The sequence below is a fragment of the Lygodium microphyllum genome, chromosome 5 (assembly GCF_053477565.2).
Source record: "Lygodium microphyllum isolate KBCC chromosome 5, Lygodium_microphyllum_v1.1.10, whole genome shotgun sequence".
Classification (NCBI taxonomy): Eukaryota; Viridiplantae; Streptophyta; class Polypodiopsida; order Schizaeales; family Lygodiaceae; genus Lygodium; species Lygodium microphyllum.
This window is the reverse complement of record NC_141139.1, coordinates 116,450,560-116,522,648: the sequence shown is the minus strand read 5'-3', so window position 1 is coordinate 116,522,648 and position 72,089 is coordinate 116,450,560. Positions and strand designations below refer to the sequence as shown.

The window sequence follows — 72,089 nt, the reverse complement described above, 5'->3', positions numbered from 1 at the left end:
CAAAACCCGAATCAATAAGGTATGAATGAAACCACTCTCGGCGAGGTGGCACATGAAAGGACGCACCTGAGTCTAAGAGCCAACACTAGAGTGTATCTCTATCATCTACGAAGCACTATAAGAAGCTGCAAGGATATAATCATCATCAACATCCTTAGACTTCATAACATTGATCTCTTCAATTTTAACACTGGACTTTGCAGGCACTATGCTGCGATCAGAAGACTTATCTTGCACTTTGTCTTTCCCCTTATCTTTGCGCCTTTCATTGCGCAATTCATGGCATTGTGGCCTAATATGACCCTTTTTCCCACAATGGTGACAAGTAACATTTGCATTCCTGCCACGGGATTTGCTACATGACTTCCCACGAGACTTGGACCGAGATTTCTGAGAATCCCGTCCACGGCCACTGCCACTGCCATGCTTTCCACATCCATCATTCCTACCTCTAACTGTCATAGCATGCGACATACGAGAGGCATCCAAATTCTTACGGTTAACCTCTTCCTGCAGAAGAGCAATCTCAATATCTGATAATTTCAAGGTAGCAGCAGAGGCACATAATGCAATGCGGAATACATCCCATGACTCATTAAGAGTACCAAGCAAGAAAAAAGGAGTGACATCCTATGCAAAAGTGATGTCCTGCGAAGTCAAGTTCTTGAGTATATCATGGAACTGGCTCAAGTGAGTAGACATAGTCACATTCTCTTTCATACGCAGATCCATAAGCTGCTTCAACCAATACATCTGACTCACTGGACTTTTCTTGTCATAGAGATTCTTGATTTTATCCCAACAACTGCCATGCACTCTGTTCTTTCTCAAATACATTGTAATGAACCTGTTCTGTGAGAGATAATACAATAGTGGACTTGCATAACTCATCAAACTCAAGCCATTCCTCATCTGGCATAGTTGTAGGCGGCTGCCCGCTCAACCTCAATGGTTTGATCTGCGATTTCTGCACCAACACCTGCCAAATTTGGCTCTTCCAATAAGAGTAATATGTACCATCAAGCTTAATGATGTTGAAAATAGCATGATCAGTGGACGAACTCGCCATAATGTAGGCTGGAAGATTGCAAACAGTTCAAAACTGCTTGCTGTTTACTACAGAAATTTCAGCATGAAAAGTCCATGTCAGTCCAGAGTTATATGCTTGCTGTAATAAATGACAGCAGGATATTGTGAGAATCAATTGCTGACCAAATCATTGCACTAAGTCAATGAATGACAGCCAAGACATGACTAGCCATAAACGGGCATAAATCAACACCAAACAGTCATCAAGACCATGATTAAACATCCAAACATGTCACCAAAGCATCTGTCAATGAATAGGCATACCCCCTAGACAGTAGGGCAAAGTATACATAACACTAGCAAAACCTGACACCAGTAGGTGTATGCTCACAAGAGTGCAAAGCCCAAGCTCAAGTCAAAAGCAACTCCAAGATTTCAGTGCTGCATGAACCATGCATTATTTAAGTGTAAGAGATCCCAAAGTATCTGCAAAATGCTCAAATAGCATAAACCTCCTGCTTAATGTCGATCAAGCATACAAGATGCTCCCACTGGCACAAAAGGCGGATAAACAAGATCAACAGCTCAATCAAACCAAGTTAAAGTACCATAGGGAGATAACCAAGACAATGCCTCAATAGCATCCCAAGAGCATGACAACTACAAAGCAACTGTAGGTAGCATCCATAAGCAAGACATACATCCCAATAAATATCTCTCACAACCAAAATGACATCCAATACAAAATTCCAGAATAGCAAATGAGAATGCAAGCCAAGTCTTCAGAGAGCACTAAAGCTCAACAAGTACATGGTACACTGTGCCAAGACAAATGCATCAAGCCGTAGGCGTCGGGTAAGCATGTACCCAAAGAGCATATAACTGTCAAAGCACTGACCACTGTCAAGCATAGACCGATGTCAATAAGTGTGGGATGAAATAATCTCAAGCTTCCAAAAGCATCTGGATCCAATGACAAGCTCGAAGTCGTCCCTCGATGATCAATACATCATAGCATAACCCAAGACATACACCCGAAACCAATAGGCATATGTCAAAGCATGAAAGATAGCTTCAGCCCAAGAGTATTCAGCATTCATTTACTGTTATAAACTGTGTAATTCCAGCCCCACAATCAGGCCAAAATCATATCATGACATGTAGCTTCAATCCTCCAATCAATCGGGATGCAATAGGCATCAAACCGGTTATGTAGTCATGCCCAAACAAGCATAGGCATAAACTGTGAATGTAGCACTAACATCAAATGTCTGTAGACTATTTATAACAGTCCTGAAACATTGTTTTCAACCACCAAACCAATGCCTAATCTCAGAGGATCAATGCCAAGTATCAATACATGTGCAAAAAGCCTGAAATGGAGCCCAAACAAGTGCTTAATGCTAAGCTGGAGCTGGAGCTAAAGTAACTCATGTGTGGCTAAATGAAATCTGTCCAAAATTAGGTGCAGATCAACGTGATGATGCTTCCGCTCCTGCTAGTCCACGTGGCAAGTCTGGAGAGACTGGAGGGCTCAAACATGAGCCAAAGAGGCCTTGGAACAAGCCTCTAGCAGCCCACAACTAGTGGCAAAGAGATATGAAGATTGGAAGCTTCAACGGTGGTTGTCCTATTTACCTAGACATGTGGACTCTAATAAATCTTTGAAAATAATAAAGCAATACCTCAATGTCAATGCCCTGATGGTGCCTCAATAGGCCGAGAAGAAGCTTGGGAAGCCGAGGAGTGACGTGAGCTCAAGAGAATGAGCTATGGCTGTCAGGAACGAGACCCAATGCGAGTGGGGAGTCGATGGGAAGCTGAGAATGCCACGAGCCAAGATCAAGAGTCGAGAAGCCGATCTCTGATATTAGTTGAAGGTGAGAAGGATCGAAGCTTGCACGCGAGAGCTATGGCGGGAGAGCAAGAGCAAGAAAGAGAGAGATAAGAAATGGGAACTCCGACCGTCACAATGTGTGACCGGGGCTTCCTTTATTCAAACTGTCACTAAAAGAATAAAGAATAAAGTGACAGTGACGGGCGCCTTCCACATGTAGTGTGCAGTGGTGGTGACTGTCAGTGTAGTAATACAAGGGCGGCTAGGCGGAGGCGCCTTTACCACCAACACCCAAAAACCAATTGAAAATAATCACAAGGTGAGGGGCTCAGTGGAAAAGGCCCAAGTCCACATAGGAAAGTCTATGCTAAAACAAGAAGATTAAGAATTATCAAGCAATATGCCACCCTCTTCTCCAACGTATGTATGATCAGTAAGAAGCCAAGAAAATGACCTGCAAGGATAAGCACAACAGAGTGAGATGAATTTACATTATCTTGATGTAGATACTAGTATATTTAGTAGCTCTTAGATTACTAGAGAAGCGAAGTTGATGCAAGTTTGCTAGCAACCCTTGTCTCCACCCAAGTTTCGTTACCTCTTGGCCAACTAATGACTAACTTATGGAAAACGTTCAAGGCATGGATCGAGGGGCTACAGAATCTGCCCCACAACATGAGTAAGAGAGCCAGATAATGAAACTCACATTCAGAGTGTAATACCTACCCCACGACCAGGTTTCTTAAAAACTAATGGCTTGTAGGAAAATACCAAAATACATATTGTCCTCCTAATTGTTGCATTAGCAGATACCACTAAAAGAGCAATTGTGGACATGGGGGTAGGGGTGAGCATTTTCAACCATGTAGGACTACCAACTTAAGACAACCCTCCTATGGAAACGACTCATTTCAATGTGACGATGGACAATGGCATGAAAGTTAGGCCATTCGAGGTCTTGAAGGATTGACCGATCAAGATACCAAGTATCCAGTTCTCAATCAACTTCATTTGTCACGAACAATGTGGACTACAAAATCTTGCTACGTAGAGCAATTAACTTGAAAAACTCACTGAAAAATCCATAGTGTGCTCTCTAGGGTGGCACAACACTACTTCACTGCAAACTTTGAGGCGTAAATGTGCACATGGAAGGTAATCAACTAGTCTAGGGCTCCTAAGATGGGTGTTTTAGTGAGAATCCTTTTCAACATTTCATATGCCTCTTGGCATTCATTAGTCCACTCAAAGATAATTAACAACTTGTATAAGGATTGAGTGATTAATGTGTAGTTCAACATAAACCAACCGATAGTATCATGTGTGGTCGAGGTAGCATTTCAAACCCTTGTAGTTATTCAGTGATGGAAGATCAAGATCAATTTGAGTTTCAGAAAATGTGAAGTGATCCCATTACTTGACACAACATGCCCTAGTATACATCTATGCTTAAGCTAGAACTTGAACTTCAAGAGGTTCAATGAAAGACCATACTGTCTACATCTTTCAAAGACCATGCGAAGATTTTTGAGGTGCTCATCCCAATTGTTGCGAACAGAGGTTGTCAATAAATACTTCAAACCATTTCATTACCATGTCCTTGAAGATCACATGCATGAGGCATTGGAAGGTAGTACAAGTATTAGTCATGCCACCGAAGGGCATGACTATGTAGGCAAACACTCCCCATTCGGTAGCAAATGCTATTTTGTGCATGTTATTCGGATGAATCTACACTTGGTTATATCATGAGGATCCATCTAAGAAGCTATATGCTTCCTTCCTTGGCACTCTCTCAAGCATGTGCTTAGTTTACAATAGAGGGTAGTTGTTTGTCTTCATAGTGGCATTGACTTTTTTATTGTTCATACACACTCCAATTTTTTGTTCTTCTTGAGTAGTACAATGACTATTCAGGATACCCACTATGTATGGTCAATCTCGTAAAATGAATCCTGCACTTAAGAGTTAATCAATCTATTCATAGCCCTTGTATAAGTTCTCACTTTCTTGAGACTGCTTTCTTATAATCATCTTTATTGTCAGAGAATGGTAAGTCAATGGTTGCAAGAACATGTATCCAATCTCATTCATCCTCTAGGCATGGGATGTACTTAGTCAGTGGGCTATAGTTGGGTTTATTATATGAACCCCCTTTGAGCACTATCGACATGGCATCTAGGTGGAATGATGAGGTTGTCCAGGTGTGGTCATCTCTATATGGACTACTTCTGTTCAAATTTCAAAGAACTTTAGCCCATTATCCCAATCCTCAATCACTCATGCCTCTCATCTTTCCTTGCATAACTATCACATTTCAACAAACAAGTTAGAGCTAGTCAAAATTCATGAGTATCTAAAGAGAGCACTACTAAGCAATCACGTAGCCAATCTAAAGCCTCTTGAAGTTCTCATGGAATCTCAAAATAGAAGTGGATCAAGGTGCAAGACCTAAACCTCTTGTACAATTGGACCCTTCTAAAGAATAAAGAAACGCTAGCTATAAATGAGCAAATGAGTGACAGGGCTTCAGACTTAGAGGACTCAGATGACAAATACATAGATTGCAACTCTAGGGTTGAAACATCCACCAATGAAGTGGAAACCATAGATTATGATATGGAAGAAATGAAAAGGCTTCAAACTTAGAGAACTCAGATGAGGAATACATGGATTGTGACTCTAGGACTAAAACATCTGCCAATGAAGCAGTAACCATCGATTTTGATATAAATAAGCAAATAGTCATGGATGTAAAGCCACAAGAGATAAAGACATTGCTTATAACAAACGGGGTGATACAAATGGATTATGACCAATCATCGTTAGAACATCTTGAGGTTGTGGACTGCAAAAAGGTAGGGTTGAACTAGGTTGAGTTGCCCACATTGAATCAGAATTACGATCACAAGCTGAGACACCCTTGTCTAGTAAGGGATGAGAGTTTGACTCTGAACCCAAGATCAGGTCTGATAGTGACCGAAAAATTCCTTGACCACCTAAGAATCGACGCATGAAGTGGGACTTCCCAACACACTTACAATGCGAAAAATTAAAGGAGGTGAAGAAGAAACAATCTAGAGATTCCAAGACTGAACGACAAAAGAAAACCTATGACCTTTCCAAATGGTTCACAAAGTTCAAGAGGGATGACCAAATCGTAGTGTTGCTAGGAGCTAAAAGACAGGGACAAACTATTAAATCTATTGAAGGGCTGCCAAAGTTAATGAAGTTAATTTGGCTAGTAATGGGGAGAAGCCCAACCATTGTTTATAGCCAACGACCTAACAATGGAAGAGGAGATTAATCTTGTCAGTCTTCTAAAGGAGTTCTTTGATGTGTTGGCTTAGTCTATGAAGGAAATTAAAGAAATAGACCATAACATTATTACACAAAATATTCGTATGGTTCCCAATGCTACGCTAGGATGACTTACTGAATGCATGTCTATTTAGAATCTCTAGCAAAGAAGAGTTGTATAAAGTAGACCTCACACCATGTTGGGTTGATAACATAGTATAAATCCTAAAAAAGGAATGATAGACTACATGATCAACAAGACATGACTTAAACGACCCGTTCTTAAAGTTTAACCCTACCAATTGATTGTCTGTCAACTATATCGACTAGCTGATCGATAAGACATGACTTAAACGACCTGTTCTTAAAGTCCAACCCTACCAATTGATCGTGTGTCAACCATATTGACTAGGACATGATGGTGTATTGAGAAGATGTGTTTGAGGACGAGATGCATGATATGCTTGCAGAGGTGGACACAAGAATTATCGATTGGACACTTTAATAAAGACACAACTGCAATAAAAATTCATCAGTCTCAGTTATGGTGGCCAATGCTTTTCTGCAATACAACTCAATTTGTTAAGCATTGTGATGAGTGTTAGAGTATAAAGGTACCCATAAGGAAAGATAAAATGAAGATAATAGCAATAATAGCATGCCAACCATTTGAGAAATGGAGCATTGACTTCATTGTTGAGATATCGAGCTCCACTCGTGATACGCCAGGGTGACCGTTGTGCATTTATGTCACCGACGTGTTAGTTGCAGATGCGGTTGGTACACCGCCCATGAATAATAGCTACATGATAGCTATCCTTATCTACTCTAGTTCGTGGCTCAGTTAGTATGCCACCTTAGTTAGTTGAGTTTGGTTTGAGACCCATATAGAGGGTTCTTCTATTTTCTTTGTACTTGAGTTCTTTTGGCTTACACAACTAAGAAGAGGAAAACTGTTTTCAGCCTCCACCCTTGTGTGTCTTCCCCCATTGTGCAAGCAAGAAAGCTTCAAGCGAGACTCCTTCCTTCTCTCCCACAATCTTGACATGGTATCAGAGCCTTGTTCGTGGTAAGGAGCTCAAGAAAGCAAGCCAAGCTCGCGGTGTTCTGGTAAGAGGAGCAGTGTTGCTTTCATTTTCTGTTTTGGGAGCAGATCTCTGCAGGTAGCACAGCCGAAAATTGCAGGAGTGCATTGTCTCAGGTTGAGACGCCCTTCGCGGTGAAGCAAGAGGGCAGTATATGCTGCGGGAAAGGGCTTTAGCCCTTGGCGACCTTGTTTTTTTGATTTGAGGCCATTTCGGGGCCTGTTTTGCAGACGGAAGTTTTCTGCACGCACTCAGGAAAAGGCTCAGTTTTATGCTGTGCGACCACTGTTCTACAGATCGGTGAAAAGTTACTGTAGAAATTGCATCGTATGCTTGTGCGCAGAGACATTGGGAGTTTCAGAATCATCCTTGGTTCCTGTTTATGCAAAATCGTCACTAGGAAGTGACTGTGTGGTCAAATACCACTTTCGCCAGTTTTGCAGATTTGCCCTTGTGAGGGTGAAGCTGTGTTTTTTGCAGTGACAGAATTTCTTGCAATATTCTGTAATGGCGTCTGATTCTCTTTCACAGATTGTCACTGAAAAGCTTGACAAGAACAACTTCCAGGCATGGAAGTTTAGAATGACGAATTTCCTTATGGGAAAAGGATATTGGGAATTTGTTGCAGGAAATGAAGAAGAACCAGTTCTTCCTGATGTTCCCAATCAACAACAAATGCAGGCATTTAAAACATGGCATGAGAGAGCCAGGAAAGTTATGTATTGGCTGTCTATCAGCATTTCAGACTCTATGATTGTGCATATTCAGGATGCAAGTACGCCAAAGGAGGCATGGGATACTTTGTCAAAAATGTATAGCACAAATACGCAAGCCAGGAAAATGCAGCTCAAGCAAGAGTTGCACAATGTGCAAAGAGAAAATATGAGCATCAACGACTACCACATGAAGGTGAAGAAGATTGCAGATGCACTTGCTTCCATTGGGTCGCCAGTGGAAGATGATGATTTAGTTTCCGTGACCTTGAATGGTCTAGGAAAGGATTATGCACAGTTTCGGACATCCATTTCAGTTCGTGAAAGATTTCCTGATTTTGAGGAGTTGATTGCTCTTCTAATTTCTGAGGAGCAGAGAAATGGTGGTGCATCTTCTTCAGGAGGAACTTCAAAAGAAGCTGTCTTCTACTCAAATGCTGGAAGAGGTAGAGGCAGAGGTAGAGGAGGCCGATTTGGAGGCCGTGGCAGAAATCAGAATATGCAGCAAACTCAAGAAAATCAGTCCTATGGAGGAGGACGTGGTAACTCTAGAGGCAGGGGGAGCCAAAGAGGTCGTGGTGGATGGCAAAGAGGCCAAAATGCAAACAGTAATGTTGAATGCTACTACTGTGGTAAAATGGGTCATATGGCTAAAGACTGCTATAAAAAGCAGAATGACATCATGAATGGAAAACTGCAACAAGGGAATTATGCATCTTCTAGTAGACAGGGTGATGACAGAAATGAGCATTTGTTCATGGTGCAGCACATGAACAATTCTATGACAAGTGCAGAAGAAAGCAATGATGTATGGTATGTTGACTCAGGTGCATCAAACCACATGACAGGTCATGCAGAATGGATGGAGGATGCAAGGAAAATGGAAAAACCAGGATTTGTGGAGACTGGTGATGATACTGCACATCCTATTGTGCAGATTGGAAAAATTCCTTTGTCTATGCAGGATGGGAAAAAGAAATACCTGTCCGATGTATTTCATGTCCCGAATATCACCAAGAATCTGGTTTCAGTTGGTCAAATGGTTGAACAGGGCTTGCAGGTCAGATTTAATCCTCATGGATGCTTTGTTGAGGATATGAAAAATAAAGGTCGCTTGATAGCAAAAGGAAAGAAGAAGGGCAGAATGTTTACATTGGATGCAGACATGTCTGAATTGAGTGCAGCAATGTTTGCACATGGGACCGGTGTAGTTGCAGATATTGATATCTGGCATAAACGCATTGGTCATGTTAATGTACAGCGACTTAAATCAATGCAGGCCCAAAATATTGTTGCAGGATTGCCCAAATTCAAGGTTGCAGAAATGCATAAGGTATGTGAAGCCTGTCAGTTTGGAAAACAGGCAAGGAAACCATTTCCTAGACATGTTCAAGAGAGTGAGAAGCCATTGGAATTAATCCACTCTGATGTGTGGACTACTAAAGCTGCATCTCTTGGAGGCTGTCATTATTTTGTCACTTTTATTGATGACTATAGCAGAAAAGTTTGGGTGTATTTTATGAAAAAGAAAAGTGAAGTTTTTGGGCATTTCAAAACCCTTAAAGCTATGGCTGAAAAAGAAACAGGTCTGCAAATAAAATGCCTGAGGTCAGATGGAGGGGGAGAGTACCTCTCAAATGAGTTTGCAAAGTTCTTGCAGGAGCATGGCATAAAGCAGCAATATTCATGCAGTTATACCCCACAACAAAATGGAATTGCAGAAAGGAAGAACAGGCATATTGGAGAGGTGTCTCGTGCCATGCTCAATGAAAAAGACCTGCCAGATTTTTATTGGGCTGAAGCAGTTGCTACAGCAGTCTACATAATGAACAGGACTCCCACTGCAGCAATACATGGAATGACTCCAGAGGAGAGGTATACTGGTAGGAAACCAGATATTTCTCATTTGAAAATTTTTGGTTGCATTGCCTATGTACATGTGCCAGATGAGCTGAGATCCAAGTTGGATCCAAAAGCTGAGAAGTGCATCTTTATTGGTTACTCTCTGCAGCAAAAAGGGTATAGATGCTATAACCCTTCTACTCGTAAGTTTACAGTGAGCAGAGATGTTGTTTTTGATGAGATGAGTAGCTGGTATAAACCAGTAAATGTGATTGATGATGAAGATGCACAAAATGGTAATGCTACACAGAATTCACAGCAGCAGTCACAAAATATTAGTGGACCTGGAGCGTCCTCTAGCAGTGGTTCACATTCTTCGCCATGGACAGGCAGATTGAGATCAGGAGAATCTTCTCAAAGCAATGCAGATAGTGGTATGCAGGTATCACGAAAAGGAAAAGAGAAGGTTGATCAGCCCATGTTTGATGTGAATGCAGGTCACTCTTATGTGGATGGTGAATCCAGTGGCTCAGAACAGAGCATTGATGATGAGTTGGGTATTCCTTCTATTGTTACACCTGGAGTAAGGAAGACCAGGGATGTTTTGAGAGCACCTGGGAGTGAACCTACTTTGCGCAGGTCTACGAGAGCTAGGTATCCTGTGGATAGGCTGAAATATGATGGATTTACAGCCATTCACTATGCATATATGGTCAAGGTGATACAGGAACCAGAACCCACTTCTCTTGAGGAAGCCATGGGAAAAGAAAAATGGGAGAAAGCCATGGATGAAGAAATGGATGCCTTGGAAGCAAATGCTACATGGGAGTTAGTACCTTTGCCTAAAGGTAAGAATGCAATTGGCTGTAAGTGGGTTTATAAGGTGAAGCACAATGCTGATGGTTCTGTGAACAGATACAAGGCAAGATTAGTAGTCAAGGGGTATGCACAAACATATGGCATTGACTATGAAGAAACATTCAGTCCGGTTGCAAGGATGGCAACCGTAAGAGCAGTCATTGCTATGGCTGCATCAAAGGGATGGTCTTTACATCAGATGGATGTAAAGAATGCTTTCTTGCATGGTGATTTGCAAGAAGAGGTCTATATGGAGCAGCCACCAGGTTATGTGCATGCTGTTCATCCTGAGTTTGTTTGCAGGTTGAAGAAAGCTTTGTATGGCTTGAAGCAAGCACCTAGAGCATGGTCTGACAAGATAGGACAGTATCTTGTCACTATTGGATTTCAGATTTCCAAGGCAGATTTCTCACTTTATGTGAGAAAAACAGAGAAAGGTATTATGCTACTTGTCATTTATGTTGATGATTTGATTATGACAGGTGACAGTGATGAAGATATCCTTCATGTGAAAATGCTATTGAAGCAGAAGTTTGAGATGAAGGATTTGGGAGAGCTGCGTTATTTCTTGGGCATTGAGGTGATTAGATCACCAAGTGGGATACAGCTATTGCAGAGGCAGTATGGATTGGACATGCTGTCCAAATATGGGATGACAGGTTGTAAGCCTATTTCAGTTCCTTTGGAGCAAAATGTGAAGCTGAGCACAGATGCAGGTGAGCTTCTAGAAGACCCTACTATGTACAGACGCATAGTAGGAAGTTTGATTTATATGACTATTACCAGGCCAGATTTGAGCTATGCTGTTGGATTGGTAAGTCAGTTTATGCAGGCTCCAAGGAAACCACATTTGGATGCGGCTAGACGCATACTTAGGTATGTGAAGTCCACATTGCAGTGTGGACTATTTTATGAGACTGGGGTTCAGATACAGTTGCATGGATACACTGATGCTGATTGGGCTGGTAGTATTTCTGATAGACGATCTACCAGTGGATATGTATTCTCTTTTGGGAGTGCTGCAGTCACTTGGAGCAGCAAGAAACAGCCTACAGTTGCCTTGTCGAGCACAGAGGCTGAGTACAGGGGTGCAGCAATGGCTGCATGTGAGGTAGCTTGGTTGCATAAGCTACTTTATGATATGCATCAGTCTACAGATGGGCCAGTTGTCATTTATTGTGACAACATGAGTAGTATACACTTGGCAAATAACCCAGTCTATCATGCTAGAACAAAGCACATTGAGGTGCATTATCACTATGTGCGAGAGAGGGTTTTACTAGGTCTTATTGATCTAGTTTATGTCAGCACAGAGGATCAGGTAGCTGACATATTCACGAAGGCATTGGGCGCAGAGAAGTTGCGCAAGTTCAGAGACCTGCTTGGTGTGCAGGAATTGGGATTGAGCTCGAGGGGGAGTGTTGAGATATCGAGCTCCACTCGTGATACGCCAGGGTGACCGTTGTGCATTTATGTCACCGACGTGTTAGTTGCAGATGCGGTTGGTACACCGCCCATGAATAATAGCTACATGATAGCTATCCTTATCTACTCTAGTTCGTGGCTCAGTTAGTATGCCACCTTAGTTAGTTGAGTTTGGTTTGAGACCCATATAGAGGGTTCTTCTATTTTCTTTGTACTTGAGTTCTTTTGGCTTACACAACTAAGAAGAGGAAAACTGTTTTCAGCCTCCACCCTTGTGTGTCTTCCCCCATTGTGCAAGCAAGAAAGCTTCAAGCGAGACTCCTTCCTTCTCTCCCACAATCTTGACATTCATCAATCCCATTAGCCCTGCAACCTAATGCTCATAAGCCAGGTATATAATTGTCGTGATTGAGAACCTCACAAAATGGGTCGAGCGAGAGCAATTACGAAGAGCAATGCCAAGACAACATCAAAACTGCTTTGGGAGTAAGTGATTTTCAAATTTGTTTACCTCATAGAAATTGTCAATGATCAAGGTACACACTTCACCAATGACGTGATAGCTCATTTACTATCCACCTTTCTATTTATTCACCGCAAATCATCATCGTACTATCCCCAAACTGACAATCAAGTTGAAGTGATGAATAAGGTTCCTGTTAACGTACCAACAAAGATAGTCTTAATGTCTCATGGTGATTAGGACAACAAATTGATGGCAACTTTGTGGGCATATTTAGTGGCCTATAAAATAGTCGTAGAAGCTTTGACAAACCATCCGATGGAACTAGAATGTCTCTCAAAAGCATGTCTATTCTCAGGACTACATTGATATTCCATGATGTTGGCATACGATGTACCTTGGATTAAGGAGCTAATGGTGCGATACGATGCTGACATGGCAACACAATGCCAAATCAGCACCGAAAGCAAAAGAAAGAGACGATGCTTTTGATCACCATAATGGTGATGGCATCGACAAAGTAGAAGTGGGGGCAGATTTGTATTGCATTAGCTTTTGGGTGACATATGCTAGCTTTAGCTTGAGAGAAGGCAAAGGACTAGCGACGCAAAACAAAGAGAGCCTTATTGAAAGATTTAGCAAAAAGAAAACAAGGTCACCCCTAAAGCAACAACCTAGTCGGTTGAGTACTTTGGGCGTGTGGACTTGGGTCTTCTTATTTGAAACCCACAATGGGCAATTGGAGTACCATTTCTCCATGAACAAAACTCATACCCTTAATCGGTCGAACACATGTTAAATTTGTTAAATAAACTCTATTGTATTGCAACTATAAACACATTATCCAACCCAAAAAAAAAACAACGTGCTTTTATCCTACCCTAAAAGTATTTTTAAAAAGAAAACCTTAGTAAGGTGCTTTTATGCCACCCAAAAAATATTTTTAAATAATAGGTGCAATGGCTCTAAAATTGGGGAGGCTGAAGAGTATGAAAACAATGAGGATAGGGCATGCAAACCAAGGCAAACATGCCAAACAAACCAAGATGGCATCAATGTGGACTAGAGGACGTGAAGATGATAGTGGAGGTGTTGAGTACAATGATAGGCTGAAGTGGTGAAGCCCAAGAAGGTGAAGTTCGGAAAATGGTGTGAAGACAAAAGAGTTTGCGAAGCTAAAAGGTATGAGAGGTCATAAGTGCTCTTGTCAAAGGCCTAGCAACTACAAGTATGGTTGTGGAGGTGTGGAGACAGCTCATGGATTTGGGAGCTATCCTTGCGGGTTGTGAGATTTCAAAGCCAAAATCTCCTAAAGGGTTAGCTTAAAGTTTCTACTTGCCCAATTGCTTTGGAGTTGCAAAGGATTGTCATGGGTTAATGCTCTTAGTGTGTGAGCCTTGGATGGAGAGTTTCATTTTCTTGAATGAGGATAGAGTATGAAGCTACAGTTGTATCTAAAAATTAACAATTGTTTTATGTTCACTATGTCTGAATAGAAGACTTTGCCAAAGAGTTATCCTTTGAAACTTATAGACATCAAGATCATTGAGTGAATTGTACTATAAACATGCCCCTACACATCATGTCCCATCAATCATGACTAACGACTGTGATAATATACCTCATTTTGAGCTTCAAGGAGGCTATATATAATTTTACCAACATAGTAGTGAGTTGTTTATTAATTGGTGGTGTTGACTAGTGGTGTTTTGTGATTAGCACTAGGTTGCAAATCCTTGAATGTGCTAGAATCTTGGGCATTGCTCAATATCTCTATCTCTATTCTTTACAACATCACAAAGACTTATAGCTTAACTATGCATTTGAAAATAGAGCCATATTATAACATTATATATCTAATTATACATCCTTACACATCGTTGTATCATACAACAAACTCTACACCATTGACACTTCCAACTCACACCAAGTGTATTTAGACAATGCAAAATGTGTTCCAAAAGGAGGTTACATAAATGTTCAATGAAACTTATTATAAGGTCATTGTAGCTAAGCTACAAATCATGATCACATCGAACAACCCAATTGGTTGGGCATGTGGGTGAGTTGTGGCAGGTCTAAGGATCAAATCCCACAATTGGGCGACTCTACGATGTGCTTACCTTTGGGTGAAAGGAGCGATAAACCCATTGAAAAAAATCATGCTAAAAGGTGAATTTAACAACATATGTTTTTTTTAAATACCAATCACATTTATCTTCGACCTCTTAGGCAAATGCATATACTCTCCATAATTATTGGACACTTCGTAAGTAAAGCACGAGATGAACATCTTTAAATGGAGATGGCAAATATACTTCAACTCTCTCCTAACTAGCTTCCAGCATGACATGCATGTGATTGTGGTATGACCAAGAACCCCCTTCAATGTATGAGCAAAAGAATGTTTATCAAGAGGTCCATGCTCTTTTAGTACCTGTGGGTCTACCTCAACATTGCAAGGTCATAATTCTTACTTTTGGAGAAAGGCTTGAAATTTGAAAGATAACCGAAGGATGTACCCAAAGTTTGAACTCACACGCCCATTTACACACCCACCTACTAGCAAGGCCATAATTCTTTTTGCTCATCCTTTGGATGAAAATGGATGGCATAAGTGGTGGGTGCTTCTTGGGCTTGCTTTGGCAACTTGATTGTAGTAATAAAACGTTGACATGCAATAGTGAGGACGAACTCTATTTCTCCCCCACCTTACCCTTAATTTCAACTTTGTGGTGATGATGTTTAAAGATAATGTGGAGGTTACCTAAATGTGGAGGCCATTGCTCAAAAAATATCTAACAATGACTCAATTTGAGCCCATTTAGGTTTTCATTTACCTTATCATATGCCAAGATGTATGTCCAATTTACTACAAAGTGTTCTACCACCTTTCATTAATCCAAGGTCATACTTATTGCATAAGGGATATCTTCTTAACACAATGGTCTTTGCACTCTCCAATAGAATAGACCTCCTAAAGATCATACTTATTGCATAATGGATATCTTCTTAATACAATGGTCTTTGCACTCTCAAATAGAATAGACCTCCTAAAGATGCATCTAGAAGACCAATTGCTCGTTTAGACCAAGTGGAAGCATCTACTTTTTAAGTACAGATCTCATGTATAATAGTGAAAATAAATCCATTCAATTCTTTTTGTTGTTTGTATTCACAATTATGAAAGGTGGTTTGGGCCAACTATAAAATGTATGGACTTATATCATGGTATCCAAGGTGGCCCTCTTCTAAAAGCATGAATGAAGATTGGAAAGTCCTAGTGCATCACAAACATTGATGTGGTTAGACTTCATTTCTAGATGTTCAATAGCACGAGCAAATTTTTCACAAGCATTTACAAGACATGTTGCAATCACTAACCAAGAGCTAATTGCAAGAGCACAACATTACTTTCTAAATTAGCCATCACCTCGCACTCGTATGTGCAATTAAAACAGTGCAGATCTTTGTTCAAGAGTCATCACTAACCCTCTACCCTTGTGTGTTACAAGAATGAACCCTCTACCATACCAGATTGCATTTAAGATAAATATGGTAAAACGACTGAAGTAATTTGAAAGTCTTAGGACATTTCAGGAGCAGGAACCATCAGGAGACTTCAACAGATGAAATAACCTACCGAATGGAAACCGTGCCTATTTGGGAATCCAGTCATTTAAAGCCTAAAGCCACTTTCTCCACTCACTGCAACAACCTTTATATGGTAGCTGTCGATTTGGGGATGAAACCCATTCCCTTTGTGCATTTATAGTATGTAAGGAAGTGGCTTTGCACCCAGAAAAGTGTTCTACGGATACAAGTAATACACACATGCGCACACAGATATAGTACTTGTACCACAGCTGCATGTCTTCAATAATTAATTAACTGCTGAGAACCTTGGATAGTATACTGTTTACTCGTACACATTTGGACAGATCTCCATAAAATTGCTCAGAGACCCAGAAAATATATTGTTTCCATGATTTCCACATTTGTCTGTAGGTAAATGTATACAAAGTTGTGGCCAATAAGCCACTTAATCAAACTCAACAACAGGCTCATGTGTATTTACATTGTACAACTGTTTTACATGGCTCAAAAAATATAGGGATAAAAAGCCAATCTTGGACAGCAAGCATGAATCACATTTCCGGAAAGCACAGCAAATTCTTAGCTGAGCAAACTCACACATCTTCATTGTGAGTTCTGCTTACAGCTTTCACTTAAGTGCCACCCATCATCCCATCTGAAGGGGAACATTGCAGATGGCTAAAGCTTGAGTGTGCGTAAATTCAGAAATCTGGATTCCACAACTGACTTGATTGTGGTACCCAATCACAAAGCCTTTATTAGCAGGATAGAAACACTTCCATGGAAGGGCAATACTGCAGGATCATCAAAGAGATACATACTTGTAATGGTACTTCGAAATGCACTGCTACATGGCACAGCTGAGAGCCTTCAATCCGCAAAGTACTACAGCTTCTACATGGTTTGCCCAGCCAGAGGATTAACACAAGTCAACCAGGACACTGCTTTTCAAGAAGTGTAGGTAATAATCCTATCCTGAATAGAACTCCTACAAAGCGGGCACTCTGTACATGCTACTGCACACGATTTACACACTGCAATCATCCCATAAACAAGAGAAGTAAATACCCAAATGAACAAGAAAATGCAAGTTTTTGTAGGGATTCTTAAATCTTTATGAAACGAACAAAATTAACTTTGGATGCACTTACAACAAAAATGCCGGCATGGAAGTAGCACTGCAGCTGTGGGTGCCTCGAAGCAAACTTTGCAGACATGGCTAATTCTGTCATCTTCAGGGTGCTCAGCCCCTACTGCAACAGCAGATCCATTATCTTTCTCCTTTTCCAATTTTTCCTGCATTCTGGCCTACAGCAACGGGGGAAAACTGATCTTAACAGCAGTGGGACAAAGCAGCATTTCACCTGCTATATAAACATTTTTGACACATGTTTATTTTCAGGTTAAGCCGAGAATAAAGAAATTCACCACACCTTGGCATGACACAATCTTGTCAATGCTTCAACATGAAGAGCGCTAAGATCTTCCAAGGCAGCCAGATCTAGACCATCGAGATCTTCACTCTGCGAGAAATTTGAGGATCAAGATACAGCCACTCATAGAAAACAACACAATGTGGCTATGAAATATGCCTCCAATATCAACCCCTCAAAAATGAAATACTTGGACTTCATTATATTATCAGATCTTAAATGCGGGTAGATTGTAAGACTCGTAAGGAGATTTCTACAAAGTATCATGCAAAATGAGACATTATGTTCAACCTTGCTAAAGAAATAGGAAGGCAGTTTGACTGATATATTTGCCAGAGAACAGATTATGATCACCTTCAACTGAGAAACAAGTGTTTCAAGTTCTGCACTATGGTGTCGCTCTTCCTCGAGACAGCTTTTGAGTGCCTTCAACTCTGTGGCATTGGCTGTTCCATTTGCTTGTAGAGCATTCTCTGTTCTTAGCAGCTCTTCAGAAAGAGCCGGTAAATTTTGTGGATCCACAGCAGTAACCTCATCATTGCCTCTCCCTTTCTTCAGCTTTGCAACAAGAACCCACATGCTTGCCAGATCATTTTCCAAGTCAGCCTCCCGTCTTTTTGCATCCTCCATCTTTTTTCGGATCTCCACCTCCTTCAACTCTCTTTCCGCTAGTGCTGCTTCAAGAGCAGCTTCCCTTTCCTTACTAGCCAGTAGCTCTCTTCTTAAATCCTCAGATATTGCTTCTTCTTCTAACCTCTTTGCATTGCGTTGCCTTTCTAATCTTCCTGTACCGCTCAATGAAGTGTGAGTTCCATTTAAGACAGTTTTTGATCCTGCGCGGGCATATGCAAGTTCTTGGGCAGTTGCAAGCTCAGCTGCAAGCTTGGTATTTTGATAAGAGAGCTTTGTTACCTCTTCCGCTAAATTTTTAAGCTCTACTGCTGCAGCAGAAGCTAGCTCTTTGGCATAAGAGGATTCCTCAGCCAGCTTGCAACTTTGAATCTGAAGAGCATCCTTTTCTTCCAGAAGCCGGTCATTTTCCTGTTTCAGTTTTTCTATGTCTATGGCCTGAAAGGCAATGACACACAAGTCAGATTTGAAGAACTTTCTTTAATCAGAAGAGAGCAAAAGAAAAGCTATAAGTTCTTTCAGGAACACATAACTATAAGCTCTTTAAGGAACACATCTCAATGGGTCCAGACAAGAAACAATCTTTGACAAAGTATTAATAAAGATGTACATCATTAACTAGACTCCACATCATCAAGTAAGAGCCACATGTAAGCCCCATATACCGATACACCAACCCCCTTCATTCTTGAAGAGGACTTCAAGATTTGTTAGGCAACCAACTTTATGACATTCATGAATATTCCAATCAAAAAGAAATTATGCATCAAATGTGCAACATATACTACCAAAGAAATTGCAAATGAAGTGTAGTTTATTATAGACATGGCGAGGGCAAGATCCCCTCCGAAAAAGCACTAATTGAAAATAAAAAACTACAAGGCCTCTTGACCTTTTCACAACCCAGAGTCAGCTAGTCAACAATGCCATCAGCAACAAATATTCTGAATAAGAACAAAGTAATGCTCCTTTAGAGTGTTCACCAGAAACCATGGTTTGATGCAAAATGAATGGAAAACTTTCCCAAAAAACTCTTCTAGCTTAGAAATAGAAGGCTCAGAACCTGAAAACTTACAAAATTTTGGTTATAAAAAAGGCAAAGTCATGTAATTGGATTTAAAAATCCACCAGATTATATTAAGTGTTTCTGTATCTGCCACCAAAAATGCTTTTAATGAGCATGGCTTTCTTTACGGCAGGAACTGGCTAGCTAAAATTTTAGAGAAACCACACCTATAGGCTTCAAAAGGGCAGCTTGAAACTTGTGGTTATCAAACACAGAAAACTGAACCAGATGTATCTTAGCCCACCCACATGGCAGGGACTGCATACCTGCTGAACAAGGCCAGTAGAAGGATGCACATGGTGAACACAAACAGTAGAAGAAGAGACGAGCGAACGTTGAAAATCAGCAAAAAGGGCTGATGCCAAGTCCATTGAGCTGGTTTTGAGCTGAGCATGAGGCTGGAAACTGAAGCTGAGAACCAAACACTCAACTACTGACTCATGTGACACACTGGGAACCTGTGTTAGGCAGTAATCCCCACCCAAAATTGGGAATATGCCGGTAGTACAATAGATGTTCAATCTAGCCACATCAAAGGTGCACTACATATAGAGAACTACAGGCAGCATTGCTAACAGACCAGATTCCTCATTAGCTCTCTGGACCTGTTCAAAACTAGACAGGCAGGACAAAGCCATTAGTCAAGAGTACACACAGTATTGGACAGGACTTCTATCAATAGAATAGATCGAAAAGAGGGCTGCTTAGCTTGCCAATATCCAAGCAAGGTTTAAAGATGCTTTCTTGTTTGGCATGCTTGAAAGCAACATCAAATCACCCACACTTTTCAAATCAATCACAGTACTACCTGATACCCTGGTCATGATGTCCAACAAACTTAAATATAAACAGTTAAAATGCTACAAGCTGTGTTTTCAGCACTCACAATCATGAACTGCTCTGTATTGCATACAGTTCTGCAACACAATCACAAGGTGTTTTTTCAGCACTCAGAAACTGCTCTTTGCGGTACTACATAAAGCCCTGTAACCCCACTTGGTGCTGTGTGTCTAGCCTGAATAGAACAGCATGTTATGTACAGAAACAACATTAGGCAAGGTAAAGGCTGAGCTCATGAGTTGAATAGAGCAAAGTTCAAAGTGCCTATCGAAGCAGTTTGCAACTACTATGCATGTATTGCTTGCCACACAAGCATGCAATGTATTTGTCAAAAGGTTCATAAAACATGCACTCTTCAACCTAAACCGCACCAAATGTTAAGTTGAAAACATAACAAAATGTACTAGAAGTCATTTAGAAATGTATTTAGTTGGACCAAAATTAATGGCAAATTGTACTAGAAGTCACTCATAAAATACCAAGTGATCTTATAACAGTGTATAACACCATTTGGACATGTTTAAAAAACAGAATCAACTGTAAAAGAACACATTCTGCTCACCTGTTGAAGTACTTGCGACTGCAAGCCAGAAATTTCAGCAGCTGCTTTAGCGTTTTCTTCCAAGCCAGTCTTTGTCCTAAACTCTTCTTGGGCTTCCCCATCATTACAGCTCAACTCCTTGGCAGCACTGTTTGTGTCTACACAACCATTGTTCTCATCACCCCTTTCTACTGGGCTGCAGGTTTTGGAGTCACTTTGGACACCATATGCAGAAAGTTGTTCCCTAAGAGCAGCTATTGTGTTTTTCAAATCAGCATTTTCTGTCACCTGCAGAAAAATAGCCATTTCACTTGAAAGACAAAAAATTAAAGCTGCATTCCCATTACTCCCTTTCATTAAAGAAACTTGGGAGATTACTTAATGCAATATACAGGTTTGTAACCACCCAGCTCAGAAAACAGAGCTCAGAGTAACAGCTGAACAGAGGTTGTGCAAATTATCAAGCTTACCTTCGACTGCAGTTGCTCTTGCAAAATCCTGTTGTCTGCACTTTTAATCTTCAGACATGAGATAAAAGGGTCAGTACTAGAGATGCATTTCATGCTGATAAAAGGTTATTTTGTTGCTAGGACAAAGTTTGCGTGAACAGCAATTTCAGATTGATGCACCAAACACCAACAGACAACAGATAATACTTACCTCAAGTTCAAATGACTTCTCATTCAGCTGATTTGTTAGCTTAGATATTGTCTGCATGGAAAAACAGAAAATAGCCCTCAAAGAGGTCAGACAGCCACTTTCCAAGTTTGTTTTTAAAAGATACAAATAAAGCTGTGAGGCCAAGTTCTTGTGTGCACAGATGCATTTCTTAATGAGGAGATGTTGCTAGATCACATGTTTCCCACCAAAAAAAATTCATTCTCAACCATGGCAAGCAAGTCAGTAAATCGTGTGAGAAAAGATCCCTCCACACAAAAGGAAAATTTCTAGACACTGAAAATAGGAAATCAAAACTCACTCAACATGCATGTGCAATATACGAATACAGACAGAGAAAAGATGCCTTCAGTCTGAATAGAAAGAAACCACATGGTGGGAGCACGCAACACAAACATGCTGGATGCAAGGAGAAAGAAGAAGCCACACCAGTCCTGTTAGACAGTCATTTCCTGGACAGTCATACGACCAGAGTGTCACGTCAGCAGAGTACGGCAGGGTGACACGTCAGCAGTCGAACGTTTTCAGTCTGCAGTCGGACAGTTTTTTTCTGCAGTCAGCTGCATTTAATGCAGCCGACCTGGTGCTGGGTATTTTTTATTTATTGGCTATATAAAGCCAGTTGGTGGCACACTCTCAGTTATCATTCTGATCTTGAACTCTGTCAGAGTTGGTCTGCTGAGACTGACTGCGCTCAGGCTGACAGAGATCGTCTTCAAGGCGGAGACACACGCAGATATTTCTTCTGCCCCTGTGTATATTTCTGCACTCTTATACAGCATACTACACTGCAGTTTTTCTGCATTAGAGTCTCCTTTTCTCTCTCCCTCTTTTCTCTGTGTTCACTCTCTCCGTCTTTGTCCTACGCTTCCACATCGCTGCACTCTGACAAGTCCAAGGTTAGCTCTTTAAAGCCCATGACCTTCCCAGTGGTCTGCGACCTGGCCAGTAAGATTCTAGAATCATGGTCCTTTAACTCACCACTCTCATTCAGTTCAGTCAGGACAGAGAATGCAAATGCACAGTATGGATGCACCATACAGGCCCGACACAAGGAGAACAACATGAAGAAGCCAGGCTACACAAAGGTTGGCTTTTATATAGACCATCACCTTTTTATATGACTGCTAATAGTGTTCTAGAACAATTGCCCTTGAACTGTTCACCAATATTGCTGTCCACTTCATTCCTGATCTGACTCCTGTTTCACGTTATTGCTGTCAGCAGCCAGTCAAAATCGCTTTCTTTCTATTTGTGCTAATACAGCTAAAACAATTTGAGAAGACAAGCTCCTCTCTAATACTTTGCTTCAACTTCCCAGCTCCACGAACTGACATCACCCACTACAATTAATAAGGCAATATTGAGCTTACTTACTAGTACTCAACTGGCTGCTTCTTTAATATCAGTGCTGCAGCTGTGCATACAGCTCACAGTTGATATCCACCACCTTGAATTCCTTACCTCCTTCGTACTTGTCTTTTCATACTGCATTGAACCTCACCATGAGGATTGCTGAGCACCCACTCACTTTTATTCAGCTGGTTAGCTTGCTTCTAGAGGAGGAGCAAACACGGAAAAATAGTGGTGTGGATGCTATAGTCTCTGAGCAAGCTTTTGTGGCAAGACAGAAAGGCAAGAACAGCAAGGTGAAAAATGTTCCACAGAGTTCTGGCACTTCGGGCACATCGCAGAATCAATCACAAGGGGGGACGCAAGCAAAGAAAGGAAAATGTCATTATTGTAAGAAGCCCGGCCACTATATCACTGAGTGCAGAAAGCGCATTGCCAAAGAGAAGAAGGAGTCAGGAATGTCTGTTTCTACTACTCCTTCCACTGCTAGTGAGTCCGCGTCCTTTGTTGTGGACAGGGACTATTGTTTTTACACTTGCAGTTATGACATCTCTTGGGCCGATAGAGCACTTAGCTCTACAGAGGATGCTGACACTTGGTTCTTTGACAGTGGTGCTTCTAGACATATTACATCTCGCAGAGATTTGTTTGCTTCAGTTAGTGCACCTCCCGTTGGGAAATCGGTACAGTGTGCCAATAATGCATCATACCCTGTTCGTGGTATTGGGGAGATTCAGCTCACAGCCATTGATGGCTCTATTCTCCACCTGCAGGATGCTTTGTTTGTGCCTGGAATAAAGAAGAATTTGCTTTCTATTTCTTCTTTGGCACGTTGTGGCATGCAGGTCACCTTTGATGATGATCGTTGCATGGTTCGAGAAAAAGAATGCATGACTTTGGTCTTGACAGGATCTTTGTGTCATGGTTTATATGAGTTGGATGCTCGTTCAGTCGATCAGTCAGCATACTTGACATCCACTCTTACTCCTGCTATGATACAGGCGGAGTTACGGCATGCTCGTTTAGGGCATGTAAACTTTGGCAGCTTGATGCTTTTGCAGCGTACTCAAATGCTGGATGGCTTACCTCTCTTGGAGAGACCTCCTGAGCACTTATACGAGGGATGCATTTTGGGGAAAATGCATCGGTTCTCATTTCCTCGTGATGTTGCTTTCAGAGCAACAACCAAATTGCAGTTGGTGCATTCAGATGTTTGTGGGCCTATGCAGACCATGTCATTGGGTGGTTGTTATTATTTTGTGACATTCATTGATGACTTCACACGTTTTTGCTAGGTCTACTGTTTGAAAAAGAAGTCAGAAGTGTATGATGCATTTTTGGCTTTCAATGCACTTGTTGAAAACCAATCTGTATGCAAAATTAAGACTCTCCGTTCAGACCGAGGGGGGAAATACATGTCCTCTATGCTGAATTCTTTTTTGCAGCAGAAGGGCATAGTCCATCAGTATACTACAGCTTATACTCCACAGCAGAATGGGGTAGCAGAGAGGAAAAATCGGTCACTCATGGAGATGGCCAGATGTATGCTGAAGGCAAAGAGCTTGCCTCATAGTTTTTGGATGGAAGCAGTTATGTGTGCTTGCCATATTTTGAACAGATGCCCTACCAAAGCCTTGAAGACCATCACACCATTTGAGGCTTGGAACAGCCGTAAACCTTCTATTGGTCACTTTCGTACCTTTGGGTGTCTTGCCTATGCCCATATTCCACAGGTACTTAGAAGAAAATTGGACAACAAGGCTGTTAAGTGCATTTTTATGGGATATAGCAATGAGAGCAAAGGCTACAGACTCTATGATCCCGTTACGAAGAAGGTTTTTGTCAGCATGGATGTTGTTTTTGATGAAAAATCAGAATTATCCTTGGCTGGTTTGGACAAATATCAAGCTGCCCGTGATGTTTTTGAAGGGCTGCTGCCCATTACTTTTGGTGATTCAGTTGGAGGTTCACAAAATGAACCTAATGTTCAGCCAGCTGCTCCTATGGAAAGTGCAGAAATTCAGCCATTGGCTGATCGGAATATTCAGCATCATGCTGAAACAGAAATTCAGCAAGAGCTTGCACACAGCCAGGATGCTAGACAGCTACCTAGATGGTATTTGCAGACTATGCAAGATAGTCCTTTGGATGCACCCATGGCTGGTCGTACAAGAAGGCAAACTCGCTTGCATGATTCAGCACATACCATGGAGTTTATTATGGCAGCAAGTACTTTTGATAATGAAGAGTCTGAATGTTATGAGGATGCACAACACAATGTGCATTGGATGGCAGCTATGCAAGCTGAATTAGATTCTATTACTAAGAATCAAACTTGGGATTTGGTGTCCTTGCCATTTGGGAAGAAAGCCATTGGAACGAAATGGGTCTACAAATTGAAAAGAAAAGCAGATGGATCCATTGATAAATACAAGGCACGGCTGGTAGCTAAAGGCTACGCACAGAAAAAGGGCATTGATTATGAGGAGACATTTGCTCCTCCTTCCCGTATGACGACCATCAGGTCTATGATTGCTTTGGCTGCACATTATGGTTGGACAGTACATTAGCTAGATATCAAGACTGCATTTTTACATGGGGAACTTCAGGAGGAAGTTTATGTACAACAGCCCATTAGTTTTGCAGTTGAAGGCTCAGAACATTTGGTATGCAAGCTTAAAAAGGCACTATATGGTTTGAAACAAGCTCCTAGAGCTTGGTATGAAAAAATAGATGCTTTTTTGCTTGGTCAGGGGTTTCTAAACAGCTCATCTAAGTCTACCCTTTACGTATGTAAAGAAGGGGGATCTATGCTGATTTTATGTCTTTATGTTGATGACCTTCTGCTCACTGGAACACATGCTGATCAGATTTCAGCATTCAAACAAAATTTGCAGCAAACTTTTGACATGTCTTACTTGGGAGTTTTGCATTACTACTTGGGCATCCAGTTCATACATAATGCTCGAGGTATTGGGTTATCACAGTCAAGGTATATTGGGCAACTTCTTGAGAAGTTTGGTTTACAAGATTGCAAGCCAATTTGTACTCCCATGGAACCTGGACTGAAACTGTCATTACATGATGACAGTGATTTGTTTGATATACATACATATGCTCCTGCGGTTGGATGTCTTATCTATCTATGCAATACTAGGCCGGACATACAGTTTGCAGTTTCAGCTTTGAGCAGGTATATGCATCAGCCACGTATGTCACATTGGCAAGCTGTCAAGCGTGTTTTTCGCTACTTGCAGGGTACTCGTTCTCTTGGGTTGCTTTATGCCAAAGGGGGACCACTGCAGTTACATGCTTACAGTGATTCTGATTGGGCTGGTGATTATGATACACGTCACTCCACTAGTGGCAATTGTTTCTTTCTTGGCTCTTCTTCCATTTCTTGGCTTAGCAAGAAACAATCCACTGTTGCCACATCGTCATGTGAAGCTGAATACAAGGCAGCTTTCACTACCACAGTTGAATGCGTATGGCTTAGACGCTTGCTAGCTGATTTGGATGTATCTGTTATTGAGCCTACTCCATTGTTCACTGACAGTCAGAGTGCCATTGCAGTGGCACGGAACCCAGTGTTTCATGCTCGCACGAAACACATTGAGATTCACTATCACTTTGTCAGAGAGAGGCTACATGCAGGTGATATCAGCCTTGTCTATTGTCCTACCACCAGTAATGTGGCAGACATCTTCACCAAAGCTCTTCCTCGTGACAAATTTGAAGCATTTCGAGATGCTTTAAATTTGATATCCTTTGGTGGCGGATGATCCTTGTACTCTTGATCACTCTTCACTCCAGGGGGGTTTGTTGGGTATTTGACTCACGCCTTACTTACGCCTACGCTCATATGGGAGTGTCGGTGATCAGTAGGACACTGGGGCACTTTTTACTCTCGGTAGGAGAGGTTTTTTCCCCCAGACTTATGGTCTTATTGTCATATGTACTTATGTGCTTATGTTACACACATTTGGGCACTTAGTGTGTGTCGAGTGTGAACACCCCCTACAACCCTAAGGTTAAAGGGTTGTACTTTGTACTTTCAGGATACACTCATTCAATCTATTCTCTTGGGTGTCGTGCTTCAACTCAGTCTCTCACTCTCACACTGTCTACTGAATCCCTGCTGTACCTCGATCCGCTGCTCTCACATGTTTCTCCTTACGAATATCGGGAGGACACCAAACTCCAAAACGAAGTATCTCCTACCAGGAAGCAATCAAATGAGAAAGGAGAAAAGACTGGGAGACCTTTATAGGAGAAAAGACTGGGAGAAAACGAAGCATCTCCTGCCAAGAAGCAATCAAATGAGAAAGGAGAAAAGACTGGGAGACCTTTATAGGCCTTCGAGAATTAAGTGTGTGCCACCAAGAAGCATGAATAACCGTGCTACCATAAGAGATGCCAGTCTTTTCTATGAAAAATTTGGCAATATCTGACCAAGGATGACACTGAATACATAGACTTTGCAAAAGGGATAGCCTCAAAGCAACCATATGCAAATTAACATCCGACAAAGCTGCACCCCCATCCTTTTCGAAGTGGTCACATGCTACCAAGAGATCCATATCTACCCCAAACGATTGTCTTTCTTTTTCCACAGCATAAATTTGATAGGCTAGACCAAATCCAAAAGGGACTTCTTAGTCCAAGGAAGCAATGGCAGGAAGAACGAAATCATACTAATCATAATGCGTTGAGCCACTTTCAGTCTAACATATAGAGGCCAACTCTGAGATTTCCAATACATGAACCTGTCATGAATTCGGGAGGCCATCCAATCCAACAAGGCACGGGGAGCAATCTCCACACCAATAGGATATCCCAAGTATCTGGTTATATTGCCCCTTGGGATCACAATTCCATTCCAGCCCAAGGCCTGCAGATCATTCTCCGTACAAGAGAGAAGGGTGGATTTCTGAGTATTAATGTGAAGACCCGATGCCAAAGCAAAAAGATTCCAAGCCACCATTGCCCGATTAACATTAATACAATCCGCCTTAAGGAACATAAAAGAATCATCTGCCAAAGATTGGCCCACAAACTAATCACCGCCTGGAAGAGATAAGCCAACTATCTCACCTTGAGCTGCCAGCTTATCCAATAATGAGAGCATCAGGTGAGTTATTAAAGCAAACAACAAAGGGCTGAGAGGACAACCTTGCCAAAGAGACCGAGATAAGGCAATTTCCTCCATAATCCCTCCATTAAGAGCAATACGAGCCACAACTCCCTAACTGATGGTATCAACTAGAGAAATCATATAGGGCCCAAATTGTATACATTAATTGCCGCAAAAATGACTAGCTAACATGATCAAATGCCTTCTCAATATCTAGCTGAAGCATAACAACCTGCTCGCTAGCAAGTCACAAATATATGTTCGAGCAGAGAGAACATCATCTGAAAGAATCTCTTGCGAACCCAACAAGGCCCTATAAAAGTCAACGATCATCCGAATAATGGAGACAGGATCAGTCACCATATCACCTTGCCCATCATTTAAACGCACAATATTTTCCCGAGCATATTTCTGATACAGACGAGCAAAAAATTGATGAGTTTGACAGTTGTTATCATGTAAAGCTTCAGCTTTGGCCAACAGTTTGTATTTTGCATATTCCTCCTTCTGAAGAGATTGGACCCTGCCTTTCAACCATTCAATGCAAGTGAGCAAGTCATCATTGGAATCCCCAGTCTGACACAGAGACAAGGAGTGAGCTAATAAAGATTGAGCATGCTGCAATTCAGCTCGAAACGAGGAAGCATGCTGAATACCATATTGTCCGAATAAGACCCGCGCATTATCCCTAAAAACCGCCCGTGCTTCCATCCCTGTAGATAGGACCTTCGAGCTAAAAGAATCTAGCAGCTGCTGAACACCTTCCAAAAACTGATTTGGCTGCAAAAAAGATTGATTAAACCGAAGAGGCAAATGGGCAAGGAGAACCTTGAATGGATGAACAGGTCTGTGGCTCATTTCCAAGACCAAAGGGTAATGATCTGACAAAACATATTGTCTTTCCGCATATCAATGACTGCAGGAAGAAAAGAGTCACTTTGGCAAATGTAGATCCTATCCAGTCTGGCCCAAGTATTTGGATGCTAAAAAGAACAATAAATATATCCGGCTTGTGACGGATACATCCAAGACCACATGTCTTGTTTCAAAGATACCACTGCAAGAGCATCCCAAGCCTGTCACTCAAGACCATCCATAACCGAATGCGGAGAGATCGCCTGATCTGCAGAGACACGGATATTAAAATCACCCATAACAAAGCCTTGATGAGCCATGGCAAGGCAGTGCAAGTCATCCCAAAGTTGACGACGTTCCCTTGCATTAGAATAAGCATACACGCCTACAATCCACAAAACCTCACCCTCATAACATATTTCCAGGATCACAAATCGGACGCGGATATCTTGAAAAACCAACGTTGGTTGCAAGGAGGATTTGACAACCAACATAACTCCCAATTTATGCGGAGCGCGACCACTAAAAAAGACCACATAATCCTTATACACATAAGAAGATCCAACCAAAGCATGCTACTTGTGCTCCACAGCACAAAAAACATCCCAATTTCCAGCTAACACAACTTTTCACAACCGATACTACTTGCTGCCCAAAGAAATACCTTTCACATTCCACAAAGCAATTTTCATGATGAATCACAAACGAGAAAACTAGTGAGCCATCGCTTTCCCTTTCCCTTTTACATCAATAGCCTTGGCAACCTAAAATCTCTCCATTTCACTTCGGATAACATCTACAAGATTAGCCCTCTGCAAACCTGCACTCAAAGCTCAGGAAGGAAACTACAGTTGTTGGAAGCAGAAAACATCCCGAGGAGGCACAAGCCTTCCACGAGCATCAAATCACAAAGCTAAATCAGAAATCCTTTTATCTTCCATTGCCAAAGCACGCAAAGATTGAAGTTTTGTATAAAACCCCTTACCTCTCCACGTTGAAAGGCCTTAGTAATTGGGGGCGGCGAAAATGGGCAAGATTCGAGCAAGAATCTTGCCTAGCATTACCACGAACCACAGTGACCCAAGAATCCTCCCAAGGAGACAAATTCCGCCCAACCACAATCGAAGGACACTCCCCACCCACGTGAGGAACATCCTTCTTGCCTTCCTCACGACCATGTTGGGGTAGGTGCTTTGGATTAGCTATCGATTGTTGAATCATTTGTTGAGGGAGGTGGTCTTGCATTTCTATATCTTGATCCATAGGGCCTTGCACTACCTCTGTATTTTTGTCGCATTCCGAAATGAAATGGCCCAATTGGCCACATCTGAAACAGTGTCCTGCAAAAGTACCCCATTTCAGCTCATATACCAACGTTTGTAAACTTGGAACTTCAAAACGAACTTTTGTCGGGCGAGGTTTTCCTATATCCCACAGCATACATCCTCTATTCCTATTGCAAGAAGCCAACCAAGGTTCCACCAAAACCTCACCAAGGGTTTTAAGTACCAGAGGAAGGAGTCTCCAAAGATGCAAAGGAAAATCAACCACCTCCACCCAAATTGGGAATGCCTGCCTCAACACCTCCTGAAACTCAGCCATAGGCCTCCAAGGGACCATATGAACCAGCTACCCATCCAAAAACAAAGGAATGTGTTGCATAATGAAAGCCCACACTTCCAAGGAACTAAATCCAAGGAACTAAAAAGAACCTCAAAGAACCCCCGCGGTCCATCATATATCTCTTCAACAAGAGGGGCCTGCATGTGCCTTGAAGCATCAACATGGCACTATTCAACATTGACCAACATGGACTACAGCCAAGCACGAATTCTAGTGATCAAGGGAGACCTTCCTATAAAATAAAAGATGGCAGCCCTGTCATGGAAAGCAGCAATCTGCTTTAAGGCCAGATCAGTTCCCATGATTGCAACCACCTGATCCCCATCCGGAAAAATGTTAGCTTTACCCTCATTAGCATGAACATAGTCCGACATAAGATGATTGGCAGTAGCCAACGTGAACTGAACAGAACCATCAGTCTGTGAAGAAGAAGCATTAACCTCTGACTGAGACAAATTTGGGGGGCTTAAGACCAGTTCTTCAACCGACATCCTACGACGTTTACCCATTTCATCCCATTAAATTTGCCATTATAGAAGTAGATGGTGATCACAAAACATGTCACTGAACACTAACAGGCTATGTCCCACCAGATCTGGGCTGGGACTGCCTTCTGCAGGCCCTATGTGGAAACACTCTGTGCAGGAATAGCAACTGCAAAAAGTGTTCTCGCTCCCTCAGCCATTCACTCAGACACCGTGGGAAGGAGGGATGCCAAATCTGTAGGTCGAGCAGAAGTGTATATGTACAGGGACGGCAGGAGCAGGTTGCAATTTATAGGGCTTTTTATAGAGCGGGGAGGCGTGACCCACTGCGGAACAGAAAAGGGGGGACCAGGAAGACCGTATGCAACCCTCAGACAGTGATACTCCTGATCCAAGGCGCAACCCTGTGGAGATGCAGAACATGCAGAACTGCAGGATGATTAGGGTTTACCAGCTTAACGACAGGCAGAAGAGTATGGCACTGGGACAGATACAATTAATTCTCTCTCTCTCTCTCTCTCTCTCTCTCTCTCTCTCTCTCTCTCTCAAAAGCAAGCAAGCTACCTTACAGTAAGAGATCCCTCTCACTAGTTAGTCAAGTGCATATTCTCCATTTTAGAGTGGCTTCAGACACTCATGCTTTTGTTGTATGCCATACATATACCACACACTGCATCTTTCCTAAAACAAATATTTTGAGTTTGATGTCTCAATGATTTTAGTTTAATGATCTGATATCTACTGGAATGGCTCTCATTGTACTTCCACAAAAATTATGTTTGATTTCTATGGTAAGCACTGATGGCAGACTTCCTCTTAACTCCCAAAACTTACTTTTACCAATAGCTTTCTTGCCCAATACAAGGCAACTAAATCCCAGGTGCCATACACTGGACAACTTGATCTCTTCTGGTCTCATTCACATCCAAAATTCAAAAAGTTTTCCTTATCAAGCAAGCTCCAAATGCAATCATAGTTGGCATAATTTCAGATAACAGTTCTGCATTCCAACAAGAGCTGCCTGACCAAAGTCTTTGCAATAGCCATCTTTGTTGGTTCTAGATGGATTCAACCCTACCTTTGCTATAGTGCTGCCTCATCCTCTTCCACAACTACAGCAACCTCACAATTCATCCAGAGAAAAATTACATCGGGTTCCTTTGTTCAGTCCTCTATGGTGAAAACTGGCTTATGTACAAGAGGATAAACACATCCCAAAGTCTGAACAATGTTTCTCTCAAGTTAACAGGAAGCAGGGATTCAGAATGTAGAACAAAGCTAATATTTTTTGCCCTACTACCAATTGCCTTACTTTCTGAAGCATAACTCTACTTGAATCTATGGTGTGCATATGCAGGCTGCAGCATTAACCCACATCTACCATGCATTGGTAGTTTTAAGGCTGCACAAGCTGCATCTACTTTTACAGAGTTGAAGTAACAGAGTATAGAGAACTACACAAACCTGAGACAGCTCCAGATTTGCAGCATTATTAGGTGCTGTTTCCCCACTACCAAGTATGCGTCGCTCGAGCATGCGCATTTGCCTTCTCTTTTCTTGAATCTCATCCTTCAAATTTTGCATTTGTGACTGGAGATATAACGAAACACAGTCAAAATACTAAATCTATACTATTAGTTAAGGAGAGGTGGGGGGCGGGTGCCACGTGGCAGTCCCCCCACCTCCCCCACAAAAAAAAAGAGAATGCGGGGGTGGGTGCCACGCTTCCAGCACCCGCCCCCCCCCCCCCCGGCAAATATCGCGCCCGCCCCAGCGCGAAGCACCGGGGCGAGTCTAGGCGCGGAGCGCCTAGTATGAAATGAAGAGCACAGAGATTATATTTTTTTGTCTTATTAGAATAGGAGAACCAACCTGTAGCTGAAGATCATCTGGATTTGTCGCAGCTTGTTCTGATAATCTTTTTAAAGAGCTAGTGCACAATGCAACTTCCCCTCCAAGCATCTTTACTTGCTCTCTCAATAGATCCATTTGATCAGCCATAGTAGTTCCTGTCTGGAAAAGCCAGACATGCTCATGATTTCAAGACTATACTGAAATGCCCAAACGTCAAATGAAAACTAGCAGGACACATGTTAACATGTCATCATAGTTGTGCCCAAATAATTTAGCCTCGAATGAAGCTCCTGAGACATGATACTTCTGAGTATCTGTACAAATTGTGAGCACATGTACATATACGTGTAAAATTGCAAAATCCTTACAGGGGGAGGCCTCCTGCCTCGAACTGTTGCACTGAAAAGTTCACCGGCTTGAGTTGATTCAAGAAAGGAATCAACAGGAGCAATCTCATCCACCCTGCGACTGACAGACTTTCGACGGCCCTTCAAATCAAACCCAGGATCCACTTGAACAATGGAAGACCCACTTGTTGCAGGTGATGCATTTGGAGAATTGTCTGAGTCCAAACTGGCTGCAGAGCTTCCATGTTCACTTTTCTGCAAAAAACATATCAAATTGTAGTAGCTTGATCAGTAAAGAGAACTTCATGTTACAGGCCAGCAAACCAGTCTTATTTCAAACTTAATCATGCAACCCATACATTTGCATGATGATAGTAATATCACATGTGGCAGTTTGAGAAATGTAAGTATATACTAGCTTAAGGGTCAAAACTCTTCGACTTAAGCTTCTAAAAGAAGTGGAGCAATTTGATGAATCCATCACAGATCACACATACTAAAACAGCAGAATCCACAGTCACTCTCGCCAGCCTCGAAAGTCATGCTTTTACACATCACAAAATAGTCAAGTTTTCCCATCTGAATTATTAAAATTACCTTGAGCTTAAACCATGCCAACATGCTGCGCCTTTTGGTCTTCTTCTCCCCTTTGAATATATCATCAGAAATTATGTTATCACTCTTGGCATCAAGAGACAATTCTGAATCTTGACCATCTTCATCTTCAAAGATGAACTCACGCCTTCTATCAGGTAAATAAGCAAGCTGCATAACCAGTAAAGTTTATTATGATTAGATACCTGTTCATACTGCTCCAATAAAACAGTCAAATTTATAACATCTCTTCTGAAAAGAATTAAGATAGTTCCTGGAAGAGCCTTATACCTCCTCTTCACCAAACGAGTGTCTCCGCCGATGACCCTGCCTCTCAGGAAGGCTTTGAGGTACTGTGTTTTTAGTGGAAACAAGAATAAGCTTAGTTAGTCTTTGAATTCTCCCTAGTAATGCAGCCTTTGCCTGTTCTTCCTCCTCCAACCTTGATTGAAGTTTTACTTGACCCGCTTCCAGCTACAAAGAGGCATCAAAATAGTGAATAGATATAACATACAGCTGAAGATAGGCAAACATAACCCGCTCAAAAGCAAGTAGACTTGATACAAACACAATGCAGCTATTGGACCTTTGTGGTACACAGTCAGCTCTAGCTACAGACAGCACTCTTAATACCAATACAGCACAGTTTTATCTTCCAAACTAGTATGGGCTTTGGATATGCATTGCAGGCTTCACAGCAACGCATCCTGTAACTTAACTAAGACAACAGATTGCTTGATTGGACAAACAAAAGACAAGAGCCCATGTGACGGATTACTACAACTAAAGTATGCAGATTCATAATGGATTGATGATGAATGATGAAGTATGCACTCAAAAATGCATAGAACAAATCTTGAAACAATCGAAAAAGCTTGCCAGAATGAGGTCCAATGAATGTAAAGGCATCTTCTTTAGCATTGGCTTTCACTGATTTGACATAGAGGGAACTATCACTAAGAAAAGTATTACAGAATTTTTTCCATGGTTCCAAATAAAGTCTCTGCCAGTCATGGCTGGCTATTCCTGTCTTATTATCTGCAGCCCAATTAAGGCATCTATTGCTGTTAAGCAAACATGGAGGAAACTACACTGGTAGTGATTCTTATGCTTCTGCAACTTGTAGTGGTGGTCGACTGCTAACCCCAGGTAGCATGACAATCCATATTCCCTCAAGGTTGTGTCTTATTTCCTCTCAATTGTTTGTTTTCTTGCTCCCATCTTATACAAACGTATCAAAACAATACTTCTTTATTGACATTAGAGAAAGCTTCCTGCAGGAGAATTATAAATCTAATACTAGATCAACATAGCTATAAGAAATGCTTGGTATGACAGCATACTTGTAAAATGTGCTAAATATTAAAAATGTGGTACAAACAAACTATGGATGTTGAGCAACAAAGGGTTAATTAACTTTAAATCCCTATTTCAGTTCATTAAGCATCATCAAACTCAAATATTAAATGTACTCAAAGTGTCCAAGTGCCACATTTAATTGCACAAAATGTGTTTGAATGCCACCTGAAGATGACCCAGTCACCACATGAGACGCTTGGTTGGCTCATGATTCTATAAATGGGAATCTGTCCAGCCGCTTTGCACATCCCCAATCTGTTTCATCCCCAGTGTCTGCAATCTATCCATCATCTACGATTGTTGTCGTGACATTTTGGAGGCTTTTCCATAACTGTCAAGATCACAATCTGAAATGATGAATATTGAAAGTGTGCCACGAACTGGCTATAAATAGCCAAACAATAGAAAATTCCCAACGCCAAGTCAGCTGCAATTAATGCAGCCGACTGCAGAAAACTACAAAAAACTGACCGACTGCAACAACCTGTGCCACATGGCGCCCTGTCCAACCAGCTAACGTGGCATCACGTGGCATCCTCTCCGACTGCACTGCTGCCGTACTACTCTGCCCACGACTGTACAGGGAATGACTCTCTAACACCCCCTCTTAGATCCTGAATAGGGCAAAAGATTAAGAGATCTTGAATGTTGCCGAAGAAGAGCCTGGGGCAACGCCTTCGTAAACAAATCTGCAAGATTATCCTCCGTCTTGCAATACTCCACATCAATGGTCCCATCCAGAAGCTTCTCCCGAATGAAGTCATATTGAATCTCAATGTGCTTCGCCCGAGCATGGAATAGAGGATTCCGTACCAAGGCAATGCAACTCTCATTGTCGCACCGCACAACAGTAGGACGAATCAAGGGACAACTAAGCTCCTCCAACAATCTCCGAAGCCACACAACCTTACATGTGGTGGAAGATGCAGCCTGATACTCCGCCTCAGTAGAAGAAAGGGCGACCATGGGTTGTTTCTTGCTACTCCAAGAGATAACACCTGTACCTAAGATAAAACAGTAGCATGTAGTAGACCGTCGGTGGTCCACATTGCTAGCCCAATCTGAGTCACTCCAACATGCAAGAACTAGATCTGAAGCATCTGTACCTACGGGGTAAAAAATCCCTAAATCAAAGGTCCCCCTCAAATACTGAAGAATCCTCAAGGCAACCAACCAATGCACCTGTTTGGGTTCAATCATGAACCCTACCAAAAGACCCGTGGCAAAACAAAGATCTACATGAGTGTTGAGAAGCCAAATCAAGGATCCAATCAACTAACGGTAGCGTAAAGCATCCATCACGAAAGAATTTGAGTGTAAAGTGGCCTTTCAATTCGGATCCATAGGAGTAGTAATAGGCCAATAAGTCTCCATCGCAAAAGTCACCAAGATCTCTTGAATGTACCTCTGCTGAGAGATGAAAATCCCCCTCTAACACTAATAAATCTTGTGACCCAAGAAGAAATGAAGAAGCCCCAAATCTGTCATCTTGAATGCCTGATGTAAAGTCGTCTTGGTCTCTCGAACCTTCTGTGCATGATCCCCTGTCAAAATCAAATCATCAACATATAACACAAACAACACACGACCAACCTCGAAAGTGTGCACATAAAGCTGCAGATCAGTCGTAGAGCGTCGATATCCCAACTTTGACTGAAGAAACGAGTCAATCTTCTCATTCCATGCACGCGGAGCCTGCTTGAGACCATACAATACCTTCTTCAACCTGTAAAATTTCCCATCTGAGGATCCAAAGCCAAGAGGCTGCTCAACATAGATCTTCTCCTGCAAGTCACCATTAAGAAAGGCTGACTTCACATCCAACTGATAAACAAGCCATCTCCTATGGCCAGCCAAGGCAAGAACAGCTCAAATAGTCGCCATACAAGCAGTGGGGACAAAAGTATCATGGAAATCAATGCCTAGGCGCTGAGCAAAATTTTAGCAACAAGGCGAGCCTTGTGCTTGTCCAAAGAACCACCGCTAAGGTACTTGGTCTTGAAGACCCACTTGACACTAATCACCTTCTTGTGAGAGGGATGAGGCACAAGAGACCAAGTGTCATTCCTCTCAATAGCCTCCAACTCGGCTTCCATGGCCTTCCGCCAATTATCAGACTGCGAAGTCTCCTTCACTGAAGTGGGCTCACGATCCTGCATAACATAAGTCAGTAAACAATAGTTGGAGCAAACAAGCTTCGAAAAATGTGCTTGGTTCCTCCGTGACCTCCGCAGTCCATCTTGCGGTTCCCGCTCCTCAAACACCCCCTCGATCCTTGAATCTCGAAGTGTATCACGGACCCAACGAGGAGAACGGAACCTCTCCCCGTCGCTCTCCATCTGCTGAAGACTTAGGAACATCCATTGACGGAAGCTTCTCGAGGGTGACCAGTGGAAGAGAAGACTCTGAATCAGAAGAATAATCTCCATTAAGAGGCTCTGGCTCCAAAGGAACTGTCTCGGGAGCCCCTCTCTCCCTTGGATCTCCAAGGACGGGGTACGCCTCACCCCCCTCTGTGGCTGGAACTTCCACGAACCGCACATCTCGGCTTGTGTAGACACCCCACTTAACGGGATCAAACAAACAATAACCTTGGAACTAGGAGCTATAGCCAACAAAACCTGTCGTCGAGAAGCCGCCTCGAACTTATCACGCTCCAAAATGCCATTCTCTTGGGGAGTGTTAGTGTTAGCAAACTCCTGGTGAATGCCCCTATCTGCATAAAAACAAGCAAACTCATTAGACATAAATTCACCTCCCTTGTCCAAACGCAAGGTCTTCAGTCGCCGGCCAGAATGATTCTCCTCAAAGAGAAGCCAATCCTTGAAGTGAGAGAAAGCCTCCGACTTCAAAGTCAAGAAATAGGCCCAAGGCATCATGTTGTAGTCATCTACAATCAACATGAAGTACAAGCTTCCTTTCAAGGACTCGGTCCTCATCGAGCCACAAAGATCCGTAGATACAAGCTCCATGGGTGAAGTAGACCGCCTAGAAGCTTTGGTGAAAATCGCATCCCGATGCAGTTTCCCACAAATGCAGGAGACACATGGCTGATGGCTCCCCGCTATGTCCGCCGGCAATCCTCTGACAAACGACTCTCGCGACGCCTTCCAAAGATACTGATAGTTCAGGTGGCCAAACTGAGCATGCCATAACTCGGACAGTGTCTGAGATTTAAGAAGAAGAGAAGAGCTAAAGAAGACTTCACTTAGTAGATGCCATTCTCCTCATATCCTACAAAGAGAATCTTCCGCGATTCACAATCAAGGACTCGAACAGTATCACTATCAAACTCCACCAAGAGACCAAGAGCACAAATCTTATGGACCAAAAGTAAATGATATCCCAAACCTGGCACATGCAACACCTCAGAGGTGTGGATACCACCACGTCCATCTGAATAAGCTGCATCTCACCCTGCGTAGTAAAGACACAGAAGAGCTGTCTCCAATGAGAATCTGCCCACGCGAAGGTCGCAAATAAGTAACACCAACGGAAAAAGGAGCCATGTGCCGTGAGGCACCATCCACAATCCACTCTGGAGCCTGGAAAGCTGTCATCGCAACATCAGAAGTCTTCGATGTAAAGTCCTCAATGATTGCTAAGTGTAGAAAAGCAGTTGATGAGGATATAGCCACCGCTCCAGTATCCTTCGTGTCCTTCTTAGTATCCTTCTTCCAATGAACGATCTTGCCATAAATATGGCAAGTCGATTCCTTCTCCTTGTCCTTCTTGGATTTGTTATCCTCCTCCTTCTTTTGGTCCTTCTCCTTCTTCTGAGAGGCTTGACCAACCAATGCCTTCGATTTGGAAGCATTCTGTCCCTTCAATTGTTCCTCCTAGTCCAAGACCATTGGAACCAACTCTTCCCACCAAAGAGTCGACTCCCACTCTGATGCAATAAAAGCGAAATAAAAAGTAGCGAATCGTGGCGACAACAAGGATAGTAAAGTGATCGCCATGTCTTCTGAGGAAATAGGCTTCCCCGCATTTTGAACCTGCATGTGAAAATGCCGAAGTTTATTGATGTGTTCCCAAAATGAAGAAGACTTATTCACGGACAAAGTCCGCATCTGCACCTCCAAAGAAACCCTCTTTATCAGTGGTCATCCGGTTATACATCTCGTCGAGCTCCAACCATATCTCACGAGCCATCATCAAGTACTCGATGTGAGCTATCACGATTGTGATGCAAGACAGAAACAGAAAAGATTGAATTCTGGCATTCAGTTTGTCCCAATGAGACTAGGCCTTGGTCAACTCTGCACGAGCATTGGAAGAGAGTTTCAACTCATCCCTCACCGAGGACCTGTTAATCTCCTCCATCACCAATTCCACCAAATCATAGGACTCCAAAATGGCCAACATCATCACCCGCCAAATGCGATAATTGCCACCGTCAAGCTTTTGATCCGATGGAAGAGCTTGTAAGACAAGCACCTTTCTGTCCATGATCGCCTGAAACTCCAAATCAATCTCTGTAGATATGTTAACCTGCAATACCTGCACAAACACAAAATCAGCCCCCTCTGACTGTGAAAACGCAGCCTTCTAGGGTTGCTTTCTCCGCTGCCCAAACCTTCTTCACCTGCGGAGACGATGAAAATGTAAAATCTGCAATAGAAGGCCTCAAACGCAGCCTTCCTCCCCTTCGAACAGCAATAACATGCAGCAAATTCACCGATTAGACTCCTTTCCCGCACGCCCACGCTTGCTTTAGCCTTGATCCGATGCGCAGCCCTCCTGCTCACCCTCGAATCTTGGAAACGCAGCCTTGTGTCGCGTTGAGATCTCCTCTTCAGATAGATTCAACCCTCAGTCAATCCATCTTCACTGCTTTGATACCATGTCAGAGTGCAACGATACGAAAGCGTAGGACAAAGACTGAGAGAGAGTGAACACAAAGAAGATAGAGAGAGAGAGAGAGAGAGAAAAGGAGTGTAAACGCCAAAAATCTGTGGTGTAGTATGCTATATAAAAGTGCAAAAATACACAATGGAACAGAGGAAATATCTGTGTAGGTCTCCAACTTGATGACGTTGATCTTCGTCAACCCAAGCACATTCTGTCTCAACCAACAGATCTCAATATCAGAATTTGAAATGATGAATACTGAAAGTGTGCCGCGAACTAGCTATAAATAGCCAAACAATAGAAAATTCCCAGCACCAGGTCGGCTGCAATCAATGCAGCCGGCTGTAAAAAACTGCAAAAAACTGACCCACTGCAACAACCTGTGCAATGTGGCACCCTGTCCAACCAGCTAACGTGGCATCCTCTGTGACTGCACTGTTCCGTACTGCTCTGCCCACGACTGTACAAGGAATGACTCTCTAACACAGTAAACCAACGATTTGAGTATGAGATTGATGAGGGCTCCAAGAACTTTATGCGAATCTTTTCATTTAGCAAATCCATTAGCTTTGGCAAGTAAGCTTTAGGCACCGGAATAGGCCTCAAGTTCCATGATACATGTGGCACAATATATATTACCTTAGGAGAGACAACATTAGGATCCACACAACCTATTTCAATTGGCTGAAATGCAAATGCCTTTTCTCGCCTAGCTAGCATCTGCATAAAACAGTCTCTTTCAGCAAGCAAAAGAAACCCTTCTGCACCAACTTTCAATTCCTGTAATGTTTCAAATGTAAACTGATGACCTATATCTTTAGAATCCCGTAAGCTTGGCTGCCTTAACACTTTTTCATACAAATCCTCACTTTCTGGTGGAAGCAGCAAACCAATTGATTTCACATTTTTACCAACTGTCTTATACTTTGTCTCCACAAGTACTTCAACCCATTGTAATCCTTCCTACTGAGTAAATAATTCTATAACATCATACATGTCCAAAGAACATACTGACAACATTCTATTTTCAGCCTCATTTTTTGCATGTGTAGTTGCTGAAATTTCAGCCATAGTATCATTAATATTCAACCCATAAAAGATGCTTGAAATGCCTTCATTTTCAGCTAATAGACCCAATGCTCTCAATTCTTTAGCAGCCCATTTCATAGATATGCGTTCAACCTTGCACATAGCTTCCATAGGCTTAAACCAACATGAATAGTTTGCTGTAAACTGAGAATAACCAATAGTAAATACATTCTTCATTCCATCAAGAGATGAGTACATCTTCTGAACAGCACTACTATAGCCCCACATTACAGCAATGCTTAATGAAAATCCAAGTCTTTGAATTCCCTTGCATTTGAAAGCAAAGGAGACTCTCGAAGCGTATCCCGATTCCTAGGATGATTAACACAAACAATAAGAAATTGGATTGCTTTCCTCCCATCCTTGCTTCTGACTCTTGCATAAGCAAAACCATCATCAAGCACCTTTGTTTCCATACGCACTCCTGTAATATAGAACTGTCCCAAAATTACTGTATATGAGAAATTATCTTACACAAAGAAGTGTTACTCTTCTTGTATATCACCAATCGTCACTTTTACATTAGAACATGTAGCATAGAGCTCCCCTAAAGAATTATGTACACCCCTTATACACCAACCATGATCAATGTCCACAAGCCATGCACAATTTTTATATAATCCACGCTCAATGACATTAATCTCAGACCCATGATCAAGCAAAGCAACACAAGGAGTTTCATACTCCCCTATTTTCACTACCGTTTCAATGGTAGCCCTGGCCCAGTGATTTCTTGTATAATGACTTCGAGGAATAAATCCTAGAGTCTCTTTTCCATATTGTTGCATTTACCTTACATCACCATGCATATTGCTACAAGACAATGCATTTTCAATCACTTTCTTTTCTTTTCCACATATTGTCCACTGATTAGTCGCATCCTGCATAGATAATCCAATACTTACTTCATGCTCATATTCAACCTAAATATCCAACAAAACAATTTCCTCTCCAAATTGCAGCAAAGCACTAGTGATATCACCAAGAAACTAGCGCTTCATCTTAATTATGTCAATGATCTCATCATGAAATTCTTGCTTAGTGATACTAAGCACCTCTCCCAAGGTGAATTCCACCCGACTGTTTAAGATCCGTTCTTCAAAAACCTTCTTAAGATCTATGGCTGTCTCAATATCAAACTGCAACTTATATCCTCGCTGCTTGCTCTTCTTTTTGCCCTCTTGTTTGCTATACTCTTTTTGCTTCTGATTAACCTCTTCCATAACATACCAAAAAGGTGGCTGATTTGTAGCTTTAGACTGATCCACACTTCTTGTCACTCTTTTAGATGTCCCTACATCATCTTCATCTCTGTTTCGTTTCTCTTCCATAAATACATCCATATTTTGTACCTTTGCTAAATATACATACACTGAATATGCATCTACTGGTGATTCCCAACCAATTATATCACGAATGTCTTGCCATACATGAGACATTTCACTATCAGTAACTTTTCTCTTTTCAATTGCATGCAAAATATGTGTCCATATTACAACCTTTGGACCAACCATCACTTGGCCATGCATTCTATCCAACTGTAAACCAAAAGTAAAAGCATGTACAGACGCATAAGCATTTCGGACAACCAAGTCTTCCAACAACTTTTGCATACCTCCCTTTTCAAAATTCAAACCAAGAGACAATCCCGATTCTTGTACATAGATATTGCCATCTTTCCAAAAGATGAGCTCTCATGCCAAGGCCTCCTAATACGCAGCACAATCCTTTCTCTCATGCTACAAACTATCACACCACATACATCTTTTTCCTGGCTTAGAAACTACTAACCGTCCCCTTTCCACTTATCCTTTTTCATCCAATTTTGCGACCTTCAATTGAAGATCTCGCATACCTTTAGCCAATTCATCTAATACATCTTCCCTAACAGTGAGAACAGTAGGCACAACCATAAGTTTAACCACAAAAGTAGGTGGCTTATTGAATACATCAATTATTTTACCCGTAACAGTGAACAAGCTAGAGACATATAATCTTTCTCTTCTTCTATGTTTTTTCACAAGTACAGTTACAGCTTCCTTGACATGCCTCCACTCTGTTTTAAGACCTATCTCTATAGTCTGATCCTCTAACAAATCATCAAGCTTCTCTTAAAACTCAAGATCTGCTGCTTGTAGAAACAATTCAATTTTCTGACTTGCAAGAGCTTGTTATTCTGCAAGATCTAACTGCTTAAATCGACTTTCAAATTCTCTTAACAATTATGTAGCCACAAGACCCTTATTGAGTTGTAAAACCCACTCATGAAAAGTCTTGCGCGTAATCAAACTGGTATCTTCAATGTAAAATTCTTCCCTGAGTATCTTCTTGAAAGCTACCCAATCAACATTCTACATATACACTTCAATAATTCGTGCTTTCAACTCATGTACAGTGATCCGAACAAAATACTGACTCCATGCAAGTTGAGCCACTCCAAAGAATTCCATCTTTTGAGCATAAGTATGTACCTATGCAGATACATTTCTACCATTGAACAACTTCATCTCGCGCTTAACTGCTTGTAGAGCATTCATTACAACAGTTTCTGTTTGAGCAAAAGCATGTATCACATGTTATTGTTGTACTTACATAAGCATGTTCATATTCTACACTAACTACTGCAAAACTTCACTGAAAATTGTGTTCGAAGGTTCCCCTATCTTGTCTTTCCTTCAGACGACCTTTCACGTCACCGAGGATCAAAGATAGAAGGAAGTAGAGATAGAAGATGAAAGAAAAGAAAAAAAATAGACAAGATGTAAACACGATAAAGACAAAGCACAATGAATCGAATCAATGTGTATTGATAAAACCTGAAATCTCTTATCTGGCACTACTCAAATGCAATCTCTAAGCATTAGATCTCTTAAAGCTCCCTTGTAGACCAAAAACGCGCATCAAAACAACAACTTTCTCTCTGCAACTCGAAACCCAAATCTGATGGCTTCGTTGGCTCCGAAAGGGGAGTAAAACCCCAAGACACCTGACCCTGAATCTCTTGGTTCACTCATTTTTCTTCTAGTTCAAAGTATTGTTTGTTGCCTATCAACTGTGATCGCAACGTGCGCGATTTCGCCCATCTTTCTTCTTCATGAAAAATCCAAAACTGGCTGAAAAAACCACTTGCTTTTTGCATGCCATCCTATTCTAGAAGTTTTCCTAGCTTTTTAGAATATTTACAATAAATAATATCTAAAATATTAAAAATAAACTAAAATTGTTCAAAAATCTAGTATTTTTAAACCATCCATGCCACTGACGCTAGAATAATGACTCAGATGACATTGACTCTCTAGATCAATAAGAAAGTCGAATGACGATGCACTCTAGAGTTTTTCACACTGTCCACGTAGTGGCACGACAACGGGCTCACACACAGTGAAAAGAACAACTAATCACAAAATGACTGCTGTAGAAGGACAAAATCTCATCAAAGACAACCAAAAGAAGATCAACTACAAAGACTACAGCCAACAAGACCCAAAATGACAATCACCCAGCCTGCAGAGGCAATTAAAGCAGAAAATGCAGTTGCTGTTAGGAAAACACAGACAAATAGGCATTAAATTAAATGCAGTAGTTCTTAAATAAATGTATGCAAAAAATCAAAATGCTGACTGTTATAGACAAAACACAGGCAGCAGATGGCTGGAAACAGACCAATTTTGGTCAGAGAAAGGTTGTCTGGGCAGTAGCAAACACGGAAAGATCAGCAATTCGTAAGAGAAGGTGATGGCAAACCTACAGCAGCAGAAACAGCACCTCAGGAGACCAAACACAAATGTCTGATACCATGTGAAAAGCAGGTTTAGCAATGGAAGCGTGTGAATCTGCTATAATAGACTGCACAACACAAGAGAGACGAGAGATTGCAAAGAAAAGAAGAACACTGTGAAAGAGAACTCAGAATAATGCTCAAGAACTGGAATCCATATAGCAAGACAAGAGATGGTACAAATAAAACATGAATCATTGGCTGAGTTGGCACTGGTGCTGGCTCCCTCTTGTAGGTGTGTATCCACAAAGATAACTAAGGAGGAGGAAGCCCCAACCTATAAATAGGCTATATCCATGAAAAATTTGGCCAGCCCAAAAAATAATAAAATAATCAGGCTGGTCGGCCAGCAATAAATGCCAATAAATCTAGCACCTAAAACACACTAAATCACAACTGGAAAATAATGTGCCCAGCCTATTGATACACACAAACTCACACATGAACTAACTAATCTGCTAACATGTTCATATTTCATGAACATGCAAAGTGTTGGTGTTTCAAAGTAAGGCTCAAATAGCTTTCAAGCAGCTTCCAACTTGCATAATAGTTGAAGTTTGCATTGCATATGCAAGCACCATAACAAAAATGATTACAAACGAACATAATAGTCTAAAATGAGCACACTGGAAGTATCATAAATGTGATAATCTGGAAGCACCATATAATAACCTCCAATGTACAGCACATATTATTTGTGTGCTAACAACAGGATCTAAAGACAAACTTAAAGATTGCATACCTGTTGCTTTAGTGTTGCAAGATCTTCCTGATTCCCAATAAGGTATGGATTGTCAACAATTCCTCTCTTTAGTTGTTCCAATTCATGCTTCAGGTTTAGGATTTCTTTCTGGTATTTCTTTATCAGTGACTTTTCATCAATTATCTGGCGTGTATAAAAAGCAGACAGAAAACCTTATGTCAAAGGCAAGAACCCAAATCAGTTTTAAAAAATAAGTGAATTCAAGTAAAGACACGTAAGCTATCTCATATATTTTCCAACATTTACTTTGACTACCACATCTTGACAATGTCTGATGATTTTTCTGAATGATACCTTGTTTTGAGAGGCATGAATTTCCACATGTTTTGCTCTATGGGCGAATTTCAGAGTATTGTGAGTTTCTTCATTACTGCTGGAAGCTGGAGTCACAGTGCATATGAGCTGAAATACAATCAAATTCAGAAAACACGTCAAGATACTGATCTTAGCTTTGAACTCTGCATCACTAATATATAGGTAAATCATTAAAAAGGCAAGAGCTGAACATACCGATACGCGACCGTGCCCACTCAATGAGGACTGCAGCAACCTAGTCAATTTAGAATCCCTGTATGGTATATGTGTGGCTTTTCCATCTGTTAGCTTAGAAATAACCTGCGGTCAGTATCAAAGAGGAGTTAGAATTGCAGGACTCGCTTTTTAGATGCTATATATCAGCATCTGCTGAGGCTATAGACAGTGGCCTTACAGTTCCCAACGTCAACAAGCTTTTGTTGATGTAAGAACCCTCTTTGCGTCTCAGGCCTGTAGTTTCTGTTTTGGAGCTTTCAGACCCTGCTAGATCAATAAGATTCTGTAGAAAAAAACAGCCAGATTGGGACAACTAAGGTATGCTTCAGAATTCAAACCTCAGCAAGCAAACAAAAAGAAGAGGAGATACCAATTGGGAAAGAGTCACTTCTTCATCACTATAATTATCACCTCTTGGGCTGCTTTCAACTGTCTACAAACAATCACACATGAAAAAGTTCAGCTGCTTTATTCTTTAAAACCACAGGGAAAGCACAGAGAAGAGAAAAGATCGATTGCTACAGTTGCCTACCAATGTAAAAATTGTATGGCTGCGGCTACTCAGAAGGTTGAAATTGTTTGATCCCACATGGCGATGTTCTGATGCCAGTGACCATATTAGACACAACTCACTGCCTCAGTTCATATGCACCACAAGCAGAATAACTTTTTTTCCAGTCTATTTCTCTCATGCAGCATCTTTTTCCAATAAGCCGAAATGTCACAAGACATCATTTTTAATCATACTGGCTGACACAATGTGGATGTGATCATCACCTTCTCCCGTAGCAATCAAAGAGAGACAATGAGCAGGAGAGAGAACAACTTCCTCCTTGATTCCCTCAACATATGTTCCCTACAAACAGAAATTGCACATGGCCCTCAGCAAGCAAGTTTCATTAGTTGATTCTATATTTTACAAGTCATAGCGAGAAAAGGGTATTCTCAGGGGAATAAGCACCACACTATGATAGGATTATAACTCCAAAAAAAAAAAAAAGGGTAGGCACAAATAGCCAGCATGCAAAAATCAACCATAATGCACCAAAATCGCCTTTAAACGTTGCACCATACTTTTGGTAAATAGTTACATCATAAACGTCTGTGATGCTTCACCAGCTTGTTGCCTACTTACAAGCTCTCATTTACTTTTGACAAGTAGAAGATTTCACGAAAAGAAAAGGTTAAGGCAAGATAACCCTTCTTTCTGGCCATTTCTTCCTCAAATGTAAATTCCAAGCTAAATACATGTGTAGCAAATGGTTTCAAATCATATTCAGTTGAAGCATATCTTCCTAGCATGATCATCATCAATTTTTTTGGTACTTTTCTTTCAAGGAGAGCTGGTAATTGAAAACATTCAAGCTATTGCTATCCCTATGATGTAGACTGCAGTGCAACCATTTGGATGTTTAGTGGCCCAAACTCTAAAATCAAAACCAAGTCACCAAGGAACCACTCACTTGATCAAAATGATTTTCTTGGTACTTTTCCAATAGAGAATCTACTTACAAAAATAACAAAAACAAAATTGCAAACGACCACAACCACAACGAGAGCAGGTAATTGAAAGCATTTCAGCTATTGTTATCCCTATGATGTAGACTCTAATGCAACCATTTGGATGTTTAGTGTCCCAAATATGAAGATCAAAACCAAACACAAGTAACCAACCAATTAATGAAGGTAGCACTCAAAATCTTCATCATTTGATTTCATTAGAGGTTTCAAGCTTAAGAAAACCTACCAAGATCCTGGAGGAACATAATGTTCCTGTGATGGGGGGTTTTTTGTGTCCAACTTGATTCTTCTGTTTTGTTTTCAGTATTCTGATTTGTTTTCTTTCAAGGCTGAACTTCATAGCAATTAACTTAGTATGCCTTCTGTTTACATTTCAAATAACTCAACTGACTGTGCATGCCCTTGCGCATGTGCATCCATGAATAAACTGCACAGCTTGCTAATTTAAAAGAGACACCCTTTGCAATACCAAGTAATACAAGCCTCACAGCTGGTTCATTCATACTAATAACATGCTTTATACAGAAAATAACATGTGTTGTAAAAAGATTCGCATATAGTGTTATGTCATGACACACCAGGTCACACTGTTTTTGCTTGTCCTACAATCTAGCAGGTCCCTTTGGAAGGGTACATGATATGTTCCATCTTTAAAAAGGTTGAAACAGACATATAGATTTGATCTGATGAAGTCAAACCTCCATTCCCAAATTTTGTAATGCATTTAGCCAAGAATCATACTGCACAAAAGGTATCCTTCCACATGCAAGGTCATGGGTGGCTAAAACCCACTCAATTTCAGGCAAAGACGACAAGTGCCAGCATATCACAATGATTAGCAATAACCTGCATCTGCCTGCCCAAATTATTTCCAAAATATGCAAGCAGAAGAGTCTGAATTAAGCAGTAGAGGAATTTATAAACCTGTGCATCTTCGCGCACTCTGAGATTTTGACCTGCTGGATCTAAAAGGTCATTGATAACCTGAAGACATAAACAGCATCCCCCAAAAACCAGAAATAAGGGGAGATAAATTATGATGCAGACTGAGCAAGTGCTTAAAAGTAGAACTTATCTAGAAAATCAACAGACTAAATAGGCAACCTCATTGTAGATTTCAAGATAAGAGACTCGGAGAAGAAATTCCCGCCCTGGAGTCTGCAGGCAAAGAAACATTGGAGAACTAAGTCAGCTGCATTAAGAGACAGCCTGATTCTTGAACCCACAACTCTCATGAGCAAAATTCAATTTTATCACACTCATACCATGACTTGAAATATCCTATATTGGCCTTCATGGTATTTCAAAAGCAACACATCCCGTGACAAAAAGAAATTTAATCAGCACCATAACATGATCCTCATTGTGCATGTTACATTTTTCATGGGAAACAGTAATACCGCCCAAGTTACATTATCACTTTTCACTTCCTAAACCCATGTAGCAAGGACACAGATACAGTAATCATATATCCTCTCTCTTACCACTCTACTAAATCTAAACATAGGTCTACTAATCCACTAAGGAACTCTATGAAGTTTTTAAAATACATAAAGAATGAATTAAACTGTAAAAGCAGAGAAATAGCACTTTGAATGTGCAACAATCAAGTGACCCATAAGGTACATATTTTGATCAGGAAAAAAAAAAACTTAAATCATGGAAAACAGAAAAATCACACTTCCAAAGCAACAATGAAGCAATTTGCAAAGTGCATGTAATGATCAAGTGATAAAAATACCCTAGGTCTGTGAGATGACCCTTTGTACTTTTGAGGGAAAATATCAGTACGAGAGAAACCCATGCATTGAGGGTAGCTGTTAACTTGTATAAATCAGAACAACATATACCTCTTGAATAATACTGAAGACATCTTTCACTGCCAACGGAATGATTCCAGGAGACTTTTGATCACCCTGAAAAGACAAATCAGAACCATCTCATTTCAGAATGGGCACTCTATAAAACTAGTGGACCATTTGTGGCTTTCATGCAGGTGACAAGGATTACATGAAGCTTTAGCTTTAATCAAGAAAATCAAAAGACCAATATTTTATCAAAACAAGATCTCCTTAAACAAACTGCTGCAGACTTACATGCATGGTGTGAGTTTTGCCACTGCTGGTAACACCATAAGCAAAAACAGTACCTGCTCACATTTATAATTAGAAGCAAGTATAAGAGCTAGAACTCACATACATCAGAATCATGAATTCCACATGAGAGGAAAGACCAAAAGGCACAGGAAAATAAGACAAACATGGCCCACCGTTAATGCCTTCCATTGCACCACCGACCACATGCTGGGCAGCTGCATCATAGACATGTCTGGTAGTTGTGGCAGGACCAAAGACACGGTCTGCAAAACCAAGACAAATAAACCCATAACTGGTGCTTTCAACTTTCTGTCACACTATTCCAATGAGGCAAACAAAATAAGACAATATATATCTGGATTTTTACAAATGGCAACAGCTGAGCCCTGAATTCCAACAACCATAGAACCAGCCAATCCAACATCACATCTGCATGCTGAAGATACATACTGTAGAATGCAGCATGGCCCCCAAAGCCATCTATGTTGCTGCCACGTGCAATTTGAACAGTAAATAAGTCCTTTTCATGGACTTTGGTTCAAAGGTCCACCATACATATTGCCCCTTGCATCTAAAATGTTGGACCCTCAAGTCCCATGATTGCCACAGAACAAAAGACTAATTCACTATTTCTTCTGTCAATTTTGCAGGCAACTATCATCCTAGGTGCTTCTGTCAATTTTGCAGGCTTTGAGCTTTGATTCGCAATAGCTAACCTATTAGCATGATAGCAGAAACAACCAAATGGGAAAGGCAACCTAGACTCCCCTATTCTACAAGATGGCTACCTACCATCTACCTAGAGGCTGGGAGCAATTGGGTAGTGTCCTAGACCTGCAACAACCAACTCTACCCTCTAGGTGGCTAATCAAAGGAACACAACCCAACTTCAATAGCAACATCCGTCACAATAAACCTCCAACAGCAATAACATCCACATGCCCAACCCAACCTAAAGCCAGCCTTCAATAATCTAAGAGAGTAAAACACAAACTATCCCACAATAATTCAAAATTGCACAAAACAAAAAGCCAAATAACCCATAGGGCAGCTAGAATGCTCGTACTCAAAGATGCTAGAATAACCCATAGGATGGCTAGAATGCTCGTACTCAAAGATGCCCATCACTACATGGAATCCAAACCTAGGCACCCCTTGCAGTATTTTCTTCACTCAATGAAAGAGCTCAGAAACAAAAAGTTGACAGCCAAGCTGTCCCAAATCTATGCAGAACTGAACACAAAAATTTGGCTAGTCGCATCCAATCTCTACTCTTTCAAGAGGTTCAGAGAGCCTGTACTACAACTTGCTGCCCAGAATCTTCAACCAAGAACTCTTCACATCTTCTTTGTCTCTTCCCAAAACCAAAATCCTCTCTACAGTGAAGCACAAGCAAAAATGAAGGAAGATCACAACAAGATAGGTGGCAACCATGTCAACAACAAAAAGCAACCACTAGTGCCAACATGACAAGCCAAAACCCCATGTGTATCCCAACATAACAATGTGTAAACAATGTGTAGTACTTTGATGGTAGTGTGTCCAACAAATCGACCTACTCAAATGCCAAGTGGCAATAGAGGACAACATGTCCATTTGCTTTGCCAATCATGTCAAGCAAACCACCAAAAAACAGCAAAGGAAAAGTTTCAAAAACCACATCTTCATCAAAGATACAAACAAGGCTTTTTCAATTACTTTTCAAAAACTAGAATAAGATTTTTTTGCTGGAATCGGACTTTCAATATTCAATTTCACCATGTTAAAATACCATGTCATCATGCCACATCAGCATTACCACATCATGTCTAAATGCTGTCATCTTTGCAATCAAATGAAACATCTCAAAGTCCTCTTTCCCATCATGAATTTCTAATCCCCAAATTCCATCTTGACAAAATATCTATAATCCCACTCATCTTCCACACTATCCACTTATGCACAACACACAAAATCCTCTATAAATTGAGTCAATTTTGGGCATCCTTTCATCCCATGTAGGTCATTCATTGTCACCCTCAACCTACAGCCATCTCACTTCACATTGCTGCCCATACCTTTGACTTGGAGCTGCTGCCGTCACCAACTACTGCTACCGCCCAATCGGAGAACATCGCCATAAATGGAGGACCTAGCTGTCACCCAGCCTGCCACATCATCAGCTACCTTGCTGCCATCAGCCGACCTCATCATCTGCTGTGTTTTGGATTGCTGGAGCTGTGTTTTAGGCCGGAGCAAGCCACCTTCCTTGCTGTCATCAACATTAAGCAACCTGTTAACATCATCATCTCCATCAATTGATCTGTGTTTTTCTGTTGCAATCTTGTGTTTTTCAGCTACCCATCTGTAAGGCATCCATCCAGCTCCCAGGGTACTACTTCCTCTGCTGCCATCGACGTCATTGTCCAGCCTGCTGAATTGTTGTTGCATTTCAAGATCCATCTCAATTACAGCACACTCCTACAATATTCTCACACCGCTACCCCAACCCTTGAGACACAAAGATTTGAGGCCCCCTAACTACATCATTCATATTTTCATTCACTCGTTCTCATTCAGCATTCTACAGATTGCATTCTGTCTTGTAAGTTGTCACACATTTTGTGTTGCTCTATGTTTGTCATACCATTTATTTACACCCACCTCCCTGCCATATTAAGGTTAGACCCTAATCATCAGATCTAGGGTTTACAAACAAGGTTAAATGCAATACCTAATTGACTATTTGCCAAAATTATTGAAGACATAGCATATCCCCCTCAAGAAAAAGGGTAAAATCCTCATTTGCATCCGAGTGAAATAGGAATGTATCGACTAAGACACATAAGTACATGATTGACCATAAGATCCAACATAATACATTAGGCCTACGTGCAATGTCTTTCAGCCATACCTCAAGCTCTTACAATGTTGATAACCAAAGTATGATAGAGGAACTAGCGAACTCTTTGGACGCAATGTAAAAATTGCACCAAGCAACTTCTACAACTCATCAAAGCATGAGGGAGAAAGCAATCAAAGAACTATCCCCTTCTTGGCCATCAAGCAATGTCCCAAAAACCTACACTCTGTTAAACTTAAATAAGCTCTCTTGATGGTAGGCCCCAACCCAACAACTTTGAGACAAAGCCACAAAATCTAAGGTGAATCTACTAAATCACCATCTAAACCACTTCAACTATAGAAGAATAATCTACAAAACATCCCGAGATAGTGGCATGAAGCTCTATCTCGAATTCCTCTTTCCTCATGTGTCAAACAAGTGAAACAATCATCTGGCACGATATGGATATATCATCACATCAAAGTAACATGAAACTCTTACTTGTTCCTTTAGAACCTAAAGCAAAAGTCTTAAACCATGTGTCATCCCACACATGACTCGTATATGCATTTGCAAGCAACATGCTCCTCGAGATACTTTACCCACTCTTTCATGACCATCTTGTATAAATCACAACTAATGGCACATTGTTAGCATGTAAAAGTCCTCAACACATATCAACATACATCCACTTCATACTTTCTGCACATGACACATCCCTCTTCATTCTTTACCCACTTCTTACACAACCATTCAATGTGACCCCAAAACAATGATACATGATTGGATCTTGTTAAAGTACTTGATGCATCAAAACAACATATATTCACATGACATGATCGAGAATATTAGCTATGTATTCTTGATGGAACCCAAGATCCAATGGCACTTGGAGTATAATGATACCAAAGTATGACAACATATGTACAAACACAACAAGGAATGGACATCCAATCAAATTATCCATCCATATATCCATGAACAAAGTTATAAAAATTCCTTTCAACAATAATATGGGTACTTGGAAGCCTTGTGTCCTTTAAAGAGCCTTCAAGTGTTAGCTCAAGTTGCTACAAACTTTGAGTGAAACCAACCCATGCTGTATAAAAATATAACTCTCATTAAAACAAAGCACACCATACAAGAGGCATCATTGTAGTACATCTCCTACTTTGTAATAGCTCTCTCCATCTCAAATATGGATCCATAAACACTTTTCCGAATGATTGTAAGGTTGTACCAAACCATATGTCCTTCCATAGAACAAAAAATCTCGTGTACACTATGTGAGCTTTGTACATTTCATGCGTGTTAGGACACTTTATTAGTGTGCATTAGTAGGCACTTTCTAGGGCAACTAGGTGGTACATTTATGGCCTTTGGCAATTGCGATTTCAACTTGCTGACAGCTCCTCTCCATTGCACCACTCCTCACTATGTGCTACCACTCCTCCACTTATATCATGCACTTTGCATCCATTGCATTGCATTAAGTTAAAACAAGGGAGAGCAGAGGCATTGTTGATTGCCGTGCATGTATTCTAGGTGTATTGTAATGTTCATCTCATGCTTCTCTTTATGGATTCCATTGCTTATTCATTCTAGATTCTTGAGTCCATCTCCCAATAATCATTGTCAATGTTTGTGCTCGTATGTCAATCATCATTATATATTTTATTGTATTCATCAGCCATCATCTACTCCAATCATTGAGTGGATTACATTTCCTTAATTCCCATTTGGATTCCACTTACAGCCCCAAAAAAGCTGGGTGTCCTATATTTTGGGTGCTACCCTAGACAGTCCAATGCCTATAAACACGCCACATACATTCATCATCAAATACACACTTTTTCATTCATCACCTTGATTCTTCATGTTCTCTCTCCTACCCCTAGTGAATGCTTCTCACGGGAGTGGCTCAAGTGTTGCCAATTGGAGTTGTCCACTACCGCCCACCAACGCTGTCTTCTGGAGTTGCCACCATTATCAATTGGTTGTTGCCCAGCCTGCCACACTATCAAAGGTTGCTGCCCACCTGCGTTTTCATCTTCAGTGCAGATTTCTCCAATGTTTGCTGTCCAAACTGGCTGCCCTGCTCTTAGAGATCATCTAGATGCTAGTGCAATCATCAGTAGCACCTGCATTTTACAGCACAACAGGCCACCCTACTGTTTGACAATTATCTAGGGCTGATTTAGGTTGCTGATCACTGTTTTCTCTCAACCGGATCTGCATTTTGCTGGTCTGCTTGTTGCTGATTATTATATTCTTCATGTTGACAAACCCTAAGGACTATGCACTCCCTCTACTACAACTGTCCTTCCTTCTACAACATCTCCTTCAAGATCCTATTGCTCAGAGGACTACATTTTGCTCCCTTCACAATGCAAGGGAGCTTCAAGTGTCGCCACCTAATCAGCCAAGACAATGCAATCATCTTAGAGCTCAGCTCCATCGTATCAGCATGATTCAGTGTCCATCATTCTTCATGCATCTTCTTCTTCACTGTTTTTGAGTTTCTTTGTCTCACTATTTGCCGTACACTGTGCTTCTCCTTGCACACCCTACTATCTCTCGACATGGTATTAGAGCACACCGTTTGGTCTTCCAACAAGCTTTGAACATCTCATGGGAAATTAGGGCACTTTATAGAGCAATTGGGTGGCAGATTTATGGCCTTGAGCCAATTCTCTTTATGGATTCAATATATTCATTTTGAGTTCTAGTGTTCATCTCTCATCATTCTTTGTGTCAATTTGCATAAATTTGACACTTCCATAAAATTGCAAATTCTCACAACCTATCCCCTCTAGAAACTTACGGCTTGTTTCTAAGTCGAACTTGTCCCCTTTTGACACCTGGGTCATGTTTTCCTAAGGAACCCAAAAGTATGCCATCATAAAATGGTGTCAAAATAGAGTTGTGTTCCACAATGATAGCATGCCCTTTGGCCCATAACACAAAGAAAGAAAGAGAGAAAAGATGACAAATCAACCCCAGATATGCATAAGTTCAAGACAAAGAGGAAGAACACAATCTCTTCTGAACATCATAGAGTCCTTTTTTTCTTGATCTCTTGTACCCCAATCTCTTTCCTAAAGTAGTCCATACATCTCACTTTCTAATATGCTTAAATTCTTGAGACTTTGTAACTCTAGCTCACACCCTGGAGAAAGTTGATGAAGTCCCAACAACAAAATAATGAAACAACCTTCAATAGCTTAAAGGTCAATAAATTACAAATCTATCGCACACAACAATTAAAAACTATTGAAATCAAAAACCCAAAGAACACATGATCCAGAATGCTCTTGCATAGAGACACCACCACCAAGTTGGTCCTAAATTTTGGTACCCTTTGTAGTAATCTCTTTCATTCGTGGAAAGAGCTTGGATGCAAAAAGTTGGCATCCAAGCTATCCAAAATCTATGAAGAAACTAGCACAACAACCCAACCAATCACTTCCAATCTCTACTAAGAGTGGCTACCCATCCTCCCAAGAGGTTAAAAGTGTCTATACCATAGCCTACTACCTAGAACATTCGACCAAGGACTCTTCAAAGAGACTTTTTTTGTCTCTTCTCCCTTTCTACTAACCCCTACTCTCAGCAAAAACTAGAATCCTCTCTAGAGTCTATAGCAATGTGTAGCACACAACTTACAATCGATGAAATGTCTTGTGGCACTCTTTCCAACCATGAGGTCAAATTTCAAGCAACAAAGAGCTCAAAATTTCTATGCAATGACCCAAATTTAGCAAATATAATTTATTTCTTTTTTGGCCTATAAAGGGAGGGTGTGATATAACTTGTACTCACAAATTCTTACTAGGGAGAGAGGGATCCCATGGAGTAAGTGAGCTAGCACTCCACCATTCTACCCTTGATTATCATAGTGCATCTTTGTTCCCATACACTTTATTGCATTACATTTACAATTCATGTGCATTTTTGTTTTCCTCTTTCAACTACATGCTATACTTCTAAAAATGGTATCTGCTATCAAAGCCAAAGTTGGCGAGTTGTGTATTGTTGCACATTGACTAGGCAATTATTGGTTTTGGCATCACTCCTATGTGCCACCATGGAGATACAAGAGGACAACTTCAAACAATTTCTCAATACTAGCAAGTCTCTCAAATTTGTCTATTGCTTCTATGTGTGACATATTTTTTTATCCTTTAAAACGATCCATCATCCTCAACAACTAGGTTTTCTTATGCCTCAGTCTACAATCACCAATATCTTTTATCACTTTTGTGTCCCATTTAAGAGGTGTTGTCATGCTCAACAACTAGATTCTCTTGAACTACTAAATTGTTTGTTCATGTGTTTAGATAGGATACTCTAGTAATCTAGCAAAGCTTCAACATAATAAGCTTATCACCATTGGCTTAACCTTTCTTTCAACTACTTGGGTAAAAGATTGAATATGCTATGAAGTTTCTAGCAACTTCAACTTATAAGCCATAAAACCTACCTTGCTTGAGTATCATGAATGAAGCACAAACCTAGGGAGTGACTTTGGCACTATCTTTACAAACTGAGAGTTGTTTGGAGCTTTTGAATAAACTTTTCTCCTCTTCAAAGAAGACGTATCTTTGATCTTTTTCAACACAATAGATTCCCTTTAGTGTTTTTGAGCTTAACAGTCAAGCTATAGCACTTTGCATCTTTCAACCAAACAAATGGGAAAATGCCTGTCTTGAAACATCTTCAGTTTTTGCAAGCAAATTCTGGCAAAAATATGCTCTTCCCCACCAACTTCCTTATTGCTTACGTAAGCTCTAACATATTTTCTGGGATCTACTTGACCTGCAACATTAGGTCATTGCTTTGTGCATGATCAATTGTGCTCACACTCAATGTAGACTGTAATGTTTTCAAATTTGCTCTGAAAAAGTGCTAAGCTTTTCGTGTTTACACTAAATATAATGGTGGGCTGGCCATGCAATTGAAAGAGGTTCTTTATAAAGAGCCCAACCAACTTCAGGATCTTTATGTTGACCTGATGTTGGCAGCTAGAATAGCATCATAGAGAAATTGGACCAAAGTAGTGCACCACTCTACAATATGATTGTACGCAAGTGGCACATTCAACAAATTTTCAAAGGGACACTAAGATCGATAATGTAATGCTTGTCAGCTCTGATTCCAACATGAATTCATGATCCACCAAAGAAAAATCCCGCTTGGATATATATCAATCTATGTAGCTACCTGGCAGTGGTTTTTTTATGGGAGGAATTGCAAACAAAGAGCATGGGAATCCATCCAAGCAACCATCCATTGCACCCGGCACTTAGAGATGTGTTCACTGAAGCTAATTCAAATGCAGAATGTCGTGTGAATGTCCTACCAAAGGCATAGGCAGTGGCTGCATTGAACTCGCTGCGGACTGTAGTATCACCATCTGCATACCACGCAACTTCATCCCCTTTCTGAATTTCCCTTGAGCTGGAGCACAGTGGGAAACCAAAGTTACCACATTGTGCATGACATTGAACCCACCGCATCCAGCGTGTGAAGCTGGAATGTGCTCACCTGAGAGGCCGGAAGCGGACCGTGACAGTGACATTCTCCTTGGACCTGCTGACAAGATTGTCCATCCTCTCAGAGGTAGGGGTATTGGGGCTTGCAGAGCCAACCGAAGAATTGGAGCTCAGATGAAGCTTTTGAGGGGTAGGAGGGGTAGGTGGTGGAAGTGCTCTGCCCCTGCCAGGAGTCGAGGAGCGCCCTGCGACAAACGAAGGAGTTCTGGAGTTGGAGCTAGATCCGAAGGAAGCTGTGGGGGCCGGCGATTGTCCTGGAAGCTTTCCATTGACGGAGGCTGGCTTGCGGAACCGGAAGGGCGAGATGGTTCTCGGTTTGGAAGCCGACATTGGAGGCAGGGAGCCGAATTTCGCATGGGGCTCCCTGTGCTGAGCCGGGGGGAGGGGGGGAAGGGGCACCAGGAGGAATCGTGGGGAACGGGCGAGGGAGGGGGGAATGCAGGATGATAGGGTGGGAGGAAATGGATGGATCTATCTGTTTGGGGGTCAGCTGTAGCTGGGGCTGGAACCGGGGCTGAAGCTGGAGTAGTGGGCTGATGACAGGGCTGTGAGATCAAGGGGGAGTTACACTAGGGTTTGTTTCAGGGAGGAGAGGAAAGGAAGAGCAGTGGCACAGAGGGATAGACAGACACAGAGTCACGAGAGAGAGAGAGAGAGAGAGAGAGAGAGGAGAAAAAGGGAGACTTTTGCCGTTGTTTGTTTTTGCTTTTGCTTCTGTCACGAGCTTACACGGCGGCCTTGCCAGAAGGCGGGAGTGCAGGACTGTTTCAATCCTCCTATAAAACCCCTCCGTTTTCGTTTTGAAAAAGTAAGACTATTTTCTCCTAAGTTCCATTGACGGCTCCGACTCAGAGAGAGAGAGAGTGTGTGTGTGTGTGTGTGTGTGTTTTTTTTGAAACACCCTAGGCTCTAGCCTCCAGTATCCTAGATGCCTACCTGATTAGGGTCCCCTTACACCCTCATTTCAACCATCCTCTTCCACTCTCATCAAACCTCTTTAATTCAAATGTGCTACCATCTAGCATGGTGAAGGTCTCTCCATGATCCTTGCAGTACCTCTCCCTCCCAATTTTTTCGAGAGTAATTATGGGCAAAGAACAAAGGGGCAACCTTAGCAAACTACCCTCCTCAATTTCAAAGGGTGAAGACACCCATCCACTAGCACACACAAAAGCTGATGCATTCCAAAGGGTGAAGGCACTTGGAAATCATGGCGTTTAGTTTAAGAGGAATTCTAGCTCAATGAGACAAAGAGCTTTACTGGCTTGTAGAACTCTTCGGCAAAAAAAGGAATGAGTGGCCCACGTCACACATACTGAGAGAAGGCCCTCCCTTAAGTTTCGGGTATCATAGGCTAGAGTAAACATGTACTAGGTAAGGAGCAAGAAAGGCTTGAAGAAACCAAGCTTGGGATTTATAACCAAGCTACAACTTAGCCGACGAGTAAATGCCCTAATGACTTTGTAGGGGTATGGAAGAGGAAAGCTAAATGCACATGGAAGGCCACTCCCTCACAATGCCTAAACTTGAGGCTATGGCAAGTCCTGCTTAAGAAGCTGCCGATAAAAATCGCATAGGGAAATTCAAAGAAGTCAGTCGGCTATGCTTAATTTGCAGAAGGAAGGAAGAGGACATCCCCCACGTTTTCTAGGAATGCCCACCAATTCACAAAGCATGGAAGAAGATGGAGAAGATTATGTTTCACCTCAAATTCCATAGCCCATGTCTATGAGATTGCCTCAAAAGCCTTCAGTAGGATGTGGCATTTTGTTTACCTCTCTTTTGTCTAGTTGTAAGGGCTAACTAAAGCCCTAAACTCTCTCTTGGTGGAGGTTGTACATCTCTATTCTTGTAAAAATAAATCTTTTTTCATTGTCGCTTTTTTTTTTAATAAATAAACGTGAGTCCTTATCATTCCAACAAGTGCTTGACCATAGCCTATTTATTTCAACCTATTGTGATAAATGCCCATCTCACCCTATCACAAGCCTTTTCAAAATCCAAATTTATGATAACAAAGTCCTTGTTAAGACTAATTGCATAACTCATTGATCATATGTCAAGGATTGCACCATGAAATCTTCTCCCCTTCGCAAGCACTCATTACATTAGGTGTAGAGCCTTGCTCAACAATAACTTGATTCTCAAAGCCGTGGGCCTTTGCAGTTATTTGGTACATTGTATTCAACATTGTTAATAGTCATGAATGCAATAGTCTCCTTTTGTTCAAGGCCTTTGGATTTAGTTTGAAGTCTCTTCTTTTGTGTCTAACCTAGTGTTATATTTACATGACTTACGACACATGGGCTCCATTGCACCGGTGCATGCACTTACTCGACTGCTCGATGAACTTCAATTCATGTGTTTCTTTACCTGTTATTAGCGTTACCATTCATATTTAGACATGTAAAAGTGCCAACTGGGATTGGTCTTAAGATTATGGATGTTCTCATCCTCTTGGCACTTCAATGACAAAGCTTAAATTTCCAAAAATTTATCCTATTTTTTGTTAATAAACCTAACACAAAGCTAAGGAGGAACTCGTACACTTAGAATGTAACAAAGGACTAGGGCTTCTCTTTAAGACCCCACCCTTGTCTTTGATCATATTGCACTCCTCCTACACATAAAGTAACATTACTTGTATGAGTGGCCCCTCTAACACCCCTTTGCTTGTGACATTGCCTACCTCATTTCCCTCCACTTTTGAATTCAACCTCATACCAAAAGGTGCATAAAGCTTCACTTGCGTACCATAAAGAATTGCTCTTTATGTCCCACTTACAACCAATCTTCAAAAACAAGAATTTGAGTATGGAGTTCATATTTTACACCATGCTTCTCTAAATTATTCTACTTACTTGAAGTGTAGTAAATAATTAGTAACCTAAAATTGATAGTTGGGCTTACATTCATGTGGAAGTAGTCACATTGAAGCAATATATGCATTATAATAATAAGTCGCATTACTCCTTGCACGAGATAATGCATTAACCTTCAAAAGCTCTAACTTCTTTACGAGTGTTACTTTGCAAATACAATCTACATGTCTAATAATATATAGTCTCACTCACATAAGCAATTGCAAAGCTTCAATCATGTGATTACAAGTTGTACCCACAACTTGTATTTATAATTGATCATGTCCCCATGCATCATGCATAGCAAGGTCAGACAAGTAATTGTGACTTTGAATGATACATCACACTAGGCCAAAAGGTCATTCATGCATCTCTCTTTACTCATTTTCTTTATGTCTATCTAATTATGTGAAGCACACATGTTTCATTATAGAGTCCTTTTTGCTCGTGCTTGGAGTATACAAGTTTGCAACAAAATAAAATGCACAAGTTTTCATTTTCAAATTGAATAAACACAAGATAATTAATGCTTATCGAAATATCAAAGATAAAAAAGGACGTCATGGACATCTATGCTTATTCAAAATTAGAAGGAAAATGACATCATGGTTCACATATTCTCCAGGTACAGTATTTCTTGGATGGCATTAATATGGAATCAATAAGGAGTAACCCCCCCGCAAAAAACTCTTTACCCACTTAGATAATAATTCTTCAAATCTTAAGGATTCAAGTAACTTGACTTTCAATCCATAATGCACCATGAGTAATAGCTTGTAGTACAATGTAGAATGTCGTGGCTCAAACATTAATGACTCCTTGTTTTTAATTTGAGCAAAAAATGGAACTACAACCTGGAAATTATATGGTTGACAATGCATGTAGTTGGGCTATTACTTGCATGAAACCATTAAATTTTATGACCACTTTAGTACAGTAGTTAGCGTACCTTGATCGATTACCAAGAAACTTGGTCCAATGTGCATCAACCAAAGTCATGATGTCTTTCGTGTACACATGCATCATCCAATTCAAGAGAATGTGTAGAAAATTCAAACTTTTGTAAAAATTTCTTATACTTATCAATATGTTAACCCTTCAATGACAAAACATATATCTTAATGCTCCTTCTAAGTGTATATTATGTCTATAACATGCCAATACATGTAGCTCAAGTGCTTTTTTACATATAGATTGTAACCTTCTAATTCTTGTCAATGAGAATGTACATAAATAAACACACAAACATAAATGCATACACGCTCACAAGTCACAAGAAGTATACTACAATGTGATGCAGCTAAATAATAGACATAGTATTATTTGGATAAAGGTGAATAAAGTAAATAAATAATTCCTTCTTGTGGCACGCTACATTGTATTGAAATTTTGTAATAGTGTAGGACAATGTTGGTTCCCTCATCTCCACGAGATTACAAGTTAAGAAACAACAATAAGCTAATAAGGAAGGCCATGCATATGCAATGCATGTGCACACGTAATAAACATATAACCACGCACATAGAGAGATGCATGCATTTGTGTGCGCGTGTGCGCGTGTGCATGTGCATGCGTGCGTGCGTGTGCACACATACATTCATTTTTTGTGATCGTATATTGCATGATCTAGAGTAACACTTTACACCGCACAAGAACTAAAATAATTAGGCAACACAATTTTTGGACTTTACACACCTCTATTTAATTTCTTCAAACAAAGATGGCCTTCTACGAAGGTATCTCCGTGCATGCGTGCGTGCGTGTGTGTGTGTGTGTGTGTGTGTGCATGTGCACACATACATTCATTTTTTGTGATCATATATTGCATGATCTAGAGTAACACTTTACACCACACAAGAACTAAAATGATTAGGCAACACAATATTTGGACTTTACACACCTCTATTTAATTTCTTTGGACAAAGATGGCCTTCTAGGATGGTATCTCCCTATGACTCACGTAGATGGGCTCATCATCTTGCCTTTACATATGGATATTCACCAATCACATGGCATGAGATTTGTGATTGGCCAAAATTTACCTCTTCCCATTAGCTTTAAGTTGAGGCACAAAGTATGGCAATGGACAATAGCCCATAAGGGCAAGATATGTCAAGTTTGCCACATAGAGGTTGAGACAAGCAAGTGTTATGCATATTTGGTGTCCAATTTATTATGAGATTGCAATAGTTTCTATCATCTCTTTCTTGAGTTAGGGAATTTTTGAAATGTCAATCAATGCCTTGGGATCTTCCCAGTAGAGTTACCCAATCACGGGGAGCAATTGGCTTAGCATAATTGGCTCATATAAACTTATTATTGGAGTGAGATAGAGGATGAGGATAAAACTACAAGTTTGCTGGGAAAGCTGGGGTGCATGGCATTATACTATCGTACATGCAAAGCAAGCAAGTAGGCGAGGACAGACTTAGCACACACGGCATTTAGCCAAGGTACAAAGGGTAGACAAGGATGGGAACACACTTTCTAGAGATAAAGTTGTCGATTTGTATATTGTGGCCAAGGCGTTCTTCCAATGTGCAAAATATTAGCAAGTCAATGAAGGAAGCTCTAATTTTACTACTACTTGTGTGCTAAATTTTTTTCATGGGTAGAGTCCCTTTGGATGATTTCAATAGGTGGTTCATTAATACCTTTTGAGTTCACTGCTCACTACTATCAAGTTTGTTGGTAAGGGTTTTTACTAAGTGATGCTTGGCTTGCAGTAACAAGAAGAAGACTGGGTTCTCTCCTGTGTAGTGGGTTTCAAGGGAAACTTAGTCTATTGTCTCTTGCGGTTTGCAAAAAGCGTCTCACTTGAGAATGACTTGCTTATGGAATGTCCCATATGGATGTCTTTCCCCAAATTGCACATGTGAGATTTGCTAGAAATCCAAAGCATTACTTCATCTCTCAGTAGTGATTTCTTTATTACTTCCACCCTCGACCTATAGGAGAGAGGAAAACTTGTACCTTATGGTGCAAATAACATAACAATAGAGGCTTTGAGGTCATTTGCAAGGTTAAATCTTTGTCCTTCCACAATGCACGTTATCTATGCCATAAAATTGGACAATTTACCACAACCTTTTTGGGTAGGTTACAGGGTCATGTGGCTAATAGGAAAGATAGTGTTAATAAGGAAGTTGGGAAACAAAAAGGAAGCATGCTTTCTAAGGTATAATCTCATTTGATGGAAAAGTATTACAAAAGTTCAAAAGTCTATAGAGAAGGAGAAAGCCAAGAATAAGGGTGTGAAGGGCAAAGTTGACACAAAATAGCTAAAAGGCATAGAGAAGTCAAGCTAATAAAGTAAATACGAATCATGAAAGTATTTTGATAGTAGCACCAAAGTGGAGGGGTGTGTTTTTTTGGCAAGCTTGCTGAGGAGAGCTTTTTGTTAAGAAACATGGTAGAGCACAAGAAAGATAGGAGATTAAGGAGGGAAGAAGAAGAGCGAAAATGAGACCATAATGAAATGGAGAAGAATTTGATTGATATGATGGTTGTAAGTACATTGTCTTATAGGTTTCCAACTTGGACATACACCACACTCTTTGCTTACGGGACTTAGTTACATGTGCTATAACTTCACCTAAGGATGTAGGTTGCCACCCCTGAATTCTTGTAGGCCTTTAGCTCATGCAGTTTCAAACAAAGTGTAGGAATTTCAGAAGAGAGTTTCAGTAGATCCTTCAAAGTTTGTTTCCTTTACAAAAATTGCCTTCTTGCCCCAACATTCTTGGAGTGTCCAAACTTGTTGTAGTTTTTGCAGCTTGGTTTCCTTTGTTCCAATAGTCGCTCTTTTTTGTGCCCATTTCTCCCGCAAACCTTGCAAACAATTTTTGAAGAAAAACCTTTGCTACAAAGTGCAATTACTACTACAGGGAATCAGTGCAAGATCTTAGGCTTTCTCCTTAAGTTTTCCTTCTTCATCATATAAGGTAGCTTCAACTATAGTGAGTTTTCTATTGCGTACATTTCTTAATGTTGCTATCACTTGCTCATAACCTCTATTAGGTTTATCCATACTATTGAGTAGCATAGCAATGCCTTCATATTCTTCAATATCTTTGTCTATTGAAGATAGCTATACTTTCAAGCTTTTAAACTTGTTTTTCCAATGATGTTAGCGAATCATATCGGTTTAGATCAAGCCAAAAAAATTCAATTAATAGATTGATTTTAGAGTTCATTGCTTGAGAGTCAAATATCTTATCGAGCTCGTCCTATGCCTCATTTGCACTTTAAAATCATGAAATGCGGTGCAGGTTATCATCATATAAGCCTCGAGTTATTGTCCCCAGAGCTTTATTATTTTTCATCTTCCATGTTGGTTCATTAGGATCTTCAAGATCTTCAAAAAATTCCCAAAGGTATTTCCTCATCAAATGATACATAGTTTTCATTTTCCAAGCATGAAACTCATTGCCGTTGAAATTTTCCACTACTTTGATTTCAGACATACTGGGAATGGAGAGGTTTTACTGGTGACTCGCACAACAATGTCTAATTTACAAACAGGGAAGATGATATTTTTGGAGATTATAAGAGAGTTTGATTAATGAGGAAACTTGCATACAAATAACTCTTTATGCTTTTATGATTCTCGGGCATGAACTATCTTTAAGAGAATCGATTTTTGGAAATAACTCGAGTATGAATGCAAATTGCAATGTGAATGGGCTTTAATAAAAACTTGTTTGGAACATCATAGTGTGAATGGTGATAAGTGAAAAACTAGTTTGTGGAGAAGGCAATGTGAAAGAGATTTTATGTTTTAAGGTTTAAAACATTGGTAACTAAGCTTCTTTATCTTTAAAAAATCTTATCCTCTCAAAATGAAGGCAGTGACCATTTTTTGAACTCCATATCTTGAATGGCATCAAGCTGATGCCAAGAGGCATATTCCATGGTGGATTCCATGAGACCATGGTGGATTCCGTGAGATTTTGCGGTGGATTTCGTAAAGCTATATTTATTTGCTGGGACTCATATACAAGGTGGATTCCTTGTGTGAGAAGTTGACAGTGATGCTTGTTCTTTTTGAGCGTCATGTTAACTTAATGTGCACGTGGGTGACTCCACAACCGATGATTTCACAAAATACATATTTAAATTAATATACGTTTATGAGTTTAGAGTGCACTCATATTAAATTAAGGTTAGGACATAGTTCCAACCTATTTATTTATTTTGTAACTGAAGACTGCTTGGTATTCACTATTGTTTGTTTATTTTATTTATAAACAATTGTGAATGTTTCAGTTGATGTGGGCACCCGCTGCAGTGTACGGATGTGCGAGTACTATTAGTGTAATTAATACATGGGTGGCTAGGCATATGCACCTTTACCCCTAAGAACCTCCAAGCACTTAAAGGAAAATGTGCCCCTAGTGAGGAAAAAATAAGAAAAAAGTGACAAAGTAAAAATGTACATAAGTACAATAGGATAGGGAAAGACCTCATCATCCAATGGTCATCAACTTCCTAAGGAAGGCAAAACACTCCGCTGAGAGACTTTTAGTGAGTAGATCTATAGGATTTTGGTTAGTTGAGATCTTGACAAGATAAATGGACTTGTCCTCAATGACCTCTCGAATAAAGTGCAAGATAAAGTAGTAACGCACCTCAATGGAAGACTGGATTCGTGACCAATTAAATAGCACGCATAGAATTTTAATGTTGTATAGGAACCACATAAGTGCTGCCAAGGTTTGCTACCAGACATCCTAATTAGAGAGCAAGCCTCAATAGCTACAACATACTCTATATCTATAGTAGTAGATAAGGCTGTGCATTTCTGTACCTTGGACATATAAGAAACAACACCTCTAGCAAAGCTGAAGACATAGCCAAAGGTGGACTTTCTACTGTCTAAATGTCTTGCACAATCAGAGTTAATGTATCCCATGACTCTTATATCCTGGCCACCATAACAGATGCATATAGCTATTGTGTCCTTTAGGTACCTTATGATACCCTTGATAGCATCCCAATGCCATCTACTAGGTGTAGCCATATAGCATACCACAACCTCCACTACAAATGCTATGTCAAGATGAGTGGATATCATGGCATACATCAAATTGTCCGCTATGGATGCCATGTGAGTAGTGATTAAGAACAAGTCTCACTCACAGCCCGATAACGAGACGTTAAGGAGTGCTGGTTGGGGAAATTGACTTTTTTCGATGCATAAAACAACATAAAAAAATTTATTGTGTTGACAAATACTACGAACTACACGCCAAATAATCAATGCCTCTCATAGCTCAAAATAACTTTAAAAAACGAATGCAGGTAGAGCATCACTTTAACTCAAATTTCAAAAAACACAAACAATTTGAAGACAAAACCAAGTAAATTATATTCTCGTACTTTGAAAGCCTTGAGTCGACGCTCACCACCACAACCTCCAAATTCTCTAACTTCACTAGTTGGCACAACAAGAGTTTGTTCTCTCGCATGCGACCCTCCTCTCACATCTCTCATAAGATACAAGAAGACTCAAAGGGGAACCTCCTAGCACTTCCTTCTCCTCTCCTTATATAGATTTTTTGGTTATATACGTTGGGTGTGCTTTTCTAAAAGCATAAGTGGTTTTTTAACAAGGTGCAGGCTTTTTAAGCCTTGCTTTCTCTAAAGGCTTTAATGAATCGTTAATGCAAAAAAATTTAAAGCCTAAATAGCATTACATGATTTTTTAGCGTTGGCCGTCGTTATTGCATTTTTGAATGTTGCTTTCCCTGCTTTGATATATGCCAATCATTGCCTACATCATCAAGTCATCATCATCCTCGTGTCGAGCAGGCTGCCTCTCGGAATATGCCACCATGTCCTCAACAATGGCAGTTGCCATATTCTCCCGCAAATAATACTCATGGGATGCCATGCTTCTATCATAGATTAATGCTTGCCACATTGCCCGTCAACTCTGCTTGCCATCATGCCTGCATCAGAGTTGCCACCCAGTTTTGATCATCGTCGATTCTTCTTGCCTGCCATTAATGTTGTGGGAGCTTTTGCTCAACTGCCAAGACCCACGGACTGCTTATTGCTTCAAGTGTTCCAAGCCGAGCACTAATGGCTACCTCTCACATAGCTGATGTGCCATCCATATCTACGGGTGTAGTGAGCTTACCTCCATACCATTCGAGTTACCTCCTCTCCCGCACACTCCTATAGCTCCACGATCCAATTGTAAGCTTCAAGCAAGCTCCATCCTCAAGCTCCACTCTCCAAGCTCCATCACCGCAAGCAAGGGAAGAGAAGGGAAGAGAAGAGAAGAAGAGAGGAGAAGATAGAGAGCTTCTCCACCCCACGGTTCCTCACTCTCACACACTCACTCCCTCACACTCTCACACTCCCTCTCTCAAGCACAAGCTCAAGCAAGCAAGAACAGGCAGAAGAAGAAGAAGAGCAGAGCCACTTTTTGCCACATACAAGAATGAGCTTCTCATTCACTTTTCAACTTTATATACAAAACCCTAAATCCCTTTTGGGCAGTCATCCGCTTTTCCCTTTTTTACATGGTCGACCGTAGCCTAGGCCATTTTTTCCCATTGTCCTTCTATCTTCCTAGCTTCCTTTCTATCGCCCATCTATATTTACAAATTGCACGGGTGAGAGCCCGACGCTCCTTGAATTAAACCATGATGCGCTTGTGCTCTTTTACCAAAGTTTTGACTTGCACTTTTCCTTGTGCGCCTTTGTCTTTCGTTTCTCTTTGCCTTGGCCTTTGTCTTTGTCTTCTATTTTAGCTTTCCAGATTTTCCACCACCTGGCACTCTTTTACAAGATTTCAGGGTGCACCTTTGTGTTTTAAGATGCACATTTCCCGTTTTGCAGTTGCCTTGGACTTTTTAAGGTTGCCCTTGCACTTTTGGCCTTTTCTCCTCTTCTTTCTTCAGTTGAGCTACCTTTTTTCCGCCTTTGCGCTGCGTCTTTTTTATTTCCTTTTGCTTTCTTCGTGTTGGGGTTAACATTACCTCCCTCCTAGACGAGTGTCAATCCCATGGCACTCACCGTCGTAGGTAGCAGGCATTAGCATGCACCGAAGATGTGGGTGGCAAGAACGGGTGTGGTTTGCCTTGAGGGAGTTCGGATGTTGGTGTGGATGAAGGTCGTTGGTGGCACAATGCTGTTCCGATTGGTTGGTGATATGATTGTTGTAGGTGGCGGTAGGGCTACTCTTTGTTGGGCATGGCCACTCATAGCTGGCATGGGGGTTGGTGTTCATGGGATGCTCATGGTGAATTTTGCTCGTGAAGGCATGTTGAAGTAAAGGACAAGAGTTTTAGAGTTGAGCAGTGATGTAGAGCTGACGGCGCTTTCGTTGGAGTCGTTAATACTTGCAATTGGAAAACCTCTCAGATGGTCTCTCCCTAAGGGGTAGTGCTAATCTTCTTAGTGTGCACAAGACATATTTCGATTAGGTTGGGAGACAGGTCGAACTCTAAGCAAGCCGAGAGTATTGTCCTGCACTTGAGGACCCAAACTGTGCATAGACTTTCGTGCAGATATTATGTGAGTGCTCGTGCATACTTAGATATTATGCAGGTAGAAGACCGCGGCATGGTGGCGCATGATGTCGTGTGGATGAAGCAAGGTGGTCCATGGTGGGAAGAAATACACGTGAAGGTGGGTGCGACGCCATGTGCATGATGATTGCACGACGTAGCAGGATAGAACCCAGGGATAGTGTACTATTCTTAGGTGGTAGACATGGGGCCGATGCGATGAGGACGGTGTACTGTGCATGGCCATTCGTGCGGTGCGTGCCCCAATTGATTGACATGGTTTTTAAGGCAGAGTGTAAGAGGGAATTGTGTGAATGGTTTAGGGTGATAGGTTTAATCATAGGCGAGACAAGCTTTCTAGGGCTGTCCTGCCCTTGATGTGCCTTGAACTATTGTGGGTGATGCTAGGGGGCTAGGGGACTAGGGACGAAGCCAGCCGACCAAGGTCACTGGACGCACCTAATTTGAGGACCCCTAGGTGCGGTGCTGTGATCGTGGGTGCCTTTTTTTTTTCAGTACAACCATTGCAATGTGCGGAGTCTATGAGCCTTTCAATGGGTCGGGACATGTCAAGCCTCGGGGGCTCAAGAAATGGATAGGACCATGATGATTTTGCCCTAGCCTCGTTGTTAGGGGAGCCGTTGTTGCGATATCGGTACAATTATAGTTACACTCATCGTGATTGTAGAGCTTGGCCCAAGAAGAGAGTGTAGCCCATGACTATGCGTTGGTTTGTGCGATGTGGGCACTTGCAAGGGTGATTGTTCGTATTCAGCAACGTGACTTTGTTGCGGTTTGTGCACGATTGCTGGTTTTGCAGTGTGGGTTATCAAACGCATATGACTAGAAAAGGAGGGGTGGAATGTGCTGTGCTTGTTGTAGTGGAATGGCCCCCGTGATGATGTTGACTTAGCCGCCCGCCATTAGCAGATCTTGGCTCACACCGAGTTACGTCGATTGGTGGTCATGTGTTTGGGTAGGGCTCATCCTTGGGAGGATGGACCGGAAAGGGAAAGGTGTATAGAAAGGGACTGCATTCTACTTACCTCATCAGCTATGTTGGCTAGGGCTTCCCAAGGTGGAAATGCGGGGTGCATGCCCTTCACCCGGAGGTGGACATGATCATGTGAGAGGGGGACCGGACGAGTCTAGCCTGTTGGCCCCAACTCTTCTGTCTGCGCGCTTGACTTTTTATTGCTTGTGTGTGTTGATAGTGTCTATGCAAGGTGACACAAAAAATCATTGTTTATATATATACATATTTACGAATCCATGTCACTTCACGAGGATAGAAACCAATTGTAGAACTCGGGATTGTACTGAAGCATGGCACACACATCTAGTATTTGTGGCAGCTTACTCAATACCGATAGATATTTTGCCACATCGAGTAGCATGGACCTTTGCCTGAGTCCACTGGCAACATGTAACTCCTCCTCAGTGAGAACCTTATCAAACAGAGAGTTTTCTTGGCTAGGTTCAGCCAAGTCCGTACCCCGAATGGCAGTCAGCACACTCGAAGGGAAGTCGGTGCCACATAGGTTGGGTCTCTTTGAGATCGCCATTTGGCCAATCGCTCTTCAAAGACCGTCATGATATGAGCTCCTAGTTCGGCCATTGCAACACGGTTTTCACACCAACGTTGTTCGAATTGACTTCGGCCCTTTGACAGTCGCTTTAGTTGCTCTATCTCCAAGAGATTGGGTCGGTAGAGTGCATCATTGAATGTGATAGTTAAGTGCAGTTTGTCAGGTTCCTCGCCTGAGATGAGTAGCATGAGTTCATGCAAGAGCCTGCTATAGTGCTCGTCACGACATTCTTGCTCTTCCCAAGATAAGGGAAATGGCAAGTATTCTCCACTGCTCTTTAGGGAATGCGCGCATGTCTGCCAGGACATAGACACGTGCGAACACCTTGAGCTTGGCATCCAACTCAGTTAAGCATTCAGTGACACTTCTATGTTCAACGAGGGCTTGCTCGGTTGCTATCTCATGCAAGGTTCTAGGAGTTTGCCCGGGCTTTAGCATAGCTAGGGGCTCAGGCCTAGATGAGTAGGATCGATCAACGCTAGGATATTTGATGCTCTTGGGGTTTCCACATTTCTCCTGAGACTTCGTTATTGCATCATGGTTTTCCTTGGATGTGACTGGTATAGGTTTGTCACCCTGTTGTGACAGTGTTATATCCACTCTTAACTAGTCAATGCAAGCTCTATTGTTGGTGGATTGAGTGTTGCGAGCAGCCATTGATGGTAACAACTGCTTTGATTTTTCAGAGCACATGGATGTGTCTGAGGTTTCACCGTTGTTAGGAGAGGCATCAATGGGCTCATTGGTGGATGGACTCCATGCTTTATTCATCAGCTCTCCAGCGCTCTTCATCTCAATGTTCTTGGGATCCCCAACCACCTACAACTGTTGTTTTTTTCGCTGTTTTCTTCTCTTTTTCTTGGTCAGTGAAGGCGCATCTCTCAACGACTCAGGACCCTGGACCAAGTCAACCGTTGTCATGCTTGGTAGGGCCTTAGCATTTCCTTTCTCTAGTGTGTCCTCATGGGACATAGCTGTAGCCTGCTGAATAGCCTTGCTAGGTTGAGTCGTTCGATGCGCCATCTCCTTGGCCAGAGGTTTCTCCTCAAGCCTAGGCTTTAGGTGCTTTGGAAGGGCTGGAGTTGTCAAGGATACTGGTTGCGGCACCTCCTCCACAGGTAAACTACTAAGGACACGCTTCACGAGGGGCATTGTCGTAGCCAAG

The 72,089-nt window shown here is 41.3% G+C and overlaps 1 protein-coding gene across 4 annotated transcripts; it reads right to left on the bottom strand.

Annotated features, from left to right (window-relative positions):
- Window positions 1-16,481: 16,481 nt before the first annotated feature.
- Window positions 16,482-58,771, bottom strand: LOC148036320 (kinesin-like protein KIN-7E, chloroplastic). 4 transcript variants are annotated; one of them, XR_015690930.1, is made up of 27 exons: window positions 57,945-58,771; window positions 57,760-57,857; window positions 49,747-49,836; window positions 49,574-49,626; window positions 49,328-49,393; window positions 48,582-48,635; window positions 48,402-48,461; window positions 46,734-46,812; window positions 46,489-46,556; window positions 46,327-46,389; window positions 46,135-46,239; window positions 45,936-46,040; window positions 45,720-45,827; window positions 45,405-45,548; window positions 33,874-34,056; window positions 33,586-33,753; window positions 33,010-33,243; window positions 32,660-32,800; window positions 32,252-32,377; window positions 21,320-21,370; window positions 21,130-21,177; window positions 20,681-20,947; window positions 17,937-18,650; window positions 17,583-17,672; window positions 17,301-17,457; window positions 16,971-17,043; window positions 16,482-16,875 (listed from the first exon to the last, which is right to left on the bottom strand). XR_015690930.1 is itself a non-coding variant. In XM_087678315.1 (26 exons), coding segments are annotated over exons 1-26 (3,612 nt in total). In that variant the 5' UTR covers window positions 58,283-58,771; the 3' UTR covers window positions 16,482-17,041. The 4 variants fall into 4 exon arrangements, 2 of the variants coding, with proteins under 2 accessions (XP_087534441.1, XP_087534440.1); XR_015690929.1 differs by having other exon boundaries at window positions 16,483-16,875; window positions 16,971-17,183; window positions 57,945-58,770; XM_087678315.1 differs by having other exon boundaries at window positions 16,482-17,043.
- Between the last annotated feature and the right edge of the window lie 13,318 nt (window positions 58,772-72,089).

Bases quoted from the DNA above. Each gene is read 5' to 3' on its own strand.
- LOC148036320 (XM_087678314.1), bottom strand. From the start codon at position 58,282: ATGTCGGCTTCCAAACCGAGAACCATCTCGCCCTTCCGGTTCCGCAAG. The intron at 34,057-45,404 runs GTATGCAATCTT...GCCTCTTTGTAG, and splicing joins TTGCAACACTAAAGCAACAG to CTGGAAGCGGGTCAAGTAAA. The intron at 17,184-17,300 runs GTAAGTGCATCC...GGATGATTGCAG, and splicing joins TCCATGCCGGCATTTTTGTT to TGTGTAAATCGTGTGCAGTA.